The sequence below is a fragment of the Triticum urartu genome, chromosome 5A (assembly GCF_056163025.1).
Source record: "Triticum urartu cultivar PI428250 chromosome 5A, HENAU_Tu73, whole genome shotgun sequence".
NCBI lineage: Eukaryota > Viridiplantae > Streptophyta > Magnoliopsida > Poales > Poaceae > Triticum > Triticum urartu.
The window spans coordinates 31,068,692-31,140,780 of record NC_141877.1 but is presented as its reverse complement, the minus strand read 5'-3'; the positions used below and the strand labels follow the sequence as shown (position 1 = coordinate 31,140,780).

At 45.1% G+C, this 72,089-nt stretch overlaps 2 protein-coding genes and 1 pseudogene across 11 annotated transcripts; 2 read left to right on the top strand and 1 right to left on the bottom strand.

Annotated features, from left to right (window-relative positions):
* The first annotated feature begins 34,711 nt into the window (after positions 1 to 34,711).
* On the top strand, positions 34,712 to 36,763 carry LOC147967735 (F-box/kelch-repeat protein At3g23880-like; annotated as a pseudogene). The gene is made up of 2 exons (XR_015603856.1): positions 34,712 to 34,888; positions 35,090 to 36,763. The product of XR_015603856.1 is annotated as an F-box/kelch-repeat protein At3g23880-like (transcript).
* Positions 36,764 to 37,702: 939 nt separating this feature from the next.
* Positions 37,703 to 57,934, top strand: LOC125507505 (senescence/dehydration-associated protein At3g51250). 9 transcript variants are annotated; one of them, XR_015603858.1, is made up of 8 exons: positions 37,703 to 38,966; positions 39,566 to 39,638; positions 40,021 to 40,191; positions 41,296 to 41,583; positions 47,632 to 47,719; positions 48,175 to 48,274; positions 49,133 to 49,267; positions 49,340 to 49,761. XR_015603858.1 is itself a non-coding variant. In XM_087525366.1 (6 exons), exons 3-6 carry the CDS (start codon positions 40,103 to 40,105, stop codon positions 46,511 to 46,513), a joined length of 471 nt encoding a protein of 156 aa, XP_087381492.1. In that variant the 5' UTR covers positions 37,703 to 38,966; positions 39,566 to 39,638; positions 40,021 to 40,102; the 3' UTR covers positions 46,514 to 46,805. The 9 variants fall into 9 exon arrangements, 5 of the variants coding, with proteins under 5 accessions (XP_087381492.1, XP_087381493.1, XP_087381495.1 ...); XR_015603859.1 differs by lacking the exon at positions 47,632 to 47,719 and having other exon boundaries at positions 49,340 to 49,758; XR_015603860.1 differs by lacking the exons at positions 47,632 to 47,719; positions 49,133 to 49,267; positions 49,340 to 49,761 and adding an exon at positions 57,550 to 57,934.
* Positions 57,935 to 58,551: 617 nt separating this feature from the next.
* LOC125506678 (uncharacterized) lies at positions 58,552 to 61,317 on the bottom strand. The gene is made up of 6 exons (XM_048671433.2): positions 60,959 to 61,317; positions 60,615 to 60,782; positions 60,396 to 60,533; positions 60,245 to 60,319; positions 60,071 to 60,160; positions 58,552 to 59,980 (listed from the first exon to the last, which is right to left on the bottom strand). Exons 1-6 carry the CDS (start codon positions 61,117 to 61,119, stop codon positions 58,783 to 58,785), a joined length of 1,830 nt encoding a protein of 609 aa, XP_048527390.2. The 5' UTR covers positions 61,120 to 61,317; the 3' UTR covers positions 58,552 to 58,782.
* Between the last annotated feature and the right edge of the window lie 10,772 nt (positions 61,318 to 72,089).

The following is a 72,089-nucleotide window of genomic DNA, read 5'->3' as shown; positions in this document are numbered from 1 at the left end:
GAATCTTGATCTCTAGCCTTCCCCAAGTTGCTTTCCACTCAAATCTTCTTTCCACCAAATCCAAATCCTATGAGAGAGAGTTGAGTGTTGGGGAGACTATCATTTGAAGCACAAGAGCAAGGAGTTCATCATCAACACACCATTTGTTACTTCTTGGAGAGTGGTGTCTCCTAGATTGGCTAGGTGTCACTTGGGAGCCTCCGACAAGATTGTGGAGTTGAACCAAGGAGTTTGTAAGGGCAAGGAGATCGCCTACTTCATGAAGATCTACCACTAGTGAGGCAAGTCCTTCGTGGGCGATGGCCATGGTGGGATAAACAAGGTTGCTTCTTCGTGGACCCTTCGTGGGTGGAGCCCTCCGTGGACTCGCGCAACTGTTACCCTTCGTGGGTTGAAGTCTCCATCAACGTGGATGTAGGATAGCACCACCTATCCGAACCACGGGAAAAACATCCATGTCTCCAATTGCGTTTGAATTCTCCAAACCCTTCCCTTTACATTATCGCAAGTTGCATGCTTTACATTCTGCTGCTCATATACTCTTTGCATGCTTGCTTGATATGTATTGTGTATGTTGAAATTGTGCCTAAAACTCCACTCAAACCGAAAAGCTTAAAAATTGCAACTTTAGCACTAAGTGTCTAATCACCCCCCCCCCCTCTAGACACACCTACTTCTAGATCCTACAAGTGGTATCAGAGCTTTGGTCTCCATTGCCTTGGTTTAATCACCATTGGAGGAAGATGGATGTGTCTACTTTAGGGAGTCTTAGACATAGAGTGCCTATTATTGATGGAGAGTATTTTCATGAGTGGAAAAATGAGATGCTTGTGATTTTCAATCAATATCATTTGAACAAGTATATTGCTAGTCCTTGTGCACCTCATGTTGATCCTATGCATCCCACCCTAGATGAAGATGTTGACATGATTCGCAATCTTAGAACCGTTGAGCTCATCATTAGAGGATTGCCCAAAAACTTGATTGCTAGTTTACCTACTCTTATTTGTGCCTATACTATATGGAAATTTCTTGTGGAACGATTCCCCGATTAATCCTTGAAAAATTTGGATGAAATTCTCCATAAATCTATTGCCTTGAGTAAAATGAACTCTAGTGATCCTAGTTTTGGTGATTGTCTATTTGAGCTTACTAATCTCATGCATGCTAAAGGAAATGTTGGAATCATTGGTGATATTATATCCGAAGCTATAAGAATTCATAAAAGTGACCACTTTGATGATCATTTATCTAATGAATCACTCTCTCTAGGAAATGATGAGTCACAAGATCATGTTGAACATGGATACTACGATGAGAATGATGATAGTGACATCGATCTTGATGATGCAATGAGACACTTTGGTCTTATGGCAAATCTTCGAGGATATGTGTCGGGAGGAAAGGAATGGGTTCTCGACAGTGGATGTACTGATCATATGACCGGAGACGAAGAGATGTTCCGTGAGCTTGCTGAAAATGATGGCCCTCGAAAGTATGTCACCTTTGGTGATAATTCAAAGGGTAAGGTGGTTGGCCTTGGTAAGGTGGCCATCTCACACGATAGCTCCATTCAAAATGTCATGCTCGTTGAATCTCTTGGCTACAACTTACTTTCGGTATCTAGACTTGCTGATTTTGGTTTGAATGTCCTATTTACTGAGGTAGATTGCCAAGTGTTTCGTCGAGACAATCATAAAATGGTTTTTACCGGTGTACGTAGAGGTGACCTTTACATTGTCGATTTCTCTAAAAAGGCACAACCTAAAACTTGCTTTATTGCTAAATCCTCAAAAGGTTGGTTGTGGCATAGACGACTAGGTCACGTCGGCATGAGAAACCTTGACAAGCTTATTAAAGGAAATCATATCCTTGGAGTTAACGATGTCATATTTGATAAGGATAGACTTTGCAGTGCTTGTCAAGCAGGTAAACAGGTGGGAGGAAGGCATCTCGTGAAGAACATCATGACCACAAGGAGGCCACTCGAGCTACTTCATATGGATATTTTTGGTCCCAATGCCTACAAGAGTCTCGGTGGATATTCTTTTGGTCTAGTTATAGTTGATGATTTTTCAAGATTTACGTGGGTGTTCTTTCTTGATGATAAACCGTAGGTCCAAAAGATCTTCAAAAATTTTGCTAGGAAGGCCCAAAATCAGTTTGACGTGAAGATCAAGAAGGTTCGGACTGACAACGGAACGGAGTTCAAGAACGCAAATGTGGACACCTTTCTTGACGAAGAAGGGATTTCACACGAGTTCTCGGCTACGTACACACCTCAACAAAATGGAGTTGTTTAGAGGAAGAACCGGACGCTCATCGAAATGGCGAGAACGATGCTTGATGAGTACAAGACGCCAAAGCACTTTTGGGCAGAAGCGGTTGAGACGGCTTGTCATGCAACAAATCGCTTGTATCTTCACAAGCTACTCGGCAAGACGGCATACGAGCTCCTCACCGGTAACAAACCCCAAGTTGGATACTTTCGAGTATTCGGCTCAAAGTGCTACATTCTTGATAAGCATCGTCGTTCAAAGTTTGCTCCTAAATCTCATGAAGGTTTCCTACTTGGTTATGGCTCAAACTCTCACACTTACCGTGTCTACAACAATTTCACCCAAAAGGTTGAAGAAACGGTAGATGTGAAGTTTGATGAATCTAATGGCTCGCAAGTAGAGCAATTGCCAATTAATGTAGGAGACAAAGACCCTTCAGAAGCAATCCAAGACTTGTCTATTGGCAAAATTCGTCCAACGGAGGTGAAGGAGAATACCTCGTCCGTCCAAGTGGAAGCCTCTACTTCACGACAAGGTGAACCAAGAATTGACCCGGAAGCATCCACAAGTGGGACACACCAAGATGAAGGAAACGAGGAAATGCGTCAAGACGAACATCAACAACCTCCTTCTCCACCATGACAAGAGAACGACAACGCCAACAATGAAGAAGACCAAGAAGAAGAACAAGATGAAGAAGATGTTCAACGAAGACCCAAGCAAAAGCTTTCACGAGTTCGAGCAAGAATTGCCAAAGATCATCCCGTCGAGCAAATCTACAATGATATCCAAACCGGGAGAATCACTCGCTCAAAAACTCGTTTAGCTAACTTTTGTGAAAACTATTCATTCATCTCTAGCATTGAACCTATGAAGGTTGAAGAAGCATTGGAAGATCCGGATTGGATAAACGCAATGCATGAAGAACTACACAACTTTGAGAGAAATCAAGTTTGGACATTGGTTGAGAAGCCCGACAACAACCACAACATCATTGGTACCAAATGGGTGTTTCGCAACAAGCAAGATGAAGATGGACAAGTGGTTCGCAACAAAGCACGTCTCGTCGCCCAAGGGTACACACAAGTCGAAGGTATGGACTATGGTGAGACATATGCTCCCGTTGCTAGACTTGAGTCCATTCACATCTTACTTGCCTATGCTAATCACCATAATATCACCTTGTACCAAATGGACATTAAAAGGCTTTTCTAAATGGTGAAATAGAGGAGGAAGTTTATGTCAAACAACCTCCCGGCTTTGTCAATCCTAAGAAACCTAATCATGTTTACAAACTTCACAAAGCCCTTTATGGTCTTAAACAAGCTCCTAGAGCATGGTATAAATGCTTGACCAAGTTCCTTATTGCAAGTGGTTTTGAAATTGGAAAGATTGATTCCACACTTTTTACTAAAAGGGTTAATGGAGAACTATTTGTATGCCAAATTTATGTTGATGATATCATATTTGGTTCAACTAACCCTCTTTTTAGTGAAAAGTTTGGAAAGCTAATGTCGAAGAAGTTTGAGATGTCTATGATGAGTGAACTCAAATTCTTTCTCGGTTTGCAAATCAAGCAAACTAAGGAAGGTACATTTATCTCTCAAACGAAGTACACCAAAGACTTATTCAAGAAGTTCAATATGCAAGAATGCAAAGGTATGCCTACACCCATGCCTACTAGTGGACATAATGATTTGACCAAAGATGGTGAACCGGTTGATCAAAAGGTTTATCGCTCTATGATTGGTTCATTGTTATACCTATGTGCCTCACGTCCCGATATTATGCTAAGTGTGTGCATGTGTGCACGATATCAAGATGATCCTAAAGAATGTCATCTTAAGGCCGTGAAAAGGATAGTGAGATACTTAATCCATACACCAAATTTTGGCATTTGGTATTCTAAGAGGTCCACTTTTGATCTTGTTGGCTATTCCGACTCGGATTATGCCGGAGACAAGGTTGATAGAAAGTCCACTTCGGGTACTTGTCAATTTCTTGGTAGATCTCTTGTGTCTTGGTCCTCCAAGAAACAAAACTCGGTATCCTTATCTACCGCCGAAGAGGAATACATTGCCGCTGGTTCATGTTGTGCTCAATTACTTTGGATGACCCAAACTCTTAAAGATTATGGGGTCTATGTGAAACATGTTCCATTGCTTTGTGACAATGAAAGTGCCATTAAAATTGGTCATAATCCTGTACAACATTCTCGAACTAAGCACATTGAAGTTCATCATCATTTCATTCGAGATCACGTTGCTAAGGGTGACATTGATCTTAAGCATGTTCGCACCGATAAGCAATTAGCGGATATATTCACTAAACCACTTGATGAGAAAGTGTTTTGCAGGTTGAGAGGAGAATTGAATATCATTGATGCTTCGAACTTGGAGTAGAAACTCTATTGGATACATGCAAGACATGAGCTTATGACTAATCCTTGATATATCTCTTGTGATGACTATCTTATGTCTTGGATATATTTGTACCTTGCATGTTATCTAACCCATGTAGGTACTTGGTTGAATCTAATTCTATGAGATTGCAACTCACTCACGTCTTGAGCAATCTCTACATCACCAAGTCTCTACACAACGGTGGTTGAAGACAAGGAAGCACGGAACCATTCAAACATATCCTTTGACACATTCTATGTTGAGTTTCATGATTGTCATTTTTGGATATAAAAGTGATTTTCCTTGCAAGAACTAACCCATGTAGGTAGATGAACTCAAATTCCAAGTGGTGCTACCAACTCTTGATGAGCTACATCAACTTCGAGCACCCACACAAGTTCAACTACATGAGCAAGACCCAAACCACCACCCAAGGTATGATATTCCTTCTTAGAGAAGCTTTACTCCAAGTCATGAGTCAAAGCAACTCAACAAGATGAGAATACATCAAAATGCTTAAACGAAAAATGGTAACCCCATTTTGAGCTTAAACGATGAGTATGACCCATGATCAAGCGATCTCACTTGACCCCTAAGTCAATATACTCTAACATAGGTGACTATGTCACCGCCCAATTCTAGATGAAGTTCTCTTGTGTTCTTTTGTTATTTCATTTGTCCCTTGCATATTTGTTTCCCTCTTTTTCAAAAAAAAACTTCATCTAGAACTTCCATTTTCTTTGATTCTTTGTTCTGCATATTTCTGCATCAAATTCCTTGCAAATCCTTCAGTTAATTCATTGCAAATCCTTGTGAGATCTTATTTTACTAGTGAGCTGAGGTGACAAGTGTTTTCTCTGTGATGAACTCGGTTTCACCGAATTGTAATTTTCGGTCCAACCGAATCCCTTCGGTACCACCGAAACATGCCACTCGGTGTCACCGATTTCGCAACAGGAAAAACAGTTTGCCACTTATTCTATATTTCTTCTGAACCAGCTCCACTCAATGAATCTTGTCCTCTACAAGCATCACAGTTTTATCCATTGCTTTGTGTTGAGTCTCAAGGACCAAACCTATTCGATGGATTCCAAAAAAACCTTCTTGGAAATTAATGTCAAAGGGGGAGAGAGAGATCACATCAAAGCTTATCATCAGGGAGAAAGAGAGAGGAAGTATTAAGGGGGAGAAAGAGATCTCTAGGGGGAGAGAATACTCAAGGATCCCAGATTCTTGATGTTCAAACGGAGAGATGCCACATGTCTTTTTGGGGGAAGACATGTTTATATGTGCTCATTTGCATTAAGTTCTATTCATTCATATCTTTCAGCTCTGATTTTCTGTTCCCTATGTTCTCCCAATATCCCATGTCAAATTTAGGGGGAGCAAGACATCTAAGGGAAAGAAATCATTCAAATTCATTGCATATCTTTACTCTTGGGGACAGGTCTAATCTAATATGGTACCTTGTACTCACTCTCTACATGTCATCCCAGTCTTGGTATTCTTGTGGTCTCTTTTGGTTTGCTCTGGCTAGTGGATGTACCTGTGTTATCTAACCTTGTTTATGCAGGTTCATTCCATCCTAAGCCAACTCAAGACTACAAGGTAAGTATATGCATCAGAATCATGAGTATGAGGAATTCTTGCTTTTGTACACACTGTTTGCAAGAAGAACTCATAAGCATGAAGGTATTTCTCTTAATAATCTTTTGCTCTGATGCATATGGCCAAGATACATGTAACACATTGCTTACTCTATCATGATTATGCTCTCACATGCTTCTATATTTCATATTCACATGATTGCATACACGTAGGGGGAGCCTATGTTTGTTACATGTTCTTCCAAAGCTTTACTTGCCATTCCTTGTATCTTTATCTAAAGCTTTGATGTATGTTGCCATCAATTACCAAAAAGGGGGAGATTGAAAGCACAAGTGCTCCCCAGGTGGTTTTGGTAATTAATGTCAACATATCTCTTGTTGGACTAACACTTTTATCTAGTATGTTTCAGATAAGTTCAACAATGGAGTGGCATGGACTAAAGGTTGTGGGAACTCCTTCAAGATGCTAAGGACAAAGGATTGGCTAAAGCTTCAAACTCAAGACTCTTCATTTTACACTTTTAGTGATCCAAGATCACATTGAGTCCATAGGAAAAGCCAATACTATCAAGGAGGGATGAGGTGTTGCTTAATGAGCCTTTTGCTCCATGTGCTTGATGATATGCTCCAAAACCCTTAGCTACTTTCCCACTTCCACATATGAACTAAACCCAAAGTCAAACTCGGACCTACCGATTCTTTCTATCCGGCGCCACCGAGTTTCACATGTCATAAGCCACTACCAAACCCTAGCAAATCGGTTCTACCGATAGGGATCTCGGTCTCACCGAGATGGGGTTGTAATCTCACTATGTATGTCCATTACCAAAATCGGTCTCAGCGAGTTTAGGAAATCGGTACTACCGAGATTACAATGCAAACTCTCTGGTTAACTCATTACCAAAATCGGTCCAACCGAGTTTTGTAATCGGTCCCACCGAGTTTGCTTGACCAACTCTCTGGTTAGCTAATTACCAAATCGGTCTCACCGAGTTTGTGTAATCGGTCTCACCGAGATTACGTTATGCCCAAACCCTAATCATATCGGTCCTACCGAGTTGCATGTCAGTCCCACCGAAAATCTCTAACGGTCACTAGGTTTACTATTTCGGTCCGACCGAGTTTGTTGATTCGGTCCCACCGAGATTGGTAAATTGTGTGTAACGGTTGGATTTTGTGTGGAGGCTATATATACCCCTCCACCTCCTCTTCACTCGTGGAGAGAGCCATCAGAACACATCTACACTTCCAACTCATATGTTCTTAGAGAGAACTTCCTACCCTTGTGTTGAGGCCAAGATATTCCATTCCTACCATATGAATCTTGATCTCTAGCCTTCCCCAGGTTGCTTTCCACTCAAATCTTCTTTCCACCAAATCCAAATCTTGTGAGAGAGAGTTGAGTGTTGGGGAGACTATCATTTGAAGCACAAGAGCAAGGAGTTCATCATCAACACACCATTTGTTACTTCTTGGAGAGTGGTGTCTCCTAGATTGGCTAGGTGTCACTTGGGAGCCTCCGACAAGATTGTGGAGTTGAACCAAGGAGTTTGTAGGGGCAAGGAGATCGCCTACTTCATGAAGATCTACCGCTAGTGAGGCAAGTCCTTCGTGGGCGATGGCCATGGTGGGTCAGGATGGGAATGGGCCGGGTCGGCCCGCTGGGTCGTTGACCCGGCCCAAAAAATCAAGGCCAATGGGCCGTGTGGATCGGCCTCGAACCCATAGTTGGGTCAATGGAGCCGGCACCGACTGACCCAATGGGTCAGCAGGGTCGACCCACCACTGAGGCGTGAGTTAGCAGCTACGTACTACTCCCTCCGTTCCTAAATAATTGTCTTTCTAGAGATTTCAACAAGTGACTACATACGGAGCAAAATGAGTGAATCTACATTTTAAAACATGTCTACATACATCCGTTTGTTGTAGTCCATTTGAGATGGCTAGAAAGACAATTATTTTGCAACGGAGGGAGTAGTTACTTGGGCATGCATGTGTTTTGTTGTAGTGGAGATGTTAGTTAGTTCGTTAGTGCCCGTGGGCGTAGCTAGCTAATTCCAATTTTTTTGAAGTTCAGCTAGCTAATTCCTTTGAACGTGTAACATGCATGCATGTAGGATCTGCTGGCAAGTCCGCATCGTGCGCGCGGACATGGCCGGGCCGGGCGGCACGTGTGAGTGCGGCCTTGCGTATGCATGCACCCATAGGTGCAACATATCTGATTACCTTTTTTTTAATCGACGTATCTAATTACCTATGATAGTAGATTTTTTTTGAGGCAATCCTGCGATAGTAGATAACATCTAGAATTTGGGCCGACCCAAGATACCCCATCGGGCCAACAAGGCCACTGGCATTTTAAAAATGGGTCGACCCGTGGCCTCATAAATTGGCCTTAAGACCATGAGGGCCAGGTCCAAGGCCAGAGCCGGGTCGGCCCGTTCCCATCCTGAATGGTGGGATAGACAAGGTTGCTTCTTCGTGGACCCTTCGTGGGTGGAGCCCTCCGTGGACTCGCGCAACCGTTACCCTTCGTGGGTTGAAGTCTCCATCAACGTGGATGTAGGATAGCACCACCTATCCGAACCACGGGAAAAATATCCGTGTCTCCAATTGCGTTTGAATTCTCCAAACCCTTTCCTTTACATTCTCGCAAGTTGCATGCTTTACATTCCGCTGCTCATATACTCTTTGGATGCTTGCTTGATATGTATTGTGTATGTTGAAATTGTGCCTAAAACTCCACTCAAACCGAAAAGCTTAAAAATTGCAACTTTAGCACTAAGTGTCTAATCACCCCCCCTCTAGACACACCTACTTCTAGATCCTACACATTGCAACCCCAAACTTTAAGAAACGACAACTTTGGTTTCTTGCCAAACCACAGTTCATATTGTGTTGTCTCAACGGACTTAGATGGTGCCCCTTTTTAACGTGAATGCAGCTGTCTCTAATGCATAACCCCAAAACTATAGTGGTAAATCGGTAAGAAACATCATAGATTGCACTATATCCAATAAAGTACGGTTATGACGTTCGGACACACCATCATGCTGTGGTGTTCCAGGTGGCACGAATTTGTGAAACTATTCCACATTGGTTTAATTGAAGACCAAACTCGTAACTCAAATATTTGTCTCCGCGATCAGATCGTAGAAACTTTATTTTCTTGTCACGATGATTTTCCACTTCACTCTGAAATTCTTTGAACTTTTCAAATGTTTCAGACTTATGTTTCATCAAGTAGATATACCCATATCTGCTCAAATCATCTGTGAAGGTCAGAAAATAATGATACCCGCCGTGAGCCTCAACACACATCGGACCGCATACATCAGTATGTATTATTTCCAATAAGTCAGTTGCTCGCTCCATTGTTCCGGAGAACGGAGTCTTAGTCATCTTGCCCATGAGGCATGGTTCGCAAGCATCAAGTGATTCCAAAATTCCATCAGCATGGAGTTTCTTCATGCGCTTTACACCAATATGACCTAAACGGCAGTGCCACAAATAAGTTGCACTATCATTATTAACTTTGCATCTTTTGGCTTCAATATTATGAATATGTGTATCACTACGATCGAGATCCAATGAACTATTTTCATTAGGTGTGTAACCATATAAGGTTTTATTCATGTAAACAGAACAACAATTTATTCTCTTACTTAAATGAATAACTGTATTACAATAAACATGATCAAATCATATTCATGCTCAACGCAAACACCAAATAACACTTATTTAGGTTCAACACTAATCCCGAAAGTATAGGGAGTGTGTGATGATGATCATATCAATCTTGGAACCACTTCCAACATACATCGTCACTTCACCCTTAACTAGTCTCTGTTTATTCTGCAACTCCCGTTTCAAGTTACTAATCTTAGCAACTGAACTAGTATCAAATACTGAGGGGTTGCTATAAACACTAGTAAAGTACACATCAATAACATGTATATCAAATATACTTATGTTCACTTTGCCATCCTTCTTATCCGCCAATCACTTGGGGTAGTTCCGCTTCCAGTGACTAGTCCCTTTGTAGTAGAAGCACTTAGTCTCAGGCTTAGGACCAGACTTGGGCTTCTTCACTTGAGCAGCAACTTGCTTGCTGTTTTTCTTGAAGTTCCCCTTTTTTCCTTTTGCCCTTTTCTTGAAACTAGTGATCTTGTCAACCATCAACACTTGATGATCTTTCTTGATTTCTACCTTCATCGATTTCATCATCACGAAAAGCTCGGGAGTTGTTTTTGTCTTCCCTTGCATACTATATTTCATCACAAAGTTGTACTAACTTGGTGATGGTGACTAGAGAATTCTGTCAATCACTATCTTATCTGGAAGATTAACTCCCACTTGATTCAAGCGATTGTAGTACCTAGACAATCTGAGCACATGCTCACTAGTTGAGCGATTCTCCTCCATCTTTTAGCTATAGAACTTGTTGGAGACTTCATATCTCTCAACTCGGGTATTTGCTTGAAATATTAACTTCAACTCCTGGAACATATCATATGCTCCATGACGTTCAAAACGTCGTTGAAGTCCCGATTCTAAGCCGTTAAGCATGGTGCACTAAACTATCAAGTAGTCATCATATTTAGCTAGCCAAACGTTCATAACGTCTGCATCTGCTCCTGCAATAGGTCTGTCACCTAGCGGTGCATCAAGGACATAATTCTTCTGTGCAGCAATGAGGATAAACCTCAGATCACGGATCCAATCCGCATCATTGCTACTAACATCTTTCAACACAATTTTCTCTAGGAACATATCAAAATAAACACAGGGAAGCAACAGCGCGAGCTATTGATCTACAACATAGATATGCTAATACTACCAGGACTAAGTTCATGATAAATTAAAGTTCAATTAATCATATTACTTAAGAACTCCCACTTAGATAGACATCCCTCTAATCCTCTAAGTGATCACGTGATCCAAATCAACTAAACCATGTCCGATCATCACGTGAGATGGAGTAGTTTCAATGGTGAACATCATTATGTTGATCATATCTACTATATGATTCACGCTCAACCTTTCGGTCTCCGTGTTCCGAGGCCATATCTTTTATATGCTAGGCTCGTCAAGTTAAACCTGAGTATTCCGCGTGTGCAACTGTTTTGCACCCGTTGTATTTGAACGTAGAGCCTATCACACCCGATCATCACGTGGTGTCTCAGCACGAAGAACTTTTGCAACGGTGCATACTCAGGGAGAACACTTTTACTATGATAATTTAGTGAGGGATCATCTTATAATGCTACCGTCAATCAAAGCAAGATAAGATGCATAAAAGATAAACATCACATGCAATCAATATAAGTGATATGATATGGCCATCATTATCTTGTGCTTGTGATCTCCATCTTTGAAGCACCGTCATGATCACCATCGTCACCGGCGCGACACCTTGATCACCATCGTAGCATCGTTGTCGTCTCGCCAATCTTATGCTTCTACGACTATCGCTACCGCTTAGTGATAAAGTAAAGCATTACAAGGCGATTGCATTGCATACAATAAAGCGACAACCATATGGCTCCTGTCATTTGCCGATAGTTCGGTTACAAAACATGATCATCTCATACAATTAAATTTAGCATCATGTCTTGACCATATCACATCACAACATGCCCTGCAAAAACAAGTTAGACGTCCTCTACTTTGTTGTTGCAAATTTTACGTGGCTGCTACGGCCTTAGCAAGAACCAATCTTACCTACACATCAAAACCACAACGATAGTTTGTCAAGTTGGTGTTGTTTTAACCTTCGCAAGGACCGGGCGTAGCCACACTCGGTTCAACTAAAGTTGGAGAAACTGACACCCGCCAGCCACCTGTGTGCAAAGCATGTCGGTAGAACCAGTCTCGCGTAAGCGTACGCGTAATGTCGGTCCGGGCCGCTTCATCCAACAATACCGCCGAACCAAAGTATGACATGCTGGTAAGCAGTATGACTTATATCGCCCACAACTCACTTGTGTTCTACTCGTGCATATAACATCAACGCATAAAACCTAGGCTCTGATACCACTGTTGGGGAACGTAGTAATTTCAAAAAAAATCCTACGCACACGCAAGATCATGGTGATGCATAGCAACGAGAGGGGAGAGTGTTGTCTACGTACCCTCGTAGACCGAAGCGGAAGCGTTGACACAACATAGAGGAAGTAGTCGTACGTCTTCCCGATCCGACCGATCCAAGCACCGAAACTACGGCACCACCGAGTTCTAGCACACGTTCAGCTCGATGACGATCCCCGGACTCCGATCCAGCAAAGTGTCGGGGATGAGTTCCGTCAGCACGACGGTGTGGTGACGATCTTGATGTTCTCACTACAAGAAATCTGTTAATCCATGACGGATTTCTGTTGACATTTCGGAAAACTGTCATGGACAACCTACTAGAGCCCCACAAGCCCATGCAAGCCCGCTAAAGCCCGGGTAACTATTGCCCGTATAAAAGCCTAACCCTAGAACCCTCCTCAGCCCACTGCTCTCTGCCCCTCCTCCGCATCCCCTCTTGATTCCCCCATCATCTCCTAGCCGCCACCCACCACCCACCATCCACCACCTCTTTTCCTACCTCCTCCCACAGATCGCCGCTGGCCCTCCCCTCACCTCCTCTCACCTCGCAGCGCTGGCAGCTGCCAGATCCGTCGCACTCCCACCCATCAATCACTCTGGAAATCCATCTCTCTCTCTTGTGCGACACCTCACGCCATGGCCAGCGCCCGAAGATCCCGTCGACGTCCGCCACCGTGCAGCGCGCTCACGAGCTGGTCTATGAGACTATGACCCCTCCAACCTCCAGTCCGGCTGGATCCACCGCTCCTGGTCTCCGGTGCTTGCCCGCGAACCCAATCTCGTGGCTAGGTTTTCGGCTGCGGCTTCGCATCCATCGTCGGCGCGTCTCCAGCAGCTCCTCTCTGATGCACACGGCGCCGCTTCGCGCCCTCTCCGCCTCGTGGATGGTGGCTTGGTGCGCTTCCCCCATTGGCTGGACTGTGGCGACCACGGTGCTTGAGGCAGATCGGTGTGATTACCAAGCTCAAGGACCAGGGCGGCTGCGCTGCATGTGCACGGCGGTAGATACGCAGGGTGAGTATGGCTGATGTTGTTTACGGACACTAGATCTGAAATTAGATCATGCTGCATCTGATTTTTGCATCCATGGTTACTGCTAGCTTAACACAATACGTTCCCCCGTTTCCATGGTAACATGCATTGGTAATTGATGTGCCCAGAACTTCTTATAAGTGGACAGTATTTCACACATCTTTTCCTGTCATCTGATTTTAGCTATTAGACTAATGAAACATCCCATCATATTTCAGGTAGCTGCCGGCCTGTATTCAGAAAGAAGGCTGCTCCATGCCTCCTACGAATTTATAGTAAGTACCCAGATGTTGTGAATATCGATGGCCTGGCCTGTAGTCAGAAAACGTAATTAGCTGCTTGTTACTTTCTGTGATTTTTTTATCATAAACGTCTGAATCTCCCGATTTGCAGTATGCAAATGTGATGTGAATTATGAAGCATCTACCTGGGATTTCTTATTCACTTATTACCTGACTTCTTAATATAGGTGTACAAATAATCCTTCTGTTTAACTGATGCTTAGTTTTTTCGCTTATTACAACAGAGGTGATGGATTTTGTACTATTGTATTTTTGGAAATGCGCGTACACAGTATTGCAATCTGAAGGAGTGATGGAAATGCGTGTACACAGTATTGTACCAAGTCACTAATAGATGGAACATTATTTTCGCTTCATATTTAAGAGTGTTTGATCTGCTATATAGTGCATTTGTTCAGTCTCAAAATTTCAGTGTTACTACTAGCATTTTCTCTATTTCTTGGTATTATTCACACCATGTCATTGGTGAAAGCCTACTAGAAATAATAATTAATCAAGGTTGTGCCAAGTTAAACTAAAATGTTATGTATACAACCAGAACTACAGAAAAAAAGATCTAGTTATATGCCCTTGAATTATTTATTTATTGCATTTTCATGTGAGGGCTCTTTACAGAAAGAAACTGAGATTCATTTAGAAAATCATGTTAATATTTATTGCATATCATTAACTAATGGTTACGTAGGGTTGGCTCATTGTCGTGTACCCTTTTTTAAAATACTTACCCTTGTACTCATTTTATTGCAAAGACAATAGTCAGGAAGTGGCATGTATAAAATTTGAACATCTGCTCTATCTCAATTCTTTATTGTCGTGTGCCCTTTTTTAAAATACTTACCCTTGTACTCATTTTATTGTAAAGACAATAATCAGGAAGTGGCATGTATAAAATTTGAACATCTGCTCTATCTCAATTCTTCATCTCATTTCATATTGAATTGTAGGCAGAGATAATTATGTACCTTGTATGCAATGAAGGCTAATCACAGCCCCCCCCCCCAAAAAAAAAGAAAGGCAATCAATAAATGTGAGAATGCATGCTTTTTTTCCAACATATGTTACTGTTCTTCACAATTCCCAGTGTAGTTAATCTAGATGTGAAGGTTGTGGTATGAAAGCATCAGAATAAATTTTAACCATTGGGTTCATCTTGCTTAACTGAAGTATTCTGATGCTCGCGAATATTTGGTCTTTGTAAAGAAGTCTACTCTTAGCATAATAAGATCACCAAGTGGATCATTTAATTGACTAAAATGGTCTTTTCTTCGAGTTGTTTTATTTTATATGACATGTAGAAAGCAAGTTTATTGACAGAATTACCTTTAATGGATGGAAAGTATGCCTCCAGTATTACTATTTTCATGTTTTGTTAACTATGAACTACATTATATTGTATGGGAGCTGGCTGTTATAACTTATTGTAATTTTGTATCTGTTTTTGATTCTATGCAGGTTTGGAAGTTAGTTCGTGTTACTAGAGATTGAAGGTTTTTTAGCAGGAATTACTTGGGTCAGAATAGCTGTCTGGAACAGGTGGTGGTGTAGTGTTCTGGTGGGTTAGTGTTGGAGATTAAAATTAGCTAGCAGTGGATTTTCAATGAAGTCATGTTACTCGATTTTTTACAAAAAAAGATGCTTATAGCTTTTTCTAGATATGCTTGTGATATTTCATATTAAGGTTTGCGGATTTACTCCTACGCGACCGACCGCTAGAGCGCTCAATCCTAATCTTCTCTCCCCCCCTGATTCCAACGGTGGGGGCCCGGGCGCATGGCACTTAGCCCCCTCAATTAACCAAAACAGGAAAGAATAGGGCCTGTCTGAAATCGGCCGCTGAAACGCGCGCGCGTCAGATAGCAACTCTCTAAGGTTTGTATTTGAAGCCAGACTGATAGTTGGAAATCTGTATTGTCTTGTGAACAAATGTTATTTTTCTGAATGAAAATAATTTGGTGGCCTTTTGTAAATTGTGATGAATTGAGAAAGCAGGCTGGACTAAAAAAGAGGCTAATGTGTTCGAATGGAATGGAATTGGGCTTGTTAATGCATGGCCATGTTTGCCTCCACGTCAGATCCACGTAGGCTACTTGTTGCTTTTAGATATGTAATTCGATGACGGGTTTTTTCCGTCACACCCTAGTTTGGGCTTGGCGGGCCTGTGGCAGATCCATGACAGCCAAGAACCGTCATGGAAGGTACGATGTTAAATTATGACGCGATATACATGACGGATTTTAGATCCGTCATGGAGGGACACGCATGACAGTTTTTGGCTGATCCGTGACGGACAAGGTTCATCATGTATTAACAAGTTTCTTGTAGTGTCTACCATCACAGAGCTTCGCCTAAGCACCGCTACAATATTATCGAGGATTATCGTGGAGGGGGGCACCGCACACGGCTAAGAGAACGATCACGAAGATCAACTTGTGTGTCTATGGGGTGCCCCCTGCCCCCGTATATAAAGGAGTGGAGGAGGGGAGGGCCGGCCCTCTCTATGGCGTGCCCTAGGGGAGTCCTACTCCCACCGGGAGTAGGATTCCCCCTTTCCTAGTCCAACTAGGAGTCCTTCCAAGTAGTAGGAGTAGGAGATAAGGAAGGGGAAGAGGGAAGAGAAGGAAGGAGGGGGCGCCGCCTCTCCCCCTAGTCCAATTCGGACTAATCAATGGGGGGGCGCGCGGCCTGCCTCTTCCTCTCCCCTAAAGCCCAATAAGGCCCATATACTTCTTCGCCCGTATTCCCGTAACTCCCCGGTACTCCGAAAAATACCCGAACCACTCGGAACCTTTACGATGTCCGAATATAGTCGTCCAATATATCGATCTTTACGTCTCGACCATTTCGAGACTCCTCGTCATGTCCCCGATCTCATCCGGGACTCCGAACTCCTTCGGTACATCAAAACTCATAAACTCATAATATAAGTGTCATCGAAACCTTAAGCGTGCGGACCCTACGGGTTCGAGAACAATGTAGACATGACCGAGACACGTCTCCGGTCAATAACCAATAGCGGAACCTGGATGCTCATATTGGCTCCTACATATTCTACGAAGATCTTTATCGGTCAGACTGCATAACAACATACATTGTTCCCTTTGTCATCGGTATGTTACTTGCCCGAGATTCGATCGTCGGTATCTCAATACCTAGTTCAATCTCGTTACCGGCAAGTCTCTTTACTTGTTTCGTAATACATCATCTCACAACTAACTCATTAGTTGCAATGCTTGCAAGGCTTATGTGATGTGCATTACCGAGAGGGCCCAGAGATACCTCTCCGACAATCGGAGTGACAAATCCTAATCTCGAAATACGGCAACCCAACATGTACCTTTGGAGACACCTGTAGAGCACCTTTATAATCACCCAGTTACGTTGTGACGTTTGGTAGCACACAAAGTGTTCCTCTAGTAAACGGGAGTTGCATAATCTCATAGTCATAGGAACATGTATAAGTCATGAAGAAAGCAATAGCAACATACTAAACAATCGGGTGCTAAGCTAGTGGAATGGGTCATGTCAATCACATCATTCTCCTAATGATGTGATCCCGTTAATCAAATGACAACTCATGTCTATGGCTAGGAAACATAACCATCTTTGATCGAGCTAGTCAAGTAGAGGCATACTAGTGACACTCTGTTTGTCTATGTATTCACACATGTATCATGTTTCCGGTTAATACAATTCTAGCATGAATAATAAACATTTATCATGAAATAAGGAAATAAATAATAACTTTATTATTGCCTCTAGGGCATATTTCCTTCAGCAAGCCCCCCCTTTGATCACCAGATATCGCCTATTCTCTCTCTACTGCTTGCATTAGAGTAGTGTAGCATGTTACTACTTTCGGTTAATCCTATTCTACTGCATAGCCTATCATTGTTGCTACAATTGTTGATACCTTTACCTACTATCCTAATGCTTAGTATAAGATGCTAGTGATCCATCAGTGGCCCTACATTCTTGTATATCTGCCATGCTATACTATCGGGCCGTGATCACTCGGGAGGTGGTCACGGGTATATACTATATACTTTATACATGATAGATGTGGTGACTAAAGTCGGGTCAGCTCGAGGAGTACCCGCAAGTGATTCACGGATTGGGGGCTGAAAGGACATACTTTCCCAACGGCCCTCTGTGTTGATCTTTGTGGCGGAGCGACAGGGCAGGTTGAGACCACCTAGGAGAGAGGTGGGCCTGGCCCTGGTCGGCGTCCGCGGTTATTTCATAATAACACGCTTAACGAGATCTTGGTATTTGATCTGAGTTGGGTCGTTGACCTTATACGCACTAACCGCCACGTGGGACAAGATATGGGCAACTGGCGTCGTGGTATCAGCCGAAGCATTTCGTGACGTCAGCGACTGAGCGGCGCCCGCCGGATTGGAAAGTAAGCCTGCTCTTGTATTAAGGGGGCTAGTTCTGCTTCCGGCCGCATTCGCAACATGCAGGTGTGCTAAGGGCGATGGACCCAGACCCCTGTGCGCTTAGGTTTAGACCGGCGTGCTGACCTCTCTGTTGTGCCTAGGTGGGGCTGCGACGTGTTGATCTTTCGAGGCCGGGCATGACCCAGGAAAGTGTGTCCGGCCAAATGGGATCAAGCGTGTCGGGTAATGTGGTGCACCCCTGCAGGGAAGTTAATCTATTCGAATAGCCGTGATCTTCGATAACAGGACGACTTGGAGTTGTACCTTGACCTTATGACAACTAGAACCGGATACTTAATAAAACACACCCTTCCAAGTGCCAGATACAACCCGGTGGTCACTCTCTCACAGGGCGACGAGGGGAGGATCGCTGGGTAGGATTATGCTATGTGATGCTACTTGGTGAACTTACCGTCTACTCTCTTCTACATGCTTCAAGATGGAGGCTGCCAGAAGCGTAGTCTTCGACAGGATTAGCTATCCCCCTCTTATTCTGGCATTCTGCAATTCAGTCCACCGATATGGCCCTTTACTCATATACCCATGCATATGTAGTGTAGCTCCTTGCTTGTGAGTACTTTGGATGAGTACTCACGATTGCTTTTCTTCCTCTTTTCCCCCTTTTCTTTTTACCTGGTTGTCGCAACCAGAGGTTGGAGCCCCGAAGCTAGATGCCACCATCGACGATGTCCCCTACTACACCGAGGGTGCCTACTACTACGTGTAGGCTGCTGACGACGACCAGGAGTAGTTTAGGAGGATCCCAGGCAGGAGGCCTGCGCCTCTTTCGATATGTATCCCGGTTTGTGCTAGCCTTCTTAAGGCAAACTTGTTTAACTTATGTCTGTACTCAGATATTGTTGCTTCTGCTGACTCGTTTATGATCGAGCACTTGTATTCGAGCCCTCGAGGCCCCTGGCTTGTATTATGACGCTTGTATGACTTATTTATGTTTTAGAGTTGTGTTGTGATATCTTCCCGTGAGTCCCTGATCTTGATCGTACACAATTGCGTGCATGATTAGTGTACGATTGAATTGGGGGCGTCACAGGGGGGCAATTCAAGAAGTTTACCTCACACTCTTCTTCAAGAGTATTGCCTTTATTCTACATTTTGTTAAGAGTAAATATAGATGTGAAAATATAGGAACAAATGGCTATTATTTAACTTAAGATGCAGAGTACAAATGTAAATACAGCATCCAGGCACAAGGCACTGACAAGAGCAATGCGGAGCTAAACTTCTTCAGTAACATTGGTTTTATTCAATATTTTGGCAAGAGTAAATGTAGATCTGATGTGTAGAAAAATGGAGGACAAGGGAAAATAAGCTGCAAAGTGTACCCTTGTGTGCTATCACTGGATTCTGATGAGAGAGCCCATGTGTGCTGTAATATGGTGAGTAGATTAATATAATCTGGCACAACTACACAAAAAATAGGCTCCCTATTGGGGGGCCCAGATGTAAGGATAGTTGGCAGATGATAGGTTCATAATATACCGTATAGAAACTTTATTGCCAAACCATGATAACGAGAGCGCAGAGCCAGTAGGCAGATCATAGTGTAGATAATAGGGGTACACCATAACCACCATAAATAAATCGGGAAAGCGGAACTGGCTGGAAAACATAGGGTTTTGCCGCTACTAATATGCAGCCTATCGATCACCTACAGGCCAGCTCTATTCATCTGAAGGCGCACAACTGTTACTATCAGTTTAGTATATCAAAGACCGCACGACTCCCACCATTTCTAGGGTATTATGGCAGACCAACTCGAAGTGCGAAATCGTTTAGCAGAAGCGGCCCAATAGAGGTGTCGACTGCAGATGTCCCTGCTCCCCTTCCTGACAAGGAACATACTGTGCTTCCCATACAGAACACCGCACCAGCCTCCGGTCGAACCACCGGCCCCCACCGCCTGTGTTCCTCTGCCACCCCCGCCCCCACCCGCGTCGAGTTTTGTTCGTTCGACGAGGCCCCACCACCGCCCCCCACAACCACCGTCCCCACCCAAGCCCCTTCCTTCACACCGGCGAACTCCTGTGAGCTCTCAAAAATCGACTGACCCAATTTTGAAATTTAGTCTACTGTCATTTAACTAGTGTGGAATATAAAAGTGGAAAACCATAAGCATTGTGAGTATAGTGTTGAGCATGCCATGGCGGATCTGAAGGTGCAGACCGGACAAAGGCAACTTCGCAACCAATGTTTGCTTTCAACCAACAAGTAGATGGACAAGAAATCAAAGTAAAGCAGTGGCAATCTATTTTCTTGCTGCGATAAATAAGTTGAGCAGATACGAAAGAGTACCGCCTCTGGTGCGGCGCCGTGTATGCATCTGCTGAGAATTTGACGGTGTTGCGGTAGCGATGGCTGTCAGTGGCGTGGAAGCAGATCTAGGAGGGTAGACGGTGGCGGCGGGGCGCAGTGGACGAGACGGTCATGGGAGCAGCGCCGGCAAGGTGGACGACGACAGGGATGAAGCGAGAGGACGGGATGCAAGGATCCCAGCCCGAAGCCGTGGATGAGAGAGGTCGATCTCTTGTAATGGCCGATGGTGTCGGGGTATCAGCTCCGGCATGGTGAAGGAGGACGGCGGTGGATGGGGTGGCGGATGGAGGAGGCTGGGGTGGAGAGGGTGTTTTGGCGCCCACGGAGTGCGAATGGGGAAATGGAGGGAGAGAGGAAGGGGGAACCATGTCTTCAGGGCGCGCTTGTCTCAAATGCGAGGAAATTTACAAACTTAGCCCCTGTTTAAAATTTCCTACATCACAGCAATATTAGTCGATTGGGGATAGGACGGTAATCTCGCATACACCGAATATTTGCCGACGACAGTTTGTTTTTGGCGCCCACCGTGTATGAATCTGGGAGGGAGTCGATTTCGGCCTAGGAGACACTGTGTTTTGGCGCCCACTGTGTATGAATCTGGGTGAGAGGCGGTTATGTCATGTTTGAGTGAAATTACAAACCTACCCCTATCAAAACCTATAGAAATCGAGCTGATAGGCTTTGCGTGGCAGGGATAGGCAGTAATTTCCATCTCGCAGATTTTGGTTTCGGGCGGTTACTGCGACTTTCCCTGCTTCGTTCAATTTTTTGCAGAGCAAGAGTGCACGTTTACCGTGCCAACTCAATTCGAATCCAGTTTGTATTCTATTTTTGTTCGGGCATGATCCATTACACAACAATTGATCAAGTTGATCTTTTATTCCAATCGAAAATGGATTACAAATGTTTACAAATGGCATGACCTCGGTGTTGGGGAACGTAGTAATTTCAAAAAAATTCCTACGCACATGCAAGATCATGGTGATGCATAGAAACGAGAGGGGAGAGTGTTGTCCACGTACCCTCGTAGACTGAAAGCAGAAGCGTTAGCACAACGCGGTTGATGTAGTCGTACGTCTTCACGATCCGACCGATCAAGTACCGAACGCACGGCACCTCCGAGTTCAGCACACATTCAGCCCGATGACGTCCCTCGAACTCCGATCCAGCCGAGTGTTGAGGGAGAGTTTCGTTAGCACGAAGGCGTGGTGATGATGATGATGTTCTACCGACGCAGGGCTTCTCCTAAGCACCGCTATAGTATTATCGAGGTGGACTATGGTGGAGGGGGCACCGCACACGACTAAAAGATCAACTTGATCAATTGTTGTGTCTCTGGGGTGCCCCCCTGCCCCCGTATATAAAGGAGCAAGGGGGGTGCGGCCGGCCTAGAGAGGGGCGCGCCAGGAGGAGTCCTACTCCTACCGGGAGTAGGACTCCCCCCTTTTTCCTTGTTGGACTAGGAGAGAGAGGGGAAAGAGGTGGAGGAGAAGAAGGAAGGGGGGCGCCGCCCCCCTCTCCTTGTCCTATTCGGACTAGGGGGGAGGGGGCGCGGCCCTTGCCCTAGCCGCCTCTCCTCTCTTCCACCAAGGCCCACTAAGGCCCATTAAGTCCCCGGGGGGTTCCGTAACCCCTCCGGTACTCCGGTAAAATCACAATTTCACCCGGACCACTTCCGATATCCAAACATAGGCTTCCAATATATCAATCTTCATGTCTCGACCATTTCGAGACTCCTCGTCATGTCCCTGATCACATCCGGGACTACGAACAACCTTCGGTACATCAAAAGATATAAACTCATAGTATAACTGTCATTGAAACGTTAAGTGTGCGGACCCTACGGGTTCGAGAACTATGTAGACATGACCGAGACACGTCTCTGATCAATAACCAATAGCGGAACCTGGGTGCTCATATTGGCTCCCACATATTCTACGAAGATCTTTATCGGTTAGACCGCATAACAACATACGTTGTTCCCTTTGTCATCGGTATGTTACTTGCCCGAGATTCGGTCGTCGGTATCTCAATACTTAGTTCAATCTCGTTACCGGCAAGTCTCTTTACTCGTTCCGTAATACATCATCTCGCAACTAACTCATTAGTTGCAATGCTTGCAAGGCTTAAGTCATGTGCATTACCGAGAGGGCCCAAAGATACCTCTCCGACAATCGGAGTGACAAATCCTAATCTCGAAATACGCTAACCCAACAAGTACCTTCGGAGACACCTGTAGAGCACCTTTATAATCACCCAGTTACGTTGTGACATTTGGTAGCACACAAAGTGTTCCTCCGGTAAACGGGAGTTGCATAATCTCATAGTCATAGGAACATGTATAAGTCATGAAGAAAGCAATAGCAACATACTAAACGATCGGGTGCTAAGCTAACGGAATGGGTCATGTCAATCACATCATTCTCCTAATGATGTGATCCCATTAATCAAATGACAACTCATGTCAATGGCTAGGAAACATAACCATCTTCGATCAACGAGCTAGTCAAGTAGAGGCATACTAGTGACACTCTGTTTGTCTATGTATTATGTTTCCGGTTAATACAATTCTAGCATGTATAATAAATATTTATCATGATATAAGGAAATAAGTAATAACTTTATTATTGCCTCTAGGGCATATTTCCTTCACTCAGATTCATAAGGTTGAATCCATCTTAATTTGGATTTTCAAACATTTGAAACCACTTTATGTTGAAATCCAATGTATGCATTCCTCGCTAACTGTCTCCAATTAATGTGTGTTTCATGCGGGTTTTTATTTTTTTACTTCTCAAACATGTATAATGTGTTTCACACACGCAACATTTAGTGTAATCCTATTTAGACATTAATTGCATATAAACCATGCATTGTCTCTAATTAAAGAATCTATGGATCACTAATATTGATAAACTATATAACATTACACGTGTCCCCAAATTCAAATGAATATGCATGTTTGATACACCAATTTGCGTTATGATATTATCGATGTCGTGATCTCCAGTTTAAATATTTGAATCCCCTTTAATCCAGATATTCTTCTCATATAGCTATCACTCATGCTTATATAGGAGTATCTCTCTAGACCTATACGCGTTCATCGTCTCTCGGGTATCTCTCGTGCTACCTGTATGTCGACAATGATCTTTTATCTTCGTAACACACTGACGGTACTCTCTCCCTCGACCTCCATCACTCTATCTCTCTCTAAGTATATCTCGCTCCCTGCTATGTGTCTCTAACTATGATTCTCCATGTGAAGTCTCTTTCTCTCACACAAACACAAACTTCGTCTTCCGGGGTCTCATTTCTCTCTACTATTCCCCTGTGTGCCACTCACACACACCCTCTCACACAGAGATGTCTTTCGCTCCTTAGGTATGAGAAGCTACGACTCTTCCTCTTAAATATCTCTTTCTCATACACAAACACAAACTCTGTCTCCTAGGGTCTCATATCTCTCTACCATTCTCTTGTATGTCGCTCACACACACACTCTCTCCCTAGAGATATCTTGCATTCCCTCATATGTCTCTCTAGCTATCACTCTCGTTGTAAAATATCTTTCTCTCTTGCAGACACAAAACTCCGTCTCTCGGGATCTCATTTCTCTCTGATATTTGTTTGTATGTGAGTCACATGCACCCTTTCTTCATCTCTCTCACACCCACACACATAACTCAGCCTTCTTATCCACTCAACTCCTATCTCTGACGCACACTAGCTAGCATCTTTATCTTTCTATTTATCTGTTTCTCCATCAACCTTCTTTCTCGCCCTCACTCTTGCTTCCTATCACGCACACTATGTATGTTTCTCTCTACATGCAGTCAAGTGCCCTCTTTTTATCTTTCTCTCACACACACATAACTTCACCCTCTGAATCACCCGGCGGTCATCTCCAACACTCAAACTAGCCGATGTCCCTCTAGCTAGCATTTCCATCTCTGTATCTATCTGTAGTTTCTCCGTCAACATTTCTTTCTCGCACGCACTCTTGCTTCCTATCACCCACACTATATATGTCTTTCCATACATGCATTTATAGGTTGATCTCTTTTGCACAATCGTAGTGTCTCACTCCCTCTGCTCGCCATAGATGCATGCTCCAGCCCACGCCACTATCTCTTAAAGACAAAAACACATGCTCAATTGTCGGGCCTTCTTCCCTGTACTCTCACATGCATGCATATTGTCATACCGATCCGTCTCTCCCATGTCGTTGATCTTATGACTTATGTCTTCTTTCTTTTATCTCGATCATGCGCGCGCACACACACACACATCCACGTATACATGTATACCTCTCGCACATGCACGTTCAAGGTCTCTATGTCTCCATACGTAGTTAATTACCCTCAACCCTAATGCCACATCAAATCGTCCTCTTCTTGTGTGCACATAACTTCTGTTTGGATGGGTAAAATACACACTCACACTTAACAATCTCCTAGCTAACCCCCCTCTCACTCTTCCCCTATATCCCCAAAACTAATAAGACCATCCCTTCGTTTAATTCCCGCCTACATGCACCATCGATATATAGTAGTCTTCCCCGGTGTCTCTCGAACAAACACGTTCTCTCGATGTCGACTCCTCTCACGCGCACACACCTTCTCTTCCCTTTCTACGGGCCTTTACTCTCTCGCATCCCATCGTTGGTGGCCTCTACCATACACATCATATCTCTATGATGAAGCTACGCACACTTAAATTACATCGGCCACCGAGGACCGCGTGTCACACACACACACGCACCCACCCACCCACCCACCCACCCCCACCCCCCCAGAGACACACGCACACATTAAGACTCCATCTCACACCCACATGCTCTAGGCGGAGCATTTGTTCCTACCATCCTTCGTCCAACCTTACCCGTATGATAAACAATCACCTTAATTTACTTGTATAACATGGACAAATTCTACTTTACTTTAGTAGTTAGCAAACTTATCATCTCTACTCTTATAAAAAATCGAGTTGATGATGATGGTGTGCCTGCCATCTGCTACCTCTTGAGCTTGCGTTGGTTTTTCCCTTGAAGAGGAAAGGGTGATGCAACAAAGTAGCGTAAGTATTTCCCTCAGTTTTTGTGAACCAAGGTATCAATCTAGTAGGAGATTACACACAAGTCGTCTCGTACCTACACAAACAAATAAGAACCTTGCAACCAACGCGATAAAATGGTTGTCAATCCCTTCACGGCCACTTGCAAAAGTGAGATCTGATAACGATAATAAGATAAATATTTTTGGTATTTTTATGATATAGATTGAAAGTAAAGATTGCAAAGTAAAAATAGATTGGAAACTTATATGATGGAAAATAGACCCGGGGGCCATAGGTTTCACTAGTGGCTTCTCTCAAGATAGCATAAGTATTACGGTGGGTGAACAAATTACTGTCAAGCAATTGATAAAAAAGTGCATAATTATGAGGATATCTAGGCATGATCATGTATATAGGCATCACGTCCGCGACAAGTAGACCGAAACGGTTCTGCATCTACTACTATTACTCCACACATCGACCGCTATCAAGCATGCATCTAGAGTATTAAGTTCATAAGAACAGAGTAACGCATTAGGCAAGATGACATGATATAGAGGGATAAACTCAAGCAATATGATATAAACCCCATATTTTTATCCTCGATGGCAACAATACAATATGTGCCTTGCTGCCCCTGCTGTCACTGGGAAAGGACACCGCAAGATTGAACCAAAAGCTAAGCACTTCTCCCATTGCAAGAAAAAACAATCTAGTAGGCCAAACCAAACTGATAATTCGAAGAGACTTGCAAAGATAACAAATTATACATAAAAGAATTCAAAGGAGATTCAAATATTGTTCATAGATAACCTTGATCATAAAGCCATGTGAATTTTTATTTGTACATTAAAAATAGATCCAATGTGTACTTAAAACATGCCCACTCTATGCTAAAAAATGCTTAGGATGTATTTAATAATATGCACGATATGTTAAAAAATTGTTTTCATACATTTAAAATGTTCAATCTATGTTCAATAGATGTTCAATGTGTATTTAAAAACCAATAACAATATTAAGAAAGTTCACTATATATTAAAAGATCTTCAATGTATTTTAATAAATATGCAATGTGTGTTTGAAATGAAAACAATTCAGTGCATATTGGAAAACAATTTATAGTACAGGTTAAAAAATAAATTAAATGTAAAAAAGGGAAGAAAACCTGAAAAGACGAACCCGAAAGAATATAAAAATCAGAATAACAATCAAGTAATAAAAAAGAAATAGTTAAGTGAAAATGGAAAAGAGAAAACCCCAAAAAACTGAAAAACCATAGAAAACTGAAACAAAAGCCCCCCAAAAAATTATTCTTTTAGGTTCCCAAAAAATTAGTAAACCTGATCATGATGTTTCGGTTATGGAGGTCATATGTATTGCATTCTGCGTCAAAACAAAGAGCGATCGCACAGGGCTCCTTACTGGGGGCAAGCATAGACTACAACAGCTAGTGCTCTTGTTTTTATGTTGTTTTTAGGATTTATTTCTAGGAAAAAAACATTTTATTATGTTTTAACAAATGCTTAACAAATCAAAATTTCGTGAATAATTGAGATTTTTCTTTCTGAAAACATACGAACATCTTCCAAAACTTCTGCTAAAGTTTTTAAAAATTATGAACAACTTTGAAATTTTGAACATTTTTTAAAAACTATATTTGTCTTAAAAAAATTTAAACGCAAAAGGTTTCTCATATATTTTTAAAAATACTACCTCCATAACTAAATTTAAGACATTTTTTCTTTGAAAGTTTGCGCCCAAAACATCTTAGATTTAGTTATAGAGGTAGTAGTTTTCTTTTGGGAAAATGAACTTGTTTTTACAAAAGTTGAACACAAAATAGGATAATAAAATATCTTTAAAAATATGTGAAGAAATAAATAAAAATGGACCGGAACCTCGTAGAAGATACACAAAACCTATAAAAAACCATACATAAACGGTTTGGAAAACCCGAATGTTTAGTATGTAACCTAGCTCATTTGAGCGCTCTCTTCATTTTTTTTTCTATGCAAAATACGAGTTCAGTAGGAGTTCTACTCTATAGTAATAGGGTTACAATCCAAAGGCAAGATTCCCTCTATACATGGGGTCCTCGATGCAACCGCACTACATGGCACATTCAGTACAACTATACCTTACTAGGCAATCTGCAAGGCTATTTTGATCTCACTATTAAAGACTTAATCTCATATTATCCATAAGCAGGACGATCCAAGCTATTACCGAAAAGAATGGATAGGGCCATCGCAGATTCCAACTGCAGGATGATAGGCTCGTCAAAATGTTGTATGGCCAGCGGCACACCAATCATTATCACATGTATCTCTGCTTTGATAGCTTCGTTGCAATTGAATAGATACCAATATGCAGTGAAAAACCACTGAGCCATTCTGCTTCTGAAGCACCATTCCAGTCGCTGCCAAGCTATCAACTTCTAGAAATGTACCGTTTAACAGAGAGAGCGACCATGTTGGCCGGCGGAGCTGACCAACTATGGGCGGCTTTGGTCTTCTTTTATTTTCCAACGTCCCATGAGCATTGCAATGGTATCTTGCCCTTGATTACTTCTTTTATTGAGAATCTTCTTTAAGCACAGATGGAATCAAAGTAGTTTTGTAGGAAGTTAGCAGAAGTTTCAACTGGCACACCTTCCTCGCCATGAGTCGTGTGCGTGTGCACTTGCCAAATCTTCTAAACTAACATGATCACCATATTTACCTGTAGGCTGTAGAAACCAGTCCTCTTTGGGGTTTTTTAACAGCTCTCGTGACGGCAACAACCACACTAAACTCATCTCCCCTCATAACCTCTTTCATGGCTGCATGTTACCAATGTATGGAAAGACCCTTCATCTTCCACCCTGCATATAAGGCATGTAGCGCACGTAGACAAGTGGCGGCTAGGAAATAGGATTTGCCAATGCTATATGCGCCAAATAGAAAATTGCATGACACTCGTTGCTTCATATAGGAGGGTGATGACACAGGGCGCCATATATGGGCCTCGACCCAATTAGCCATGTCGTTGTTTTTCTATACCGAGTGGAGCGAAGCAACCTTTAACAATTTGTTTTCTTTTTTGTATGGTTTTCTTGTTTTACTTTTATATTTAGTTCATCTTTTATTTTGAAATATAAAAACATGAACATGTTTTTTATAAGAAGTTGAATACATTTAAAAATTCCTAATTTATTTTTGAATTCTGAACATGATTTTTTTAAAAACTGTTGTAACATTTTAATATTTTAAAGAACTTTTTAAATTTTCTGAAATTTACTAGAAACATGAATATTTTTTCAGGAACCTAATTTGTAAAAGAAAAGGGAAAAATACGAAAATTTAGAAAAATATGAAAAGATAAAAACGAGAAAAGAAAAAAAATGAAAAAAGAAGAAGAATTAACTAATCAGAAAGCCTTAAGAAATACAGAAAAAAAAGCATCCATCACCTTGTTTATGTTGGTAGCTCATAAAAAACCTACTACTTGTGCAGATGCATTTTTGTGATTTTTTTTTGAGGATCACCAAGCTTTATTAATCGAAAACCACAGATTGTGGGATACAAGTAAGATCATGGGGTTGGCCAAACCAAACGTGGCGCCCCGGACCTAAAGACAACGAGTGCTTGGCTAACTTATGGGCTTCTATGTTTGCCCTATGACTTTCGAAAGAAAAGATACATTGAAACAACCTTGAATAAGAAAGAATCTCGCTAATGATAGCTCTGTTTGCACCTCTTGATCCATTGTGTATCTCCTGGACGACTTGCTTGGCGTCTGACGCTACAATCATATTTTGTAGTTGAAGGTCCTGTGCCAAGGCCAAAGCTTCCCTGCATGCTATGGTCTCCAAAATGGAGGGGTCGTCAACCCCCTGCACCACCAAGGCCAAACTTCCCAGAAAGTTGCCTAAGCTATCCCTGCAAACCGCCACTGCCGATCCCCCTCTTCCTTTCAGAACTGCCGCATCGACATGAATTTTTGCAAAACCAGCAGGCGGTGCTTTGGGCTGAAGAGGGCGGGAGGCTATTGGTCCACCCCGCTGGGCGTGTGTAGGTTTATTATCACTGATCAACTTCAGTTCGGCGATGTAGCTGTCAATGAAGGCATGTATGGGCCGAGGGCTCTGGAAAACTCCCTCATGAATAGCTTTGCGTCTAGCAGACCAAAGCGCCCAAAGTGTGACTGACATCAGCACAAACTGGTCATGTGGCAATTCTTCCATCAGATTGAACAACCACACCTTTGCACTAGGCTCAGTATTCGTTGTCATTTTATGTATCAGCTCCTCATCTGCAAGAGACCATGTACACCTCGACATGGTGCAGTCCAGGAGAGAATGTCTCCACGAATCCGGCATCCCGCAAAGACCACATGACGATGTGGTTGACATATGTCTGCGGGCTCTCACATCTTCTGTCGGCAGTGAATGCTTAGACAAACGCCATAGGAACATTCTCACCTTCCCCGGTACAGCCGTTTTCCACAGAAACTTCCATGACTTCTGCTCGGCACTAGTGCTCGAAGGGCCAGCCTCCTCATGCAACCATGCTTCGCGTCGTAGCTTGGTAGCGATCAACATATTGTATGCTGTTTTGACTGAAAAATTTCCATGCCGCTCGAAATGCCAACTCCAGAAATCTGCAATGTTGCGTGTACACAGGGGGATAGATAGTATGATCTCTGCGTCCATGGGCATGAATACCTGCTGAACAAGCTGCCGGTTCCATGTTGCCGTGGTAGGATCTATGAGGTCAGCCACCATCTCCGGCGGATCAGCGACCCGGCATCCGTACGGTCTCAGCATCTCGTCTCGGGGAATCCAATTATCCTCCCATATACGTGTAGACTGACCATTACCAATACGCTTGACTATTCCCTGCTTCAAAATATCACGGCCATCCACAATAGCTCTCCATGTTTGACTCGGGTGGCCTCCCAAGTTTGCCTCCAAAATATTGGTGTTGGGATAATAGACGCTTTTTAGGAGCCTGGCACTTAGCGAGTCAGGATTCTGAAGAAGACGCCATGCCTGTTTCGCTAACATGGCCAAATTAAACAGCTCGAAATCCTTAAAACCAAGGCCACCCATAGATTTCGGCTGTGTCATTGATTCCCACGAGACCCAGTGTGGTTTGCGTTTCCCTTCCTTGCTCCCCCACCAAAATTTTCGAATAAGCATGTCCAAATGTTGGCAGAGCCCTCGGGGTAGCTTAAAGCAAGACATGGAGAAGACTGGTACCGCCTGTGCTACTGATTTAACAAGAACCTCCTTTCCCGCATAGGATAGCGTCATCTCAATCCAACCTTGCACCTTACTCCACAGACGATCTTTCAAGTACTTGAACGCCCCATTTTTTGAGCTCCCAACATCTTAAGGCATTCCCAGATATTTCTCATTTAGAGTCTCATTGGGTACATTGAGCACACTCTTGATGTCATGCCGAACACTATCTGGCACTCCCTTGATGAAGTAGATCGATGATTTTGCATAGTTCACACGCTGCCCTGTTGCCTAACAGTAGATGTCCAGTACCTGGTTGACCTCATTAGCACCCACACTGTTTGCCTTAAAGAACAGCAGGCTGTCATCAGCAAATAAAAGATGGCTTACTCGTGGCGCCGTAGGTGCAACTTGTAAACCTTCAAGGTTGGATGACTCACTTTTTGATTTTAGCAGGCACGAAAGGCCCTCTGCTGCCAGTAAGAACAAGTATGGAGATATTGGGTCTCCCTGTCTGATTCCTCGCGATGGTTTGAATTTCTCTAACCTCTTTCCGTTGAACATGGCTGAGAAGTTAACTGTCGTCACCAAGTTCATGACTATGTTGACCCAGTTTTCACTGAATCCCAACTTTATCATAACTGCCCGGAGGTATGGCCACTCCACTCTGTCATAGGCTTTCATCATGTCAAGCTTCAGTGCACACGCCTGGTGCTTTTTTGCTTTGTTCCTTTTCATAAAATGTAGGCATTCGTAGGCAGTGATTATGTTGTCTGTGATAAATCTGCCAGGAACAAAAGCGGATTGTTCCTCTGATATGATATCAGGTAACACTAGTTTCAATCTGTTAGATATCACCTTTGATGCTACCTTGTATAAGACATTGCATAAACTTATTGGTCTGAACTGAGACAATAAGGTGGGATTTTTTACCTTGGGGATCAATACCAACACCATTTCATTTATGCTCTCTGCCGACTCCTTGCCTTCCACTATCAAAAGCACCACTTTGGTTACTTCTTCGCCACATATGCCCTAGTTTCGTTGGAAGAAATGAGCGGGAAAGCCATCCGGGCTTGGGGCTTTTAGTGGAAACATTTGAAATAGTGCCTTCTTAACTTCATCTTGGCTATAAGGCGCGTTCAGGATCTCGTTCATGTTCGGGGTCACTCTGGTAGGTACAGTCTCAATAACTTGTTCCATGTTGTTCACTCCCTCGGACGTGTACAAGTTCTTATAAAACTCAGTAGTTAACGCCTCCATCTCAGCCACATCGCCCGTCATTTGTCCATCGGGACGCTGCAATTCCTTTATCTGGTTCTTCCTTCGCCTCCGGCTTGCACGTAAGTGGAAGAAATACGTATTTTTGTCTCCATGCGCAAGCCACTCCAATCTGGCCCTCTGCCTCCACATTATCTCTTCTCTATGGAACAACTCAACAAGGTGATCTATTATTTTATGCTCTGCGTGTGTCGGGCCAGCTCGGTTTGGTGCAGTTCGCATGTCTTGCAATGCCTTTTTTAGTGCTGCTACCTCCCGCTTGATGCTGCCAAAGTGTGAGCGCTCCCATCGAGATAGATCACCTGACAGCGATAGCAGTTTGTCGCGAACTTCCTCCACCGAGCCTCCTTGTCGTTTCTGCCAGCCCTGTGTAACTACGTGTTCGAGATCCGGGTCGCGTTCCCAACATAACTCATATTTAAAACTGCGTGGGACCTGCCTGCATGCATGCCCATCACGTAGGAGGAGAAGCAATGCGGCATGATCTGAACTTGCCGCTCTTTTGTGCTCAAGCCTTGCATCTGGGAAGGCCACCATCCAGGCTGGACTCGCCACACATCTATCAAGCCGAACACGTGTGTAGGTGCCACCAGCAACTTTCTTTTCAAAAGTCCACCATTGTCCCTCATATCCAATATCAGACAGCCCACAAGTATCAAGGGCATCCCGAAATCCGTCCATCTGCGCCTGACTCCTGTTCCCCACTCCATCATGCTCATGACCATGTAATACTTCGTTGAAATCTCCAATAACTGCCCATGGAGTGTCATTGGCTCCAACGATGTTTCGAAACATATCCCAGGTCAGATGCCTCTCATTTACTTGCGCTTCCCCGTAGACAAAAGTGAAGCGAGCAGGAAATTCCACAAGTTCATTAGCAAGCACATCAATATGATACTTCGAGTAACCTAAAACTTCAATCTTTATTTCATCATTCCAAAATATTCCAAGGCCTCCGCTCCTACCAGAGCTGCTAACAGCGAAACTTTTATTGTAACCTAAAGTACCAGCTAAATTTTCAACCCTACTACCCTCTATCTGTGTTTCAAGGATGCATAAAATAGAGGGGGCAAATTGCCCCGTGAGATCACGAAGCTCTCGAACTGCCGCCGGCTTGCCAACCCCACGGCAGTTCCACACGAGTAGACTCATTGCGCCTGGCGCGACCCCCCTGGGAGGCCCGCCACACGCGCATCATTGGTTTTGTTTGTTGTAGAGTTCTTCCCTTGGCCTTTCTCTGTCGCCGGTACTATCGCCTTGGATCTCTTTGCATCCTGTTTGGTTGATGGACTATGGGGCATGTCCGGCCCTGTGAGGAGTAGATTCTGATTAGCCCCATCCGCGGAAAGCAGGCTTGAATGTGGCAACACTTTCGCCTCCGCAGCTCCCCTCTTCCTGCGGTTGACATCAGGGTCATTCCCATCTGTATCCATCAGTTCTGTCTCTGACTCGGTTGCATCCATACGGTCATCAGGTGCGCCTCTCCCTGGGCCTCGACCCGTTCTGCCTCCACGTCCTCTTCCTCTTCCACCCCGAGTGCCTCCTCCTTCACCAGGGCCTCTCCCCGCCCCCTTGAACCATGATGCTTGCAGATCTCTAAAGACAAGCTTGCTCGGGTGATGAACCCCATCCCCACACTCCTTGAAAAGATGACCCAGATGACCACAAACTGCACACCAGTTGGGAAGCCTTTCAAACTTCACCCTGAAGATCTCCCTAGTCACCTCTTGCTTCCTCTTGACCACCAACGACACCGCGTTCTTGAGAGGCTTTGTAACATCTATCTTGACACGCACCCGACAGAAATTCCCCTCAAAATCAGGAGACTTTGGTTCTGCGTATATGAACTCGCCCACCGTTGCCGACAGAGCTTTAACCTTGGAAAAATAACCATCTGGTAGGTCGTGGATTTGCATCCAGATATCCAGCTTGTTGAGGCATATGGTTGATGGTCGTGTGAAGCCATCGTAAGGAGCAATCACGACAGCCTTGCCCTTGAAAGCCCATGGCCCCTCCTGCATGACTCGTTCCCAATCACCCAGGCACGAAAACTGCAGCGTATAAAGATTTTCTTCAAGTGGTCTGATCTTCACCTCCTGCGCCAGATCCCAGGCCACCCTCATGTTCCGGAAGAACTAATACTGACTGTATGCTTTGTTGGTGTAGACTCGTGCCATGGCCATCCATCTGGTAGCTTCAGCCGGCAACTCCTCTTCCTCAATGACCACATCTTCTAGGGTTTCCTCGTTGAGCCCTAGTTCCTTCATCATGGCTTCCAGATCGGTTTTGGACCCCGAGCTAGACTCGCCTGTTTCCATCAGATCTCTCGCCCGAGAGAAACTTTTCCGCGGGCGGTGGATCCCTAACCTCCAGCGTCTTCCCCCGTCACCCCCGAGGTCAACGACCCCAGTCGCCGGAGAGAGGGAGGCCGGAGGGAGGGGACGAGAAGTCTCTACGGTGGGGGTTTCGCCGCCGCCCGAGAGGATAAAACCCTAACGTGAGGGGACGCCGTCGCCGGAGAGATGCATTTTTGTGATGGAAATATATTTTATTCCTCTCTTTTTTAACCGGAGAAAGGCAGAAGTAAGGCCGGCCCATAAGGTGCAACAGGCCTTGGCGGTTTCGTTAGCGTAAGGGAACACAATTCGGAGAGTATCGACCGATAAATATTCACACTCGCTCTCCGAGCACTGTGTTTCTTCCCCGGTTGGGAAAAAACAAGTCTTTTCCTGCGACTCGCCGCCCTGCGCCGCGCCGCCGCCGAGGGGACGCCAAGCCTCCGGCTGAAGGAACTCTGAGCCCGCAGGACGCGATTCGACCCCGCCTTCCCATCGGTAAGGGCCTATCTTTTCATCTTCTTTGTTGGTCGACGAGAAACCAGATCCCCTTCCGCCCCAGTAGTTTCACCCTAGACTAGATCCGAGCTGTTTGATTCCATCAGTTGAATGAGATAGATAATACCGATAGCAGTGGTTTTCTTGCTGTGATTTTCCCCATGTGTTGATTGCATCTCAGACCTCGATTTTTTTTTCTAGGTATCTCAGACCTCGCTCGATTGGGCGCTGAAGATGCGTAGGAGCAGGGAGGAGGATATCATGCCGAGGGAGGTCAGTGAGAGCAGGAGGAGGAGGAGGAGGGAACACATGGCCACCGCAAGAGATGATTGCGGGGCATCGCTTCCGTACGAGATGATCATAGAGGTTCTGCAGTGGCTCCCAGTCAAATCCGTCTTCCGCTTCAAGGCAGTGTGCCGCTCCTGGGCTGCGCTGCTCTCCTCCAATGAATTCCGCCGACTCCACATGTCAGCAGCCAAGGCCGCAAAGCGGCGGACACCACCAGCCAAGCTGCTATACATCTCACCGACCGCCACATTCGACTCCACCACGGTCTACTCGTGCCCCTTCTCGCCATCATCATCATCGTGCCGCCCCAGAGATCACGGGGACCTACTGTTCACCATTGACGGTGCCCGTGGCAACTATGTGGAGGTAGTGACGCCCGCGCCGTGCAATGGCCTCACCCTTCTCTATGATGCTCTCGACACAGCCTACTACATCTGCAATGCGGCCACACGGGCAGCCACACGTCTGCCGCCTTCTACCAGCGTAGTATGCAGCTCCAGTGCTGGCCTGGGATTTGATGCCCTCACAGACGAGCACAAGGTGGTGAGGTTGATGAATGGGATGTTTTATCAAAAGGACTTGGACTCTGTGAGGTGTGAGGTGTACACGACTGGAGGCCCCTTCATGGATCGCTGCTGGAGGCCGGCTGCCAGAGGAGTACCCTCCAGCTTGCATAAATTTGCACGCGCCGCTGTTCGTAATGCGTCAGTCAACAAATTATCTCCCGTGTTTGCCAACGGTTGCTTGCACTGGTTGATGAGACCTTCCTCTTTCATCACGACTCCAAGTGTTGCCATCGTGTCCTTTTCGGTTGCAGATGAGACCTTCACATGTCTCCGGTCACCACCCTTCTGGGTACCAGGAACGCCGCCGACCTCCAGGTGTTCCTCATCAGGAGAGCAACTAGTGGAGATCGATGACCAATTATGTTTGGTTCGCAACAGAATTCCTCATGGTAGTAACACTTTGGAGATCTGGAAGCTGCTGGACTATAGCTCTGGTGACTGGTTACTGGATCATCGAATTAATTTGTCGGGGCACCTGGCAACAAATTTGCGCCAGTCACAAATTCTGAGAGTTATTGGATCTTTTTGCAGTTACAGGTCGCCAAGGAAGAAAATAATCATCACCACTAGCACACACAAGATTTTCGATAAGTATCAGAAAATGGTTCACACCTATGACCCCAGGTCTGAGGCTCTGGAAACCATTCTTTCGATCACAGAGACACACTCAACTCCACAATATGGGTGCCCTAGTTCAAGATTCAGTTTCGTTCAAGAGACCCTTGCTCCCGTGCATACAACAGATGAGGAGATAGCCTTGTCATCTGACCTGGCTAAGGCGACTAGAGAGGTCCTACTCCGCCTCCCAGCTAAATCAGCCATACAGTCCAAATTTGTCTGCAAACAGTGGTTCAGATTGATTGAGAGTAAAAACTTCATTCAGTCATACTTTCAGCATAAGAACATAGACAGAAGACCTAAAGTCATGCTTGTGGTCAAGAGCACTGGACGATTGGGCTTCAGTTTTGCTCCATTGAATAAATGCCTCCAAGAAGCTCCTAGTCACAGTACATTGCTTGATACAAAGGTGGTTTGCTCCAAGCCTTGTCATGGGCTAAACTTGGTAAGCACCGAGACGAAGGACTATCTCTGCAATCCATGTACAGGTTTCTACAGGGGCTACTCTAACCTGGGGCCAGATTTGCACCGACCCTCGAGAATGCCTAAAGCAGAAAATCATGCTTTTACAGTCGGCAATAAAAATGTTGGCTTGACTTTTGACCCTACGACTCGTCAACATGTTATCGTGGAAATATTCTATCATCGGAAGGACTTTAAATCTCGTCAGTATGACCTGACATGTGCGTTACACTGGTGTAACTCTTGGAGTGCTGCCCAAGAGAACTCGGTACCGCCTCTGCCTGTGAATGATATGCCACCAGCCTATGTTGAAGGAATTCTCTACTGGATGAATGAACCAAGGTTGGGACAGAGCTGTGAATGGGCCATTGTATCTTTCAACCTTGCTACAAATACTTTTGATGTTGTCTCATGCCCTTCGTGGTTTGCAAGATGGAATAGCAGAAACCGGTGTCATGCGTTTGTTGTTGAGCTCGAGGGAGTATTATGTGCTGTTCTAGCAGATCCAGCCGCAAACAAATTAGATGTATGGAAGCTAGAGCATGGCCAATGGGGCAGAGCATACACAATTCACCTGGAAGCATGTCCTGGCTATTCCCTCAAGACAAGCGTTGTTGTGCCATTAGCTGTTGACCCTGATCATGGGAGGATCCTGCTCAACACTGGTAGGAAAATAGGTCTATATGATCCAGTAGAGCAAACAATTCAAAATCTGTATTCACTTGATCAGGTGCCGGTTTCCAGAAGTAATCCACACCTGAAGTTTCTTGATATGCCTTCAACTTCATCCGGGAATAGTTCGACGATTCCTTTTGTTCCTATTTTATATGAGGAGAGCTTGGCAGGTTACTCCTTTGTGCGCAAAGCAAACTGTTTGTGGTGAGACATATTCAAGGCATGTTTGGCGAACTGAAACACCCAAGGTTTGATAATGTAATAAACATTATGAGACCTTTTTCGCATATAACTGGTGAGTGGTGACTGTCTGATGTTCCTTTTGTTTTGAAGTCATATATCATTTCGCTTACAAATATAATGATGGATGTGTTGCTGATGTTTATATTATCTGCATGAATAAGAGGATGAGGATATCTGTTGCCGGCCTTGCATTAGGAGTATATTTCTGACAATGTCTTGTGTTTGTTGTTTGCCGTGTCCAGTTGTCATTGCACTTACAAAATACTAGTGTTTATTTTGTTAACTGCATTGAGTATTGAGCCTGTGCTGGTCCTGAATATCATGTAAAGAGGCCAAAGGCCATCGTTTTTTATGTTAATCACCTCACCAGAGTGCCGTGCATTACAGAAAATTGTAGTAAGGTTGTTTCTGTCATCACAGTTTTTTTCTGTCGAAAAATACAGACAATTGGCACTACTATTATCTGTTTATATATCTGATGAAAATACAATGGGTGAAGATAATATATAGAAATAAATAAGTATATTAATAATGGTTACCACTTGCCAGTTTACTAAATTACCAAATACTGGAATAACGTTATGCCATCTCAAGCTGCAGATATTTATATTCGTGCTCATTTGTTGATCATTTTCCATGTGACTGCGATATTATTTAGTTTTTTTCGTAACTGACAGTTGATTGGTAGTCCTAACACCTGAACTTGCAATATTGATGTGATTTTGTTATTATGATGTGGAATTTGTCCTGATACTCCTCCCTGTTCCCAGCCTTGCCTGTTCCTGGGGCGATGTGTAATTTCCCCTGGCACCATTTGTTCACGTGATCTCCTTGCTGGTTTATGGCCTGAAGTTTGGTTTGGTTTCTGTTTCTGTGTTTGGTTATTGTCGCAAACCCTGCGTGCGTGCATGCGTGCGTGCGTGCGCGCGCGCGAGAGCGAGCGAGCCGTGACTCGATGGGGTGCGAGGCGGAGGCGGAGGAGCACGTCTCCGGTCTCCCCGATTTCGTTTCGGTGGTGGCGTGAGGGGACCCGCCGACTGGCCGAGCGGGGCAGCGGGCGACGGCGACGACCAAGGGAGAAGGGGGACGGCGCTGCGGCGGCGTGCTGGGCCTGAGCAAGCGACAGATGCGAGATGCAGGCTGGGGCCAGGAGAGCAGACTAGAGACGAGGGTTGGGGAGACCGGAACACCCGGCACACCCTTTTGCTACGCCAATGCCGCTCAAGGTCAGCCACTCCCTGCATCCCACTCCTCCTGATCTGTCTCTTTTCGTGACACATGTAGAGCAAGCCCAATCAGTCGTGGCTTAGGGGTAAGTTGCGTCTGATCCTCATCCTGCCTGCGCTCCATTCTGTGACTAGATTTATTCTACTAATATTTCTACTGGGATTTGTGGTTGTTTCAATCGATTAGGACAAAGCTAATCTGATTCTTTTCGAGAGTAAAGCTAATCTGATTCTGATGAGCTGAGGTTTCAGGTTTTGACTGGATGTATGAACATCCTCTACTGGTTCTGTAAAATAAATAACAAATTCAGTTTATCCATTATACACAAATTCTAATATAATGGGCGGCTATTTTCTATTAGTATACTTGAAATGATATTGAGGTATGCTCCCATGTTTTTATCCGTGTACTATGTAGATGTATACTAACAATTAAGCTTTGATCATGAATACATAAACCATAGAAGATTCTGACAAAGTGGTGTGTAATTCTCTGTTCCATAGAAGATTCATTGATCCCTGTACTTTTGACAAATTTATTTTCACGACGTCTTCCGTGTATTCCCTTTCTCATGATTTGTGATTCTCAATTCTGCCAGCTCTGTTGAGACATGGAACCGAAGTCGTGAGGCGGACATCATCATTTTGTCAGACTAAGTGTAGAGTTACAAGGTACTCTATTGGCAACCTCATACACCTGCATCAACTATCATTACAAGTAGAGCATTTCCGTGCTCTTAAGTCAATCTATTACGGAAAAATCAAAGGCTTTTGTCCCTGTTATTTTTTTTTGTTCTATTGTATGTGGGCATCTTATCTATCTGTAACATGTGATGTGTGCAACTATAGAAATGTTAGGCTATAATAGCAATTCTTTGCAACACATGGTCTTATACATTCTGGCTATACTTACTGCTAGAATGTATTTGGTGCATTGCTTTGGGTGTTGAACCGTGCATTGATTGCATATTACATTGATTTGGATTTTGATTGTACACTGAAATTTAGGTGTTTTTGGAGAGCTGACTGTACAATAAAATGATCTACCTTGCAGTATCATTTTTTCACAAAGGAAGAAATTCGGAGTAATTACGGCCTTGGCGCTCTTCATGTTGTGAGAGAACCTGTTCAGTAGGATGCCGACATGCATCAGGAAGCCAACAGACAGCCAGAGCTTGAAGGCGTGGAGCCTGGGCTGCAGTGACGACGACAACTTGGGTGTCAGGTGCAAAAACTGCAGTTCAAAGTGTTCAACCAAGTGTAAGTTTGCAGTAAGTCAATAATTGCAGTTCTACAATGACACATTCAGACTTGCATCCGAAGTTAGATAGGAACATGGAAAGAATCTCCGAAACTTATTTACAAGGGAGAGAAAACTTCACACCTATTTTATCTTCAGTGGTTGAACTCTCTTGTAGCTTTGGTTCAGATCCTAAAGCTATATGAAGCACCATAGATTGAGTTTGCAAGCAAAAGGATCACACAACCTGACAGTACTGATAGCAGTCTTTTTCTTCCAAAGTTTAGCATTGATGTCTGTCAATTTTCAGGTAAGTTACATGTGTGCGAACGAGAGGTCGACCGACAAGTTGTTGATTTCTTAATCTCGGAAACTTGATCCTTATATAACTGACTATCAGTTAAATTTTTATTGGACTTTTGGTCTCTTTAAAATACCAGTACACGATATTCAGGTCCAAATGTAACTAGCAACCTATTTGAGCAAGTTGCAAACACATCCGGGATCTGGAAGGTGAGCGATCTGAGCCGCCCTTCTCGGCTCGGTTTATCCTGATTCCGAACCCGGTCCTGTGACGCGATCCCTGTTCCTCCTACTGTATACTGTGCCTCGGCGCGCCTCGCTAGCTATTGCTGGATTGGCTCGAGTTTAGGACGACTAGGTCATGATCAGGGTGGCGCTTTCTGAATGAGAGCAGAGCCAGTGCGGCCTTCTACCAGTTTGGGATATGGAACAGGATCAGTCAATTGATGTCGTTTTGTTTCTGCGGTTCCACTTTAGTTACCAGGGACCGAGATTGTTGAATGTGTGGCTGAGTGTTTCGGTTCTGCGAGCAGTCATATGCTCGTTAGATTAGCTCAGCACAGGGAAATCCTATGGGAGGAATATATGCGACAGTTGACTTCAGGATATGTTGCTTGGTTGTTCACGACCTTCCTAGATGAGTATGAATTATATCTCACATACCATAATAAATCAATGATTATCCTATAAATTTGAGATGCGATTAGGTTAGATTGGATTTGATCGTGATATGCCCTATATTGTTATGTTTGACGAATCGTAGTTCTAACATTGCGCTTACACCAGGTTTTCCGTCCACTGCATGGCTGGCTACGAGTGGCTGGCCGACGGGGTGCTCGGCGAGGTCGAAGCCGCTGCGTACTGGACTGCCGTCGCGCCAAACGTCGAGGAGTATGGCAGCGCCGTGGCCAGGTCCAACGCTTCCGGCGCCGAGAACGTGGCCAAGGGGATCATGTGGTGCGGGGTGATGACCGTGGACAGGCTCCGCTGGCGGAACGAGGTGCTCCGAAAGAGGATTCAAACCGGCGATAATGAGGCCGAGGTCTGCCCGGAGATGCTCAGGTGTATCAAAAGGTAGTGCTTTCTTTCTCAATTTTCACATCAAATGTGTTTCTAATTTGTGGTCAAGCAAACTTATTTAGTGGGATTTGTGATGCATAAATCAATAAATACAACAACAACAACAACAACAACAAAGCCTTTAGTCCCAAACAAGTTGGGGTAGGCTAGAGGTGAAACCCATAAGATCTCGCAACCAACTCATGGCTCTGGCACATGGATAGCAAGCTTCCACGCACCCCTGTCCATAGCTAGCTCTTTGGTGATACTCCAATCCTTCAGGTCTCTCTTAACGGACTCCTCCCATGTCAAATTCGGTCTATCCCGCCCTCTCTTGACATTCTCCGCACGCTTTAGCCGTCCGCTATGCACTGGAGCTTCTGGAGGCCTGCGCTGAATATGCCCAAACCATCTCAGACGATGTTGGACAAGCTTCTCCTCAATTGGTGCTACCCCAACTCTATCTCGTATATCATCATTCCGGACTCGATCCTTCCTCGTGTGGCCACACATCCATCTCAACATACGCATCTCCGCCACACCTAACTGTTGAACATGTCGCCTTTTAGTCGGCCAACACTCCGCGCCATACAACATTACGGGTCGAACCGCCGTCCTGTAGAACTTGCCTTTTAGCTTTTGTGGCACTCTCTTGTCACAGAGAATGCCAGAAGCTTGGCGCCACTTCATCCATCCGGCTTTGATTCGATGGTTCACATCTTCATCAATACCCCCATCCTCCTGCAACATTGACCCCAAATACCGAAAGGTGTCCTTCCGAGGTACCACCTGGCCATCAAGGCTAACCTCCTCCTGACACCTAGTAGTACTGAAACCGCACATCATGTACTCGGTTTTAGTTCTACTAAGCCTAAACCCTTTCGATTCCAAGGTTTGTCTCCATAACTCTAACTTCCTATTTACCCCCGTCCGACTATCGTCAACTAGCACCACATCATCCGCAAAGAGCATACACCATGGGATATCTCCTTGTATATCCCTTGTGACCTCATCCATCACCAATGCAAAAAGATAAGGGCTCAAAGCTGACCCCTGATGCAGTCCTATCTTAATCGGGAAGTCATCGGTGTCGACATCACTTGTTCGAACACTTGTCACAACATTATCGTACATGTCCTTGACGAGGGTAATGTACTTTGCTGGGACTTTGTGTTTCTCCAAGGCCCACCACATGACATTCCGCGGTATCGTATCATAGGCCTTCTCCAAGTCAATGAACACCATATGCAAGTCCTTCTTTTGCTCCCTATATCTCTCCATAAGTTGTCGTACCAAGAAAATGGCTTCCATGGTCGACCTCCCAGGCATGAAACCAAACTGATTTTGGTCATGCTTGTCATTCTTCTTAAGCGGTGCTCAATGACTCTCTCCCATAGCTTCATTGTATGGCTCATCAGCTTAATTCCACGGTAATTAGTACAACTCTGAACATCCCCCTTGTTCTTGAAGATTGGTACTAATATACTCCGTCTCCATTCTTCTGGCATCTTGTTTGCCCGAAAAATGAGGTTGAAAAGCTTGGTTAGCCATACTATTGCTATGTCCCCGAGACCTTTCCACACCTCAATGGGGATACAATCAGGGCCCATCGCCTTGCCTCCTTTCATCCTTTTTAAAGCCTCCTTCACCTCAGACTCCTGGATTCGCCGCACAAAACGCATGCTGGTCTCATCAAAGGAGTCGTCTAGTTCAATGGTAGAACTCTCATTCTCCCCATTGAACGGCTTGTCGAAGTACTCCCGCCATCTATGCTTAATCTCCTCGTCCTTCACCAAGAGTTGGCCTGCTCCGTCCTTGATGCATTTGACTTGGCCAATGTCCCTCGTCTTCCTCTCTAGGATCTTGGCCATCTTATAGATGTCCCTTTCACCTTCCTTCGTGCCTAACCGTTGGTAGAGGTCCTCATATGCCCGACCCCTTGCTTCACCAACAGCTCGCTTTGCGGCCTTCTTCGCCATCTTGTACTTCTCTATGTTGTCCGCACTCCTATCCAGGTATAGGCGTCTGAAGCAATCTTTCTTCTCTTTAATCGCCTTCTGGACGTCATCATTCCACCACCAGGTATCCTTATCTTCGCTTCTCCTTCCCCTGGACACTCCAAACTCCTCCGAGGCCACCTTACGAATGCAAGTCGCCATCTTCATCCACACATTGTCCGCATCCCCTCCTTCCTCCCAAGGGCCCTCCTTAATGACCCTCTCCTTGAACACCTGAGCTACCTCCCCCTTGAGCTTCCACCACTTCGTTCTAGCGACTTTGGCACGCTTATCCTGCTGGACACGAATCCGAAAGCGGAAGTCAGCAACCACCAGCTTATGCTGGGGTACAACACTCTCCCCAGGTATCACCTTACAGTCTAGGCACGCACGCCTATCTTCTCTTCTCGAGAGGATGAAATCAATCTGGCTAGAGTGTTGGCCACTACTAAAAGTCACCAGATGTGATCCTCTCTTTCTAAAGAGGGTGTTAGCTACAATCATGTTGTAGGCTAGAGCAAAGCTCAAGACATCTTCTCCTTCTTGATTCCTGATGCCATGGCCAAAGCCCCCATGCGCCCCTTCAAAACCTGTGTTAGATGTACCCACGTGGCCATTGAGGTCTCCTCCTATGAAGAGCTTCTCACCAATCGGTACACTCCTAACCATGTCTTCCAGGCCTTCCTAGAACTCCCTCTTGGTGTTCTCATTGTGGCCTACTTGCGGGGCATACACGCTGATAACATTGAGAACCAAGTCCTCAACTACCAGCTTGACCAAGATAATCCGGTCCCCACGTCTCTTGACGTCTACCACTCCATACTTGAGGCTCTTGTTGATCAAGATGCCTACACCATTTCTGTTTGCAGCCGTCCCCGTGTACCACAGCTTGAAGCCGGTATCCTCCACCTCCTTCGCCTTCTGTGCTTCAGGTTTTGGGCACATCACAGTTCATAGTTAGATTAGATTATTAGATTAAATCGTGATGCAATGTGCCATCATGGGTATTGCATTTGCGTTCGATGGTATTTGTGTTAAAAATCTTTATGGTTAGTATGGATAATCTCCCTGATTGCACTTGTTTTACTTGTTCTGCTGTTTGGCATCCCTGGTGCTATGTTAATCTTGTCTGGTTGGTCCTGCTATGTATGGTGATTGGTGAATTATAGCAATGACATGATGTCATAGGAGAAGAAATCCGTGAATGCAGACAGCTGCATTTTGATGAATTCTGCAACTGGACTAACTTAAGTGTGTGCACCTTAGGCTGATTGTGTTGTTTCATTTTGAGATTCCTCACCATGCTATGCTATCATGGTTTTAGGTTTCCTTGTGCTTAATTACACGCCGCTACTATTTAAGCTTTTATATACATAGCTAAAATATGTTGACTTCATAGCATAGATCAACACTTGTTGAAGAAACAGCAAACAGTAGGCCTGAAGGAACATACCAGTTTAGAGGATACTTCTTAATACTGAACGCAAATTGGCGTTTGTTTCTTAATCGCCACAAATACTTTATTCCACACACACACACACACACCACACACACACACACGAGAGAGGGAGAGGGAGAGGGAGAGGGAGAGGGAGAGGGAGAGGGAGAGGGAGAGGGCTGTAATTCACAGCAGTAACATTTTATAACACAACTGGTGAGTGCAAGTTTGCTTCCTCAACGAAAGCTACCTACAAATTCTCAATTTTCACGAGGTAAAACGATATGGACCAAATATATAATCATTGGTAGCCGGACTACTTACACTATACATTGTTCCAGTAGTTTTTTCATCAACCCTTACTTTGAAAGCTTAGGCTTGAAAATTGGGGCAAGAAAGTTTGAACATAACTGGAAATAGTATATACCGCCACATAGTTAATACCTTCTGTTGTGGCACATCCTGTGTTCTTTCGGCTTATACTTGGGCTGATTGCTCTGCCAAATAGGAGTATTACGAAGCAAATATGAATTAAATGATGCATCGGCTTCCGTTTTCTGCCACACATGTTTTATTGTATAAACTGGAGCTTCACAACTAAAAATAAAGATAAATTATAGCTTAAGTACAACCAGGTTGCTGAGTTTATTCACATCAGCTAGCACTCTGCCTTTTATCAACCTTTGAATGGAACTAGGTATTACTCTTTGTGAATATGAAGTCAAAATTAATAATTAATAAAGGCAAAATATACCTTTTATGTCTATTCACAGTATTGTAATTAATAATCACCCGCGGTTGATTTCATGACCGGTGGACTTTCAGCAAATAAACAATCAGAAGGAATCAATAAGAATATAACCCGTTGAGTTCAACATCCTCCAGTAATATAATCATGCCTCGATTGGAATTAGTACTACAATATATAACATCTTCTTTTTGTAGTTTATTTATTTATATGTGTCTATATGGTTTTCCATGAAAATCCAAAAGGGCCTCGAAGTGTTGGAGCTTGGATCTGGGGGGTGCATTGGTGAGCCATCCCTTCTCCCTCACTGGCTTCTCTATTATTTTTGTGCATATCATGCCTTGATTTGTGCTCAGTTGGTGTGAAATGTGAAAGCAAGCTATGTGTGCGATCTATTGCCTGTTATCATGTGTCACAAACTACTATAAATGCATATTAATGCCCCTTTATTATATATGTCTACTGCCTTTTACATTCTCTAGGGCTAAGCCACTACTCATTCCAGTATACTGAATTGCTATTGTCTGCACTTCTATTGTGTTTTGTTATACCTTTTAGACATGCACCGTATGCCATAGATTGGTATGACATTGATATGTGCGAAGAGATGTGACGTATCTTGATGTTTTTACTGAACCATTATCATTCTGGGTGCATAATGATTGTATGGCACTGTCATTTCTTTTATATCATTGTTTGCATCACCAGGAGTTTACGCTAAAACAAGTCGGTTGCTGCAAGTCTTGCAAGAAATTTGGGTGACAAGGCGTCTGGACGGAACTATCTATCCATCTATCTATCTAATATAGTTTACTACTATACCATGTAAAATCAGTGTCTCCACTACCACTATGGCTTGGTGTGGTCATGCTATGATGTTAGTTGACACGAATGTTTAGTGATATGTTGATTCAGGAAATTCGCATTCGGTTCAGCATGTAGTGTTAGGCTCTATGCTCTTAGGAGATGATGTTCTGTGAATTTTTTTCCAACTGTTATTGCCACAAAATTGAAATTTGGTATTGACATTATGAAGATTACTTTAAGTGTGAAAGATACTGAGCATGGACCTGTGTTTTTATTTATAGCTCTAACTGCATGTACCATATGGATAAAAAATGTCTTAGCATTTCTAATGAAATTATAAGATTTCTTGATCTTCAATGATGATGTGTACATAAATATCACTAAACTCGATGCTGCCTTGTGATAATCTCATGGTGATGTTGAACTCCATAATGTCTTGCTTCTATCAAATGTGAATGTTTCTTCTTACTTTTATTTTGTTATATCTTGTTTGAGTAAGTATGTTAAACCTGGATTACTACTAACTTGAACATTATTTGCATAACCACAACGTTGGGAGAGGCACCCTCGCGCCAAGGCGCGTTACTGATCTAGTAATGATTATAAGGCGTTGCCATGGAGTAAGCTAAAGTCTTGCATTATTTGGTTATAAAATTGTACCCATCATCTCCTAGGTGAACACATTTCCATATTATTCTATAAGCATGTCATGGAAATATTTGCGCAAGATAGTATTTCTTTACAGTAATAATTGTGCTTTTAGTGATATCTTTCAACGCAAGGTCTTGACTATGCAAGCAGCATCCCGCTTCATCCCATGAAACTATCAATTAGCGCATCACTACTATAAAATTAACATATATCTATACTGTGCTATTATCCACAAGCCCACCCCACTTGCATCACTAAGTGACATGGCATGTGGCACAAGAAATTTTCCATGCAGATCTCTAGCTATGAACATAGATGCCACCATCCCAACATAAAACCTAGGCTCTTATCTTTCCTTTCCTCCTCATTGTGGTTTCATGAGCCCAGTTTCCCTGGACAACATAAATTGGTTTTTTTTGCAGGGAACAATAACAACACCACTATAAACTGTGGTTAGAGTATTCCAAAAGGAGTCGGTGACAATAGAATTCACAAATGTGATCAAACACGGTAAGCAAGGATCACAAAGCAGAAACCCAAACTAAAATAAAAAATGGTAATGGCACGACAATGCACTAACACATATCTAGTCTAGAAGGTAGAAACTGGATGAAAAGCTAAGAATAAGGATATCATAATTGATTATCCAAGAGATAGTTTTCAATGGTCCATGTGAGAGTGTAACTGATTTGGAATACTGGACAATCACGCAAATATTGAATTCATTCAAAATATGATACTAAAATATTGTGCATTGATTAAATAGTTATCAGCTAGCCTATTGGTGTGAGAAGAAGTGGCATGCGTTTCACTCAAGCAACATCATTCAATTGAAACCAATTTATAGTTGAAACATCAAACCAATGATCTACATATTCTTCTATTTTCTCTCTTCAATATTATTTCCTTGTTACGATGATTCTCCAGTTCACTCTGTAATTCTTTAAACTTTTCAAATGTTTCAGCATCAAATAGATATATCCCTACCTACTCAAATCATTTGTGACGGTCAGAAAATAACGATATCCGCCGTGTGCCTCAACACTCATTGGACCGCATACATCGGTATGTATTATTTCCAATAAGTCATTATCTCGCTCAATTTTTCCGGAGAACGGAGTTTTAGTCATCTTACCCATGATGCATGGTTCGCAAGTATCAAATGATTCATAATCAAGTGATTCCAAAAGTCTCATCCGCATGGAGTTTCTTCATGCGCTTTATACCAATATGACCTAAACGGCAGTGCCACAAGTATGTTGCACTATCATTATCAACTTTGCATCTTTTGGCATCAATATTATAAATATGTGTATCACTACGATCGAGATTCAACAAGAATAGACCATTCATCAAAGGTGCATGACCATAAAAGATGTTACTCATATAAATAGAACAACCATTATTCTCTGACTTCAATGAATAACAATTATTAAGATCCAAAACTAATCTCGAAGGTAGATGTAGAGGTAGCATGCCGACGGCGATCACATCGACCTTGGAACCATTCCCGACGCGCATCGTCACCTCGTCCTTAGCCAATCTTCGTTTATTCCGCAACTCCTGTTTCAAGTTACAAATATGTGCAACCGAACCAGTATCAAATACCCAGACGCTAGTACGAGCATTAGTAAGGAACACATCAATAACATGTATATCAAATATACCTTTGTTCACTTTGCCATCCTTCTTATCCGCCAAGTATTTGGGGCAGTTCTGCTTCTAGTGATCATTTTTTTTGCAGTAGAAGCACTCAGTTTCAGGTTTGGGTCCCGCTTTGGGCTTCTTCACGGGAGTGGCAACTTGCTTGCCATTGTTCTTAAAGTTCTCTTTCTTTCTCTTGCCCCTTTTCTTGAAACTAGTGGTCTTGTTAACCATCAACACTTGCTGCTCCTTCTTGATTTCTACCTCCGCCGATTTCAGCATCGCGAAGAGCTCAGGAATCGTTTTCGTCATCCCTTGCATATTATAGTTCATCACAAAGCCTTCGTAGCTTGGTGGCAGTGACTGAAGAACCTGACAATAACACTCTCAACTGGAAGATTAATTCTCAACTCAGTTAAGTGGTTATGATACCCAGACATTTTGAGTATGTGTTCACTGACATAAATGCTCTCCTCCATCTTGCAGCTATAAAACTTGTTGGAGACTTCATATCTCTCAACCCGGGCATTAGCTTGAAATATCAACTTTAGCTCTTGGATATCATATGCTCCGTGGCGTTCAAAACGTCGTTGAAGTCCCAGCTCTAAGACGTAAAGCATGGCACACTGAACTATTGAGTAGTCATCAGATCGAGCCTGCCAGACGTTCATAACATCTGCAGTAGCTCCTGTAGCAAGTCTGTCACCTAAGGTGCATCAAGAACATAATTCTTCTGTACATCAATGAGGATAATCCTCAAGTTACGGACCTAGTCCGTGTAGTTGCTACCATCATCTTTCAACTTAGCTTTCTCTAGGAACGCATTAAAATTCAAGGGAATGGTAGCACGGGCCATTGATCTACAACATAGATATGCAAAAACTATTAAGACTAAATTCATGATAAATTAAGTTCAATTAATCAAATTACTAATGAACTCCCACTTAAATTAACATCCCTCAAGTTATCTAAGTGATACATGATCCAAATCAACTAACCCATGTCCGACCATCACGTGAGATGGGGTAGTTTTCAATGGTGAACATCTCTATGTTGATCATATCTACTATATGACCCACGTTCGACCTTTCGGTCTTCACTGTTCTGAGACCATGTCTGTACATGCTAGGTTCATCAAGTTTAACCCAAGTATTCTGCTTGTATAAAACTGGCTTACATCCATTGTATGTGAATGTAGAGTCTATCACATCCGATCATCACGAGGTGCTTCGAAATGACGAACTTTAGCAACGGTGCATATTCGGGGAGAACACTTTTATCTTGAAATCAAGTGAAGGGATCATCTTATAATGCTACCGTTGTTCTAAGCAAAATAAGATGCATAAAGGATAAACATCACATGCAATCAAAATATGTGACATGATATGGTCATCATCATCTTGTGCTTTTGATCTCCATATCCAAAGCATCGTTATGATCTCCATCTTCACCGGCTCAACACCTTGATCTCCATCGTTGCGTCGGGGTCGTGGCTAGGAGGCGAGCGGATGGAGGATTTTATATGGGGTCAGGTGGGCCAGCGCGGGCCGGTCCGACGTGTCGGGCGTGTCCAGACGTGCCCGGGCGCGCCCATATCCGCCCCATATTTGGGCTGGATATGAGGGGTGCCGGTCAGGCCGGACGTTTGATGGTCGTTTGAAGGGACCGTCTGGGTCAAAAAATCATGGTCGGACAGTGACCGGGCGGCCCGCCCGAGCGTATGAGGTGCCCGGCTATAGAAGCTCTTAATAGAGGGGAAAACAATACTGCTGCAGCAAATGTAAAACAAGCTGATGACTGGCAGTAAGAAGTAAAAAATAGGACGCGGTTGTTCTAATTCCATGCTCATATGAGCTTGGGTGAACAGTAAGTTCGCTTGCAAAATTTCATCACCATATGATATCCGTGGAAATCGTGGCAAAAAACAAAATCGATGCTCCAAAATGTTATTTTCGAACGCATTTTGGAGCATCGATTATGTTTTTTTTTTGCTACGATTTCTGTCAATGTCGTATGGTGATGAAATTTTGCAAGCCAACAAAACTTTTGTCAATGCTTCACACAAAAAGATCAAAATGTTTTGGAATATTTTTCCTTTTTTATTTTACTGTTCACCCGAGCTCATATGAGCTCGGGCTTAGAACGACACTTTAGGTAAAAAATGCTCCATCTCATGGATGTACTTCCTCCGTTCCTAATATAAGTATTTTTAAAGATCTCAATGCAGACTACATATAAATGTATATAGACATATTTTAGAGCATAGATTCAATCGTTTAGCTTCATATGTAGTCCATAGTGGAAACTCTAAAAAGACTTATATATTTATGAAGGGGAAGTACAAAACTAACTGCTCACTGTAGCTCTGCTCTTAATAACTAATTTGATGGATACTGAAAATGAATGTTAAGAATTTTTTTCACATAATACTGATAACTGACAGAAGATAGGGCGTGCCCCCATGCTAGCACAAACACAAGCACCTGCTGCCGCAATGGACACAGAAGATATACATTGCTGAATCGAAAGCGCTTACCAGAAGCCAGCAAAAATATTCAAGCCTCGATCCTCACAAACCTACTTTCCCATGACTAATCAGAAGCTCGCTCATTGTAAAAGAACGCCAAAAATTGATACAAAAATGAACAAAAATCACATGTGCCAAGTTCAGGGGATTCGATTGAGCGAACTACGTGGATGCACTGCCTCGCAAAACCTATTCCTATGGAATGGGATTTGGTTAGGAGGAGGGAGAAAGACAGAGACGCGCGGAGAGGTGGCTGCAGTCTGGTGCGGCGACGCAAAACTCCGACGACGGAGAACACAATGTGCTGACCATTGGGGAAGAGACATAAGCTCGTTGTACCTGTCTTTGCAGTGACGGCCAGCCGTGACGCGCCCCATGGCGTAGCGCACGCTGGCCTCCTTTCCAACCCCTCCCTCGCTCCATGGTCGGCAGCTCGCCTTCCTCCCAATAATTACTAAACAGTAAGACTTAGCTACCTAAGAGCCACCACAACGTTTTGACGTCATCAACCGTCGGATCAGGCACTGGAACGACCCAGATCGTTCGGTCATCTCACCCAGCACCGAAAGGTCAACTAGCGCACGTATTCGGGCTGCTGCTCCGCAGGCCGAGCTAGGAACCCCCTCGTTCGTCGGGCTGATCGCTGGCCAGAGGCCCATATAGGCCCAACAACGTGATTATTCTTCCACCGTTCCGTGTGCGTCCTCCGTCCATCCCGATCTTCCTCCAATCGCTAGATTTTTTTTCTCTTTGCCCATCTTTCTCAGTACCTGGCCATCAATTATTTTTTCCCAGTACCCACGATGTGCGAAGATGCGGTCGTTCGTTTTAGCGCCGGCGGCACGAGCTGTCGCGGTAGTACCTTCCGATTCTGCACCTTTTGTCTGTATCCAGATCTAGGTTCGCCCAGGTATGTTCATCAGTTCATACGTCTAGGAAGTTGATTTCTTCATCATCCACTGTTTGTTGTGGGCTTTCGCATCCACCATCAATATCATATAGATAAATCCATAAAGGTTAACGTCTCTCTATGGAGAAACAATTTCCGCCATCATACTACGTCCTACCGTTTCTTGATGCGTTACTATATCCTCCCATTGCCCATAGATTATGGTATGATGTGCAGGATATTTTTCTTTCTCCCTTCTTTGTCGTCTCAGACCTCCAGCCGTTCGTCACAAGTGCTTTTTTTCTTTTCTTTTCTTACTACCTGTAAAATCATAGTACAAGGCTCCACTTGAATCCAGCGACAGGAACATTTCTCGTCAGGTACCATAGTCTTCTTCCTCTTTCGTTGCATGTACCCCCATTTTTGGCTCGCCCTCTAACAATCCGTATAAATTTAGAAGTTCATTTCTAAATTGAGATCAGTTATTGTTCATGTTTGTGTTTTCTCAATGTTTCCGTTTATAACTTTATATAGGAATAATAGCAGAACCATTTTGATCTCGATGCCGCATGGACATGCATATTTAGACACATATTTGGTGCTCCTGTTTAGCATAAGTAGAAGAGCACCAGCTCCATTGATGATTAATTTAGGAGGAGACTCACTTGTTGTGACTACTACTAGGTTCTAATTCTCTCCTCTCCTCCTGATTTTCATGGCTGTGGGGCCCCCTCCCTCCCTTAGAGCATCTTCACTCGTGCCCCCAACAGGCCCCCAGGGCGAGTTTCTTCGCGCCAGCGCCGAAAAAAATCCCAGTCGCACTCCCAGAACGCCGAAATCCACCGGCCCAGCCCATTTCTTGGCCCGGCGATCCCAGGCCGAACCCAGCGCATTGGGGGGCGCTTGGGGGCTCCGGCGGAAGGAAAAACCACGCCTGGGCCACCACTGTCAGGCGGAAAAGCATTTTCCACTTCCAGATTCGCACCCCCCTGCGTGCACGCCCTTCCGCCGCCGTGCCGATCCCGGCGCCACCTACCCACCCTCCGCCGCTAGATAGGTCATTCCCTCGCCGGAAAAGAGAGGGTTCCGCCATGGCAGCCTCCACCCCACTCCTGGGCGAGGTTTCCGGCGCTCTGGCCATGCAGGGCGGGAATACCGGCGGCTGCGCGTGTACCACGCCCGCAAGGTGTTCAGTGTTTTGTCTCCTCAACTCGGCGATGGACTCGGCCGACGAGGAGGCGTTCGCGGCGCTGCTGGAGGATGTAGCCGATGCCGATGCCGACGCCCAGGACGAAGAGCATCTCATGGTCCTCACCGCTCTGGCCGGCCTGTTCGCGAGCAAAGCAAAGCCGCGGCGAGGTGGCTCGGCGCCGGGCCGGCTGAAGGCAAAGCAGAGGCATTGACTGGAAGGCTATTGCTTGCTCTACTCCGACTACTTCGCCAACGCTCCACTGCACGGCGAGAATGGATTTCGGCGCCGTTATCGGATGAGCCAAAAGCTCATCCTTAGAATTGTGAATTCCATCCGTGAGTTCGACAGCTACTTCAAATACAAGAAGGATTGCACCGGCACACTTGGATTCATCTCACTCCAGAAGTGCAAGACAACTATGAGGATGCTTGCATACGGAGCTCCCGGTGATTCACTGGAAGACAATGGACGCATGGCCGAGTCCACGGCCATTGAGTGTTTGTACAAGTTCTGCAGGGCAGTGATGGCAGTGTTTGGACCTCAATACTTGCGATCACCCAATGCTGAAGACACTGATCGGATCCTAGAACAAAATGCAGCAAGAGGATTTCCTGGGATGCTTGGAAGCATCGACTGCATGCATTGGAAATGGAAAAACTGTCCATTTGCTTGATAGGGGATGTACAAAGACGCCAAAGACGGTTGTAGTGTGGTATTTGAGGCAGTGGCCACACACGACCTCTGGATTTGACACTCCTTCTTTGGTATGCCAGAAACTCACAGTGACATCAACGTACTGCAGTGCTCCCCTATCTTTGCCAAGCTTGTTGAAAGTCATGCTCCTCCGGTGAACTTCGAGGTCAATGGGCGGTACTGCAACAAGGGATACTACCTAGCAGATGACATCTATCCGAAATGGTCCACATTTGTGAAGACTATCTTGAGCCCTGTTCCAGGAGGCAAGAACACCCACTTTGCCAAGTGTCAGGAGGCTTGCAGGAAGGATGTCGAGCGGGCATCTGGTGTGCTCCAATCTCGAGTTGCTCTTGTCCGGTACCCCGCTCAGACCTGGTCGAAAGATCAAATGTGGGAGGTCATGACTTGCTGTGTCATCTTGCACAACATGATCATTGAGAGCGAGCAGGAAGAGCTAGTGTTTGACACTGAACCATATTATAGGCAGGGTCCTCTTGCCCAAGTTGATCACCAGCTACCGGCAACCTGGCCTGCCTTCCTCAATATGCGTCAGGAGATCCGAGACCCACTGGTGCATCAACAACTGTAGCAGGATATGGTGGAGCACCTATGGAGGCTCAAGAGCAACGCCTAGCTCGACGTGTGATGAAATATGAATTTTTATTTGTTGAACTATATGAATTGTATTGATTTGTTGAACTATTTAATTTTGTATCGATTTTCTGTGATGAACTATGTGGTAACAAATAGCTTCTGTTGAATTTGTGTCGAAACACGCCGGATATGGCCCGAAATTGGTCAATTTGCGCCAATAGTGGACCAATTTGCGCCAAAAGTGGGCCAAAATCAGCGCCTGAGGGCGACCTTGGGGGTGGCGGCTGGGAACCCGAATGCCCCCACGCCGATTTTTTCGTCGGCGCGTCCCCCAGCCGGCGCTATTTCAAGCCCCTTGGGGGGGGGGGAACGGCTGGAGATGCTCTTATTCGCCTCCCTTGCGCAAACTGACGCAGGGCCATCCACCTAGTAGAAAAAAAATTGATGAACATCCGTGAACAGTCGGGTTCCAGAACATGATAAAAAGAAAAGACCGCGACCAGAACCCACATAACCAATAAGCCGTCCACAACCTACAACCAACAGGGGGAGGGGGCACCAAGATTAGCAACGAGATCTAACGACTTAGAATTCGACCTGTCATGAATTGAAAATTAGACGCCTATTTTTTAGCAAAACTAGAAAATAATTACAATCAACACCGAAAAATCTCCTAAGCTTGACACCAAAATGTGTCATCTGCTTTCGACACCAATCACAAAATGACATATCATCTCTTCGCCCGAACTCAATCACTTATATGTAGGTTTTCGGACCTCCAAAGCAGCTTACCAGAGACGAAGACATTGCCGTTGAAAGAATCTAGCTGGGGCAGCACACTGGACACACCATCAAACTCCAAATCATTGTCGTTGAAAATATCTACGAAACCCCACTTACAAATTCATTTATCTAGCTTGATGCAATTCTGAACATGATAAAAATATTTTCTGGATATGAGTACACTCCCATTCAAATTATCTTAATTATTTCATAAATGTAAGAGTACACAAGCATTCCGATAGTGACATTTATCATTTATCTTTCTGGATGCTGCTGATTGTGTTACATGATACTCCCTCCTTCCAAAAATACTTGTTGGAGCTAAAGTCTCGAAACAGGTTTTCGCCCCGCTTTATAAATAAAGCCATAACCAAACAGATACACGGTCGAATGATACAAAGTGGTGAGGTGACCCTCTTACAAAGCCGATCCTAAGACAACCGGCAACGAAACCAAAAGAAACTACAGGAAGAACTGAACACAACACCACACTACACCCTAGCACACCTAAGCTCGATGACAACGCCCTCGCGAGGGAACACGGCGCCAAGCGTCGCCACTGCTGCGTCCACAAGGACCACAACGAACAGAGTTTTCACCCGAAGCCCTGACACGGACAGAAGAACCACGACAACGTCTTCACGAAGATAGCGGCGCCCGCAAGCGTCGCTGTCATCGGCACCGAGGCGCAGAGCTTTCGCTCAGCAACTCACCCATGTCACCACGAGGTGTCTAGGACTAGCACAGTGAGGTCAGATCCCCAGATCCAGATTGGAGCGCCACCACTGAGAAGACAGAGATGGCGCCCGAGCCACCCGCCTCACCTGTCCTGTCGCCCACACGACCAACACAGGGAGTCACCACCGCCACGCGGTTGCCCGCCAGAGAGCCAACCACGTGGACCGCCACCCCGGCATCCATGTCCAAGCCATCAACAGTCGTCCACATCACGGTGTACCCACCACGGTAGGAGGGGTAAAAGGGGTCTCCTTTCACCCCTAGCCCGACATCAGCCACTAGGTCTGGATCAACACCACCACGGTAGGGGCGTCAACACCTCTGCCTCCAGCCAGCCCCGATGCACTGGGGGAGGCACAACTCCGGCCGCGGCGAACATGTGCACATGACGCCATCTCCGCGATCTCCGACTCTGATCTGCCCGACGAACACACGATGACCCGACCACCGCCAACACCTGTCGTACCCACAAGGAGAAGCATCGTGACTCCTGCAGGCACCCCCCAGACTGAGCCCACCATCGTCTACTCGGAGCGGAGCCCCAACCCGTCTCGGGCCCAAAACTGGTCAGCCCGAGCACAAGCTCTAGTCATGATCGTCACGTCGCGTGAGAATCTAGCGCCGCCGGCCCAAACCAGGAAGAAGAGAGGCGCCGCCACCACCCGCACCCCGCCGTCGTCTGCCAGCTACCACCGCCAATCTACAACAACTGACCCGCCGACCGGTGCCACCACCTTGCGACAGCCGAACCAACCCGGGACAAGGGGAGATCCCTGCCACGACCGGCCCTCCGCCCACCGGAGCCACAAGGAGCACCCATGGTCGTCCAGAGCGCAGACAACCATGAGCGGCACCCCGCACCATGCCCAAGGGTTGGACCAGACCACAGAGACCGAGCCCACGCGCCACCGGCCTCCTAGACACGCCCGCAGCTCATGCCCTTCGGCCAGATGAAGCAGCCTGCGCCGCTCACACCCACGGGAGGGGAAGGAAACAAGGTATGGAGGGGACGGGAGGCGACGCGGCTAGGGTTCGCCTCCCCGCTCGTGGGAGCGGGTCGGGCGGCTCTCTTCTCTGTTTGCGGTTGCTCCTTCAATCTGTTGGAACTAAAGTATGTCTAGATATATCCAAATTTTCGACAAGTATTTTCAGACATAGGTACTAGTTTTTTTAAGCTGTGTTGCATGATAGATTATTCAAAGAAATGTATGCATCTATTTCTGTAATCCCTTTAGTGTTAGATGTAGTTATTCATTTTTTTGGTTCGTTGTGTTTAGGTGGCCATATTCATTTGTGGATTTGAAGGGCTACTTCTGAGACCCATGGGCTGCAAGTACAATTTGGGAAACAACATGCAGAGGAGATCCTATTTGCTGAAACAACAGCATCATGATGCTGAAGTGAAGCTGAGTCATACGATGATTTATGCTAGGAGAAGTAGCAAGCTTTCTAGAATAAAATGGTCGGGTTTAGGTTATGCTAAGGGCTAACCCTTGTGCTTGACTCGGTAGATTTAGTGTTTTTTTTTTCAGTTCTAAAAAAACTCTGGTAGAGTTGCTTGAATATGATGTATGTTTCCCTACTTTTAGATGTTATAAGAATATCATTACAATGATAATGGTGTGTACATGTATGTTCATGCAAGAACATTGTTCTGCCTTCCTTCTCTAGTCATTAAATTTCTTGTATGACACTCCTTTTCAGGCTTCTTCAAGGCATATGTGGAATAAACAGTGCCACAAACATGTGGAATAATCACGCAAATATGATACTAGTACTACTTTTTACTACAAGTTCTGACTCCATTCCATTCCAAGCCTGACAATATAATGCTAGTACTATTTCGATGCTGATCAAATGAGTAGCCACAGCTGCACTGCAACATCCATATGAATTCTGATGCTGGCTAGTGTGTTTAAGACGTGAGGATAGAAATGTTATGCATTATGGTCTCGAGCAATACAGCCTGAAGGTGCCATGCCTTGAACTTATAGAGGAGGTGATTTGCCAAGGTTGTAAATAACATCCCCAACAGAGCAAAATATATTAGACAAAAGGAACATTCATTTCATAAATTCAAGTGAGCACCACCATCGAAGCTCAACAGCATATAACATAACATTTGACAGACAAAAGGACTATTGGCAATAACCAGGGAAAACTATTGGTAATAAGCAAACATGAAGATAGAAATGTACCAAACTAGTACAGTTTCCAGTTTGCGGCGTTATGGTCTCAAGCGATATAGCTTGAAGGTGTGACTTGAAGAACTCACTTCTTTTTTCATCTCAACGGTAATTTGCAAGCTTCTGAATAACATCCTGAAGATATAGATAAAAGAAGGGAATTTCATTTCACAAATTCAAGTAGAAATGCCACTGCTTGTCAATGGTGATCTTACAACGTTACAAATCGTGCAAAGTAGAGCCCCAACATCTAAATTCAACAGCATATAACACTTGACAGACGAAGACTAGTGCGCCGGAAAGACAGCTTGACAGACCAAAAGACTACGGGTAGTGAGCAGGAAAAACAGCTGCCCGCAGTACATCCACATGCACGGGTTGCGGCATCTGCACAACCCACTGACGCTGCATTCTGAAACCATACACGAGAAGGTCGATGGTGGGTTGTACATCTTCCACTTGGAAGATATCATCTGCTGTAGCAAACTGCCAGTATAGCCATGGCTCTTGGCGGACACCACCCACGAACACCATCGGATACAAAGCGTCCGTCAGAGTCACTGGCTGGTTCAGGACGCAGCTGCCACCCACCAACGAGGGCAGCGGCAAGAAGTAGTTCACCGCATTGCAATTGCAGAAGCAAAAGGGGCAGTAGATTTGATGGCAACCGCGGCAGTACCTCGTTGCAGGGTCTCGACAGTGGCATAGAGCATGGGGAAGCTCGTTCGGCAAGACTCGCAAGCCAGGAACGTTGCCATGACCATCTCCGCCGCCGCCCGGTCCACCTCCTCCGTCGCCGCCTCCTCCTCCCGGTCCACCTCCACCGCCACCGCCTAATCCTCCTCCCGGCCCACCTCCGCCGCCACCGCCTCCTCCCGGAGCCCCTCCACCTCCCGGGCCACCCCCGCCGCCGCCCCGACCAAGGCCACCACCCCCACCGGCTGCGGGGACAGGGCCAATGTCCACAGCCAGTGGGTTCCGCGCTGGTTCCCCAGCAGCAGTGCTCTGCCCCACTTGAGTCATGGCGTATGCCTTGAGCATCGCCGCCACGGGCGTGGCCTCCTGGCGGTGGTCGGTGTCGACCACCCGTAGCGGCTGCGCCACGGGCGTGGCCTCGTCGAGCGCCGGGAGCGGCGCCGCCATGTGCTTGACCTCCTTGCTGCTGTCGAGAGCCGGGAGCGGCGCCGCCATGTGCTTGACCTCCTTGCTGCTGTCGAGAGCCGGGAGCGGCGCCGCAATGTGCTTGACCTCCTTGCTGCTGTCGAGAGCCGGGAGCGGCGCCGCAATGTGCTTGGCCTCCTTGCCGGTGTCGAGAGCCGGGAGCGGCGCCACCATGTGCTTGGCCTCCTTGCCGGTGTCGAGAGCCGGGAGCGGCGACGCCATGGACTCCTTGTCATGGCTCGTGGCTAGCACCGGGAGGGGCGCCTCATTGGCCTTGCCCTGCGTGCTCTCGAGCTCGGGCCACTTGTACTGGTCGAGGTTGAACTTCACTTCAATTTCACCAATGAGGATGGTTCCAACGCTGAAGTACAGATTAATAAATCAACACACCCTCGAAGGATCAACCACAAATTCAGATTTCGGTAGACGGTATGCCATTCGGCGCACATACCTCGAACAGGCGTCCTCATCCGACCTGTCGGAAGCCGAGCCATTGTAGTCCTCGCTGGCCTCGACCGAGAACGCCTCGCCCCCCTTGCCCCTGCAAACAGCACACAGTCAACAGATTATTTCCGCAGGCGCAAACAACAGATAGAAGAGAGCGCACTTCTAATTCCCGCCCTACCTCTCTATTCTCTCGCGGACGGCGAGCTCCTTAGGATGTGGAGATAGAACGAGGTCCACCATCTCCTCGGTCATGCTGCGAAGGAAACGGATGAACTTATGATTTGGGGACGATGATAGGATTTGACAGGCTGACAGATCGAAACTCTTACCAGGCCAGTGGCTGGAATTTGTTTCCAGTGCCGAGTCCTCTCTGGCTCTCCTTCCTCCTCGAGAAGGAGGGGGTCCGTGCCGATGGGGGGCGCTTGGGCGGGGCGACCATGCCTTTGTCGCCCGCATTGCCGCGGTGGCTTCATCAAACAGAAGAGGTGCGTCAGGTTGATGCCCCGAGAACAAACGGAATCAACAGCGGAGTTGGGAACATTATTGACCTGGTGTGCTGGGGAGCAGATATTCGAGCGGCCGGGAGCCTCCTTGGCGCGGCTCTCGCGGCACGTCGGAGTGGCGCCCGCCGGCGGAAGTCCTTATACGTGCCCACCATCATCTTCCAGTAAGAGATCTCCTCCTCCTGTTCCTCCTCCTCCTCATCTCTGCGAGGTCTGAACAAATTGCGCGCGGTCACAACAGCAACCATCCTCAAAATTAAAACAGACCGCAGAAAATAGGCTAGGACGAAATCAGTAGTCAAGCGCCACACATTGCGGTCAGGAGTCTAAGACAGCAAGCAGGGTCGGAACTGAAACGCGACAAAGGTTGCTCGAATTCGAAACCGAACCTGCTCTCCATCCCCCTGCAGGAGGAGGAGGATCCAGGCGCTTTGCTCTTGGCCAGCTCGATCGGCAGCGACCGCGGGTTCCTTCCCACCACCAAGGAGGACGGGGGTGCGGGGAGCGAGGAGTGGCCCGTGGTGGTACGGCGGAGGCAGGGGACGGCCATGGCGTGCTCCGGTGACGTCGGAGGCGGTGGCTGCGCTCGAACGGAGGAGGAGGGTGGTCGTGGTCGCGGGAGGAGGGCGGTGGCGACCGGAGACGGCGACGACGGAGGGGGTGGAGGCGGTGGGAGGAGGCGAGGAGGGGAGGGGTGCTCGTGGGAGGAGGGCGGCGGTGTCCATTGGCAGGAGGAAAGGGAGCTGTGGAAGCGTGGTGTGTGTGTGTGTGTGTGTATTCCCCGTTCTGCGCACAGGTTATACGGGCGGACGCGGCAAATGGCAATGAGGGGCTGGATCGTCATTTCATCCTTCCACATGGTCTCGCCGGGGTAACCGCCTCTCCAAGAAATCCCCGCGGCCGCGATGCTCCGGACCGGAACCCTAGAATCTGGGTTGATCGTGCGCCGAATGGATCGGGCCGTCCAGTCGCACGGGCGGAAGCCGACAGGCCCGCTGCTTCGTAGGCCGGCCCCTCCAAGCGCCTGGATAGATCTTGCTCGTCGTTTTTGGGTTTTTCCGTTTTCCACCATTATATATTTCGACTAAAATATCTATATTTAGTACATATTTCAATTTTACTTATATTTCTATGAAAACTTTCACATGTACTCGAAAATGTAAAGGTTCGTTGTGAATTAAAGAAAAAATTTGTTGCAATTCTTTTAGAGGTATGTTCACTGTGAATTTGATAAACGTTCAATGTAGCTTTTAAAATGTTAATTGCATATTTAGATAATTTGGTCGTGTATAGAAAGAAAATGCTCATCATGTATATAAAATATGTTCATCATGTGTTGAAAGATGTCCATCGCGTGTCTAATAAATATTAATCGCTTATCTATAAATGCATGTTGCTTATTTGAAAAATGGTCATTGTGTATCCAAAAGATGATCGTCTTGTATTGAAAAATGTTCCTTGCTTATTTCAGAAAATATTCATCGTGAACTTAAAATCATTTCCCGGGTATCTATAAGTTGTTCATGTAGAAAACCAAAAGACAAAGAAAAACTCAATGGGAACTACAAAAAGGAAAGTCGGGTTTTCGAGGGAAGGTGGATTTCTACTCTTTCCCATGTTTGTGTCGCGCATGTTTGGGCTTGTCGAAGCCCACAAACAAATGGCAAAGAGCTCACGTACCCGAGCCAACGACTTTCGCACACGTCAACCCCTGACTTCGTTACTTAAGAGCTCTGAATCATTCAGGACACCGAAAGGGCCGGCACCGTCCACATGGCACAATCTAGTTTGGTTGGGCATGCCGAAGGGATTGGACCTACTAGGATTTTGATAACCCGCAGGTGCATGGAAAACTGTACATCTTTTTCATAAGTGAGAGTGTCAAACCCAACAAGAAGCATAAGGATTTGTCCAATGAAAATTACTAAGGAATCGCTTTAAAGTTGCAAAGATGGTTCGTCTTTTGTTTGATATCTCTTGGGATTCTAGTGGATGAATTAAAGAAGCAACGAAGCCTAGCTATATATATGGATATAAAGAAAGCACTTCTGCGGACAGGCAACCCGGAAGTCCATAGGTGTCTTTCTTAGCTTTGTGTTATTGAGTCTAGTTGTATTCATGTTGCATTGGCACTTTATTTTTATTTTCCATAAATGTCACTAGATTTGGTTTCGGACTTTTGGTGGCCTGGTTGTTTTTATACCCCCTTTACTTTTATTCCAAATTTGTTATGTTCCAAACGTGAGGAGGAAGCTTTTTTTTTTTTTTTTTTTTTTTTGCAAAGTTCTGCTGCTAGGAGGAAAGACACACGAATGGCATGACTGCTCCTAGTCACGTACCCCGGCTCGTACAGTACAACACTCGTCCACGCAAGGGCAGTATCTTCAGAGGGAAAGACGGTGTACCGTACTCATACTCGATGTCAACCCGACTAACAAAAAATCAAGATTTTCATAATATTATCCACAGGGGCATATTTTAGACATAACTTTCCCGCAGTCGGCTTCTCTCACATGGCAAGGTATTCTGCATGGGCCGGAGCTGCTTAAATCCAGAGTTATTTGGAGAGTGTGTGATGAGGCTAATATACATATTTAGAGAGATAATTGGCTTCCTAGAGCTTCTGGACTTAAAATCACTGCAAAGAAAAATAGAACTAGAGTTAAATGAGTTGAGGAATTGTTCATGAGTGGAGAAAGGAGATGGGTTGAGGAGCTGGTTAGGCATTTATTTTACCCTTATGATGCGGATGAGATTTTGAGGTTGCAGATCCAATCAAATGGGGAGGCAGATTTTGTTGCTTGGTGATACGTCTCCAACGTATCTATAATTTTTGATTGCTCCATGCTATATTATCTTCTGTTTTGGACATTATTGGGCTTTATTATTCACTTTTATATTATTTTTGAGACTAACCTATTAACCGGAGGCCCAACCCAAAATTGTTGTTTTTTTTGCCTATTTTAGAGTTTCGCAGAAAAAGAATATCAAACAGAGTCCAAACAGAATGAAACCTTCGGAAACGTGATTTTCGGAACGAACATGATCCAGGAGACTTGGACCCTACATCAAGCAACCAACAGGGAAGCCACGAGGTAGGGGGGGCGCGCCTACCCCCCAGGCGTGCCCTCCACCCTCGTGGGCCCCATGTTGCTCCACCGACGTACTCCTTCCTCCTATATATACCTACGTACCCCCAAACGATCAGAAACGGAGCCAAAACCCTAATTCCACTGCCGTAACTTTCTGTATCCACGGGATCCCATCTTGGGGCCTGTTCCGGAGCTCCGCCGGAGGGGGCATCGATCACGGAGGGCTTCTACATCAACACCATAACTTCTCCGATGATGTGTGAGTAGTTTACCTCAGACCTTCGGGTCCATAGTTATTAGCTAGATGGCTTCTTCTCTCTTTTTGGATCTCAATACAATGTTCCCTCCTCTCTCGTGGAGATCTATTCGATGTAATCTTCTTTTGCGGTGTGTTTGTTGAGACCGATGAATTGTGGGTTTATGATCAAGTTTATCTATGAACAATATTTGGATCTTCTAAATTCTTTTATGTATGATTGGTTATCTTTGCAAGTCTCTTCGAATTATCAGTTTGGTTTGACCTACTAGATTGATCTTTCTTGCAATGGGAGAAGTGCTTAGCTTTGGGTTCAATCATGCGGTGTCCTTTCCCAGTGACAGTAGGGGAAGCAAGGCACATATTGTATTGTTGCCATCGAGGATAAGAAGATGGGTTTTTTTTATCATATTGCATGAATTTATCCCTCTACATCATGTCATCTTGCTTAAAGTGTTAGTCTGTTCTTATGAACTTAATACTCTAAATGCATGCTGGATAACGGTCGATGTGTGGAGTAATAGTAGTAGATGCAGGCAGGAGTCGGTCTACTTGTCTCGGACGTGATGCCTATATACATGATCATACCTAGATATTCTCATAGCTATGCTCAATTCTGTCAATTGCTCAACAGTAATTTGTTCACCCACCGTAAAATACTTATGCTCTTGAGAGAAGGCACTAGTGAAGCCTATGGCCCCCGGGTTTATCTTCCATCATATTAATCTTCCAACACTTAGTTATTTTCATTGCATTTTATTTTACCTTGCATCTTTATCATAAAAATACCAAAAATATTATCTTATCATATCTATTAGATCTCACTCTCGTAAGTGATCGTGTAGGGATTGACAACCCTTATCACGTTGGTTGCGAGGATTTATTTGTTTTGTGTAGTTGCGAGAGACTCGCGCGTAGCCTCCTACTGGATTGATACCTTGATTCTCAAAAACCGAGGGAAATACTTACGCTACTTTGCTGCATCACCCTTTCCTCTTCAAGGGAAAACCAATGCAGTGCTCAAGAGGTAGCACTTGGCATTATGAAAAGTCAGGGTTGTTCTCAGTTAGGAGTGCGTACATGTTAGCGCTCACTCTTAAGGATAAAAAAGAGGACGAGGGGCAATCTAGTGAGGCGGTAGGGACGGAGAGGAAAATTTGGAATATTATTTGGAAGGCAAATATTCCTAAGAAGATTCGTATTTTTGCATGGAGGGTTGCTTCCAATAGCTTGGCCGTACAGGTTAATAGAGTGGCGCATCATCAAGCCTGTTAGTACATGTTCTATTTGTGGCATGGAGGATGAAAATACCTTCCATGCGCTTGTGTTGTGCCCGAAGGCGCGTGCACTTCGCATGGCCATGAGGAACATTTGGGCTCTACCTGATGAGGAGGTTTTCAGATATACGGGGTATGATTGGTTTATTGTTCTCCTGAGTCAATTAAACCCCGTAATGCGAGACCAAATTATATTCTTATTTTGGAGGACCTGGCATTTGAGAAATGATTTGATCTTTGGTAAAGGAAAGGAATCAGTTTCAGCTTCTGCTTGCTTTGTGGAGAGTTATTGGGCGTCCTTTGGTGCATATCATTCTCCGATGCCGGTGGATTTTCATAATAAAGGAAAAGGTCCGTTGGGCCGGATTAGCGGAGTTCCTAATTCTCTGGACGCGAGTAGTGGCTGGTCCCCGCCTCCTGCAGGTTGGTTCAAGATTAATGTCGATGCTAGCTTCGTGGAGTCCATTAGAGAAGCTAGTGTGGGGGTGGTGGTCAGGGACGAGGAAGGGGAAGTTATTGTTTCGTCGTGGGATTTCATTGGTGCCTGTCAAAGCATGGAGGAAGCGGAGTTTAGGGCTTGCATTACCGGTCTCTACATAGGTATTTCTCTTCATAATCCTATAATTTTAGAGACAGATCGCACTTTTGTGGTAGCATCTCTTGCATCGGGGGACTATGACAGGTCTGCTATGCGTGACCTGAAGATGAAAGCGTTGAGTATCTCGAAGTTGATCAACAATCTTCAATTGTCAAAGATTAGCCGTACGACCAATATGGTGGCTCATTTAATCGCTAAGTATAGCTTTGACAATAGATTAGATGGTATTCTTGTAAATGATGTACCGCCCTGTGTGGTGAATATTGTATCGAATGAGTGTACTGGTGTGGTTGGTTAATTAATATAAGACGGTGTTAAAAAAATCAAGATGGTCTTGGAAGGAACTTGCTACTGAAGGAAATATGCCCTAGAGGCAATAATAAAGTTGTTATTTATATTTCCTTATATCATGATAAATGTTTATTATTCATGCTAGCATTGTATTAACCGGAAACTTAGTACATGTGTGAATACATAGACAAACAAAGTGTCACTAGTTTGCCTCTACTTGACTAGCTCGTTGAATCAATGATGGTTATGTTTCCTAAACCATAGACATGAGTTGTCATTTGGATCACATCATTAGAAAATGATGTGATTGACTTGACCCATCCGTTAGCTTAGCACGTTGATCGTTTAGTTTGTTGCTACTGCTTTCTTCATACTTATACATGTTCCTATGACTATGAGATTATGCAACTCCCGAGTACCGGAGGAACACTTTTTGCACTGCCAAACGTCATAACGTAACTGCATGATTATAAAGGTGCTCTACAGGTATCTCCGATGGTGCTTGTTGAGTTGTCATAGATCGAGATTAGGATTTGTCACTCTGATTGTCAGAGAGGTATCTCTGGGCCCTCTCAGTAATGCACATCAGCCTTGCAAGCATTGTGACTAATGAGTTAGTTGTGGGATGTGTTGGGCAACGTAGTAATTTTAAAAAAATTCCTACGCACACGCAAGATCATGGTGATGCATAGCAACGAGAGGGGAGAGTATGATCTACGTACCCTTGTAGACCGACAGCGGAAGCGTTAGCACAACGCGGTTGATGTAGTTGTACGTCTTCACGGCCCGACCGATCAAGCACCGAAACTACGACACCTCCGAGTTTTAGCACACGTTCAGCTCGATGACGATCCCCGGACTCCGATCCAGCAAAGTGTCGGGGAAGAGTTCCGTCAGCACGACGGCGTGGTGTCGATCTTGATGTACTACCGTTGCAGGGCTTCGCCTAAGCACCGCTACAATATTATCGAGGATTATGGTGGAAGGGGGCACCGCACACGGCTAAGAATATGATCACGTGGATCAACTTGTGTGTCTAGGGGTGCCCCCTGCCCCCGTATATAAAGGAGCAAGGGGAGGTGCGGCAGGCCAGGAGGAGGGCGTGCCAGGAGGATTCCTACTCCCACCGGGAGTAGGATTCCCCCCTTTCCTAGTTGGAATAGGATTCGGGAAGGGGGAAAGAGGAGAGAGAGAAGGAAGGGGGGGCGCCGCCCCCCTCTCCTTGTCCTATTCGGACTAGGGGGGGAGGGGCGCGCGGCCCAGCCCTGGCCACCTCTCCTCTCTTCCACTAAAGCCCACTAAGGCCCATATACCTCCCGGGGGGTTCCGGTAACCTCCCGGTACTCCGGTAAAATCCCGATTTCACCCGGAACACTTCCGATATCCAAATATAGGCTTCCCATATATCAATCTTTACGTCTCGACCATTTCGAGACTCCTCGTCATGTCCGTGATCACATCCGGGACTCCGAACAAACTTCGGTACATCAAAATGCATAAACTCATAATATAACTGTCATCGAAACCTTAAGCGTGCGGACCCTATGGGTTCGAGAACAATGTAGACATGACCGAGACACGTCTTCGATCAATAACCAATAGCGGAACCTGGATGCTCATATTGGCTCCTACATATTCTACGAAGATCTTTATCGGTCAGACCGCATAACAACATACGTTGTTCCCTTTGTCATCGGTATGTTACTTGCCCGAGATTCGATCGTCGGTATCTCAATACCTAGTTCAATCTCGTTACCGGCAAGTCTCTTTACTCGTTTCGTAATACATCATCTCGCAACCAACTCATTAGTTGTAATGCTTGCAAGGCTTATGTGATGTGCATTATCGAGAGGGCCCAGAGATACCTCTTCGACAATCGGAGTGACAAATCCTAATCTCGAAATACGCCAACCCAACATTTACCTTTGGAGACACCTGTAGAGCTCCTTTATAATCACCCAGTTACGTTGTGACGTTTGGTAGCACACAAAGTGTTCCTCCGGCAAACGAGAGTTGCATAATCTCATAGTCATAGGAACATGTATAAGTCATGAAGAAAGCAATAGCAACATACTAAATGATTGGGTGCTAAGCTAATGGAATGGGTCATGTCAATCACATCATTCTCCTAATGATGTGATCCCATTAATCAAATGACAACACATGTCTATGGTTAGGAAACATAACCATCTTCGATTAACGAGCTAGTCAAGTAGAGGCATACTAGTGACGTTTGGTTTGTCTATGTATTCACACAAGTATTATGTTTCCGGATAATACAATTCTAGCATGAATAATCAACATTTATCATGATATAAGGAAATAAAATAATAACATTATTATTGCCTCTAGGGCATATTTCCTTTAGGATGATGCATTACATAACGAGTAAAGAGACTTGCCGGTAATGAGATTGAACTAGGTATGAGGATACCGACGATCGAATCTCGGGCAAGTAACATACCGATGACAAAGGGAACAACGTATGTTGTTTTGCGGTTTGACCGGTAAAGATTTTCATAGAATATGTAGGAGCCAATATGAGCAACCAGGTTCCGCTATTGGTTATTGAACGGAGAGGAGTCTCGGTCATGTCTACATAGTTCTCGAACCCGTAGGGTCCGCACGCTTAACATTCGGTGACGATCGGTATTATGAGTTTATGTGTTTTTATGTACCGAAGGTAGTTCAGAGTCCCGGATATGATCACGGACATGACGAGGAGTCTCAAAATGTTCGAGACATAAAGATCGATATATTGGATGACTATGTTTGGACTTCGGAAGGGTTCCGGGCAAGTTTGGACAAATACCGGAGTACCGGGGGGTTACCGGAACCCCCCGGGGAGTGTAATGGGCCTATTGGGCCTTAGTGGAGAAGAGGAGGGGCGGCCAGGGCAGGCCCGCGCCCCCTCTCCCTCTAGTCCGAATTGGACAAGGAGGGGGGCGGCGCCCCCCTTTCCTTCCCCCTCTCTCCTCCTTCCCTCTCTCCTACTCCTACTCTTGGAAGGGTTGGAGTCCTACTCCCGGTGGGAGTAGGACTCCCCTTGGGGCGCGCCTAGGAGGGCCGGCCTCTCCCCCTCCTCCACTCCTTTATACACGGAGGAGGGGGTCACCCCATAGACAAGTTGATCAGTTGATCTTTTAGCCGTGTGTGGTGCCCCCTCCACCATAATCCACCTTGGTCATGTCGTAGCAGTGCTTAGGCGAAGCCCTGCGTCGTAGCATCATCATCACCGTCATCACGCCATCGTGCTGACGGAACTCTCCCTCGAAGCTCTGCTAGATCGGAGTTCGTGGGACGACACCGAGCTGAACGTGTGCTGAACTCGGAGGTGACGTACGTTTGGTACTTGGATCGGTCGGATCGTGAAGACATACGACTACATCAACCGCATTCTCATAACGCTTCCGCTTACGGTCTACGAGGGTACGTGGACGACACTCTCCCCTCTCGTTGCTATGCATCACCATGATCTTGCGTGTGCGTAGGATTTTTTTGAAATTACTGCGTTCCGCAACAGTGGCATCCGAGCCAGGTTTATGCGTAGATGTTATATGCACGAGTAGAACACAAAGGAGTTGTGGGCGTGGGTATATACATATTGCTTGCCGTCACTAGTTAATTCTTGATTCGGCGACATTGTTGGATGAAGCGGCCCAGACCGACATTACGCGTACGCTTACGCAGGACTGGTTCTACCAACGTGCTTCGCACACAGGTGGCTAGTGGGTGTCTGTTTCTCCAGCTTTAGTTGAATCAGATTCAATGAACAGGGTTCTTTCTGAAGATCAAAAAGCAATCACTATACCGCGTTGTGGTTTTTGATGCGTAGGTAAGAATGGTTCTTGCTCAGCCCGTAGCAGCCACGTAAAACTTGCAACAACAAAGTAGAGGACGTCTAACTTGTTTTTGCAGGGCATGTTGTGATGTGATATGGTCAAGACAAGATGCTAAATTTTATTGTATGAGTGATCATGTTTTGTAACACAGTTATCGACAACTGGCAGGAGCCATATGGTTGTCTCTTTATTGTATGAAATGCAATCGCCATGTAATTGCTTTACTTTATCACTAAGCGGTAGCGATAGTCGTGGATGCAATAGTTGGCGTGACGACAACGATGCTTCGATGGAGATCAAGGTGTCAAGTCGGTGACGATGGTGATCATGACGGTGCTTTGGAGATGGAGATCACATGCACAAGATGATGATGGCCATATCATATCACTTATATTGATTGTATGTGATGTTTATCTTTTATGCATCTTATTTTGCTTAGATCGACGGTAGCATTATAAGATGATCTCTTACTAGATTTCAAGGTATAAGTGTTCTCCCTGAGTATGCACCATTGCGAAATTTCGTCGTGCCGAGACACCATGTGATGATCGGGTGTGATAAGCTCTACATTCACATACAACGGGTGCAAGCCAGTTTTGCACACGCAGAATACTCGGGTTAAACTTGACGAGCCTAGCATATGCAGATATGGCCTTGGAACACTGAGGCCGAAAGGTCGAGCGTGAATCATATAGTAGATATGATCAACATAGTGATGTTCACCATTGAAAACTACTCCATCTCACGTGATGATCGGACATGGTTTAGTTGATATGGATCATGTGATCACTTAGATGATTAGAGGGATGCTTGTCTAAGTGGGAGTTCTTAAGTAATTTGATTAATTGAACTTTAATTGATCATGAACTTAGTACCTGATAGTATTTTGCATGTCTATGTTGTTGTAGATAGATGGCCCGTGCTGTTGTTTCGTTGAATTTTAATGTGTTCCTTGAGAAAGCAAAGTTGAAAGATGATAGTAGCAATTACACGGACTGGGTCCGTAACTTGAGGATTATCCTCATTGCTGCACAGAAGAATTACGTCCTGGAAGCACCACTGCAGGAGCAACGCCAGATGTTATGAACGTCTGGCAGAGCAAAGCTGATGACTACTCGATAGTTCAGTGTGCCATGCTTTACGGCTTAGAACCGGGACTTGAACGACGTTTTGAACGTCATGGAGCATATGAGATGTTCCAGGAGTTGAAGTTAATATTTCAAGCAAATGCCCGGATTGAGAGATATGAAGTCTCCAATAAGTTCTACAGCTGCAAGATGGAAGAGAATAGTTCTGTCAGTGAGCATATACTGAAAATGACTGGGTATAACAATCACTTGATTCAACTTGGAGTTAATCTTTCGGATGATAGTTTCATTGACAGAATTCTTCAATCACTGTCACCAAGCTATAAGAGCTTCGTGATGAACTATAATATGCAAGTGATGGATAACATAATTCCCGAGCTCTTCGCAATGCTATAGGCTACGGAGGTAGAAATCAAGAAGGAGCATCAAGTGTTGATGGTCAACAAGAGCACCAGTTTCAAGAAAAAGGGTAAAGGGGCACTACAAAAAAATACACTTCCATGATGATACGTGTTTGTCACAGTAGGTCGCATTTTTTGTCATGCATGTACATCCATGACGATTTTATGACAGAATCAAGATAGTCATACCTGTGCTGTCGTAGAAGTGTTCCATGACATTACCAAAATTATCATCACAGAAGTGTCCACTTCCATGACGATAAATCGTGCGTCACAGAAGTGCTTTCGTCAAGGGTGACCGACACGTGGCATCCACCGTAACGGAACGCCGTTAAGCTATCGGGTCGGGTTTTGGATCCGATAACCCATTAACAGCCCCGACCAATGGGAAATTTCCACATGTAAAATTCTTATTGGCCGGACGAAACACGTGCCAGCTCGTCAGTGGGTCAAATAGGCGCCTATGATATGTCGACACGTGCCACGGTCCACCACTGGCCCATTTAGCTTACAAAGCCGGCCCGTTTGACTTGGTCAAAAGTTAACGGGCTGGCCCATGAAAAGCCTGTTAACGATCTCTTCGCAAATAGCCCATTTTAGGGCCCGTTAACTCACGTCCCGTTAGGCCCTAAAGGAAATCGGCCCAACAACGTCATGTGGGCTGTCGAATATAAC

Coding starts and splice junctions, on each gene's coding strand:
- LOC125507505 (XM_087525365.1), top strand. CDS start 40,103: ATGCCGACATGCATCAGGAAGCCAACAGACAGCCAGAGCTTGAAGGCG. Junction 40,192..41,295: donor GACGACAACTTGGGTGTCAG/GTGCAAAAACTG, acceptor CGCTTACACCAG/GTTTTCCGTCCACTGCATGG. Junction 41,584..45,996: donor ATGCTCAGGTGTATCAAAAG/GTAGTGCTTTCT, acceptor AAAATCCAAAAG/GGCCTCGAAGTGTTGGAGCT.
- LOC125506678 (XM_048671433.2), bottom strand. CDS start 61,119: ATGGCCGTCCCCTGCCTCCGCCGTACCACCACGGGCCACTCCTCGCTC. Junction 60,320..60,395: donor AAATTCCAGCCACTGGCCTG/GTAAGAGTTTCG, acceptor TTTCCTTCGCAG/CATGACCGAGGAGATGGTGG. Junction 60,161..60,244: donor GTCCGCGAGAGAATAGAGAG/GTAGGGCGGGAA, acceptor TGCTGTTTGCAG/GGGCAAGGGGGGCGAGGCGT.